General features: G+C 38.4%; 1 pseudogene; it reads right to left on the bottom strand.

Annotated features, from left to right (window-relative positions):
- Window positions 1–14415: 14415 nt before the first annotated feature.
- LOC127184458 (peptidyl-prolyl cis-trans isomerase D-like) lies at window positions 14416–50646 on the bottom strand (annotated as a pseudogene).
- Between the last annotated feature and the right edge of the window lie 21443 nt (window positions 50647–72089).

Below are 72089 nucleotides of genomic sequence, written 5' to 3'. Positions count from 1 at the left end.
GTACAGCCAGGCCTGATCACACCCAGTTTTGTTTTGACTAGTACCCAAAGACACTGTGGGTACAGGCTAGCAACACACACACACACACACACAGAGAGAGAGAGAGAGAGAGAGAGAGAGAGAGAGAGAGAGAGAGAGGAGAGAGAGGAGAGGAGGAGAGAGAGAGAGAGAGAGAGAGAGAGAGAGAGAGAGAGAGAGAGAGAGAGAGAGAGAGAGAGAGAGAAAGCTAATATCTGTCATTTATAAAGACCTAAACATTTAAACTAAAATAAAACTATCACAATCGTGTGTTACAACCAGTGCTTAGAACAACCTGGCCATGTATGAGCAACCTTTACATGCTAGATAAATTAAACTGAAGACTGTAGAGGTGTTAAAACTCAAAGGAACCCTCCTCAAAATATGCCCAACATATTATAAATAAACAAGTTGGTCACTATACAGTAATAATTATGAATTAAGATAAATTGATAAGCAGTATATTGGAAACTCGTGTGATTTAGTTTTAAAGACACATTAAGCTTTATTCAAATGAATAAGGTAAGACATTAGATATATGTTACTTAAATTCATCTCTCTGTGTTTTAAATAAAATGCTATAAAATTGTTTGAGTTACATCAAGTTTTTTTATGAAAAGGAATGGCACTAGTCTGGGCCTGATGGAGTAGGCTTGCTTCTGCTTAAGTACAGAAGCCCAGCTTGCTCTTTGCCACTGAATCAAATTAGTAGCAGTTGGTAATTGGGACCAGATGAGGTTTCAAGGGGAGGAGATGTAGGACATTCCAAAGTGAACACCGAACATTTTTCCACAAAGACTAATGTCAATTAGTACGACATCATCGTCCCTGCAATTACACATGGCAACTGAACTACCTTGAAAGTGAAGCAATTCATTTTTTGTAGTTGACATAATTCCAAATTTTGGGAAATTTACTAGCAATCAGTGTCTTTATGCGTACTTTGTGATGCTTTTTGTGTGTGTGTGTGTGCTCTCTTCTACAAAGGTTTGGATCTCTACAAAAAAAAAAAGGAGCCTCTGTGTTTTTATTTTCTTTATTCAGATTAATTCCGCAGTTTCATGGAAATTAATGTTTTCTTTAGTTAACGCAATAAGCTTTCAGAGAAGTGTAACTAGTTAGGCTCACTTATCATTACTCTCATACATTCCATTTTCCATGCTCTGTCGGCCCTTCACACCCTTTAAGCAAACAAAAAAGCAGGATATAAGTTACAGTATTCTCAACGTTATATAATCTAGGAAAATAAACATGTCTTCAATTTTAGAGCAAAAATACTTCATACCTGTTTATTCAAAATGTTTACTGAAACAACCACATAAAAATACAGGCTCCTCCATTTGCCCTCTACAAGAGCCTGTGCACCTTTATCTGGAGTGGTCTTGGCCACTAGTCTCTAACAGTGTCAGAAAGATCATGTCTGCTGTGGATAGAATACTCTGGAGGAAAATTCTCTCTTAGAAGACTGATACTTTCAGTGGTAAGCAGATCCTTTAAAAATGCATGTTCTGTCTGAAAAATAATGAGACTGACATAATTAGGTACAGGTGACACTAGGAGGGAGAGGACTCCCTCCTTTGATTGGAAAGATCCTTTGATTGCTATACTGAGCACTTAGATACAGCTAACAGGATTCCCCCAATTCTTATTAAATGCTCCTGCTGGTGTTTGGTCTACTTTACCCTGCTTCTTATTTTGTGAGACTGTTTACTGTGTATCACTATCTCCTCCATGACCTCAGGTCTCAGGCATCTCTCCTAAATTTTTACAGACGTTCTAACCTAAGGCAGAAATTGCAAATTGAATAGTAGAACAATATGATAGGCAGATTTGGGCCCAGGGGTCCCGCTCAAACTAAGGCACCAGCCAAGGACAATACAGGAGGTAAACTTTAAACCCCTTCCCAGATCTAGCCAATGGTCAGAATATTCTCCACAGTTGAGTGGAGAGTGTGATATGACTTTCTCACATACTCTGGTGCCTCACATTTGACCATGTCCCCTGGAGGGGGAGACCTGGTGGCACTCAGAGGAAGGACAGCAAGTAGCCAAGAAGAGACTTGATACCCTATGAGAATATACAGGGGGACATAATCCCCCTCAGGAACAGTCATAGGGGAGGAGATAATGGGAAAATGGGGTGGGGGGGGAGGAATGGGAGGATACAGGGATGGGATAAACATTGAGATGTAACAAGAATAAATTAATAAAAAAAAAATAAATAAATAAAGAGTAAAACTGAGGTAGAATAATGAAAAAATTCCAGTAAAATTTGTATCAATATAGTTAGTTACTTTTGACCCAAATGAAAACTTTCTTATAACACTCAAATAAGAAACAGGATGTGAATATTTACAAATAACAAATGGTAATAGAAATAATGTGTTATAATAAAAAAAAACAACTAAAACTTTTGTACTTTCATAACAGTATGCACAGTACCTGAAAACTTTATTAGTTTATACATTAACAGTTTATCATCAAATCTACTTCTGATTTGGTAGTTTTATAGAAGGAAATCTCCAGGTCAATTTATTTTCATTCCTTCATATATTTTCCCATATGCATTGATTTTCTTTTAAAAAAATAACTCTGCCATTTAGATTTGAGGAAGCCTAGACATTTAAGCAGAATAAATAGCAGTTTGAGGGGTTTCCAGATCAAGCATGTTTTATTCTCCTTAGGTTACTCTATAGTGTCAGCTCACAAGAGAGATAGAAGAGATTTTCTATAAAAAGCTGTTAATGAATAACTTCCTAAAGGGGAATCAGTAAAGTCCTGTAAATGAAAATTAAAGTTTTACACTGTGTTGAAGATGGGAATTACAAAGAATATATGTGGCTTTTTTTCTTTATGTTCTCTTTGAAGTGCTTTTTAAAAATTTACAGTTTGAAAAAAAATTAATCTAACAAAGGAAGAATTCTTGAATTCTTTTTGGCCCACTTGAAATGTGCAAGAAGTTCTGTGCGTAGTATAGGATGGTCACTCATAGGATCAGTTAAGATTATACACATCGGGGTTATAGAGGGAACAACATGCTCTTGTTTCTCCCTTCCTTCCCAACAAGGGACCTTCTTCTTATGTTCGAAATTATTCCACCTGGTGCGACCAGAGAATAACCAAAACCTTCCTTCCACATTCCTATTTGGGTTCCAAATGGCAGTCTTGCCAATGCCCTTGGGCATCCAGGCATGCCAAATCCTGGCTGCCAAGTCTTAGGAAGAAATAGCAAGCAGATTAAAAGGAACGTGGCATGAAAACCTTCAGTGAATGGCCAGGAATGGAGGCCACAGTAAAGGAAAACCTGTTGGTGGTCAAGAGGTGTCTGATGGATTCAGAACTTCTTTGACATTTGGTCTTCCCTTTTTTGGGTGTTTTTTCAGTAGACTTAAAATATTAAAAACTGTTGTTGAATGTCCATATTTTGATAGTTTGGGTTACTTGGATTTTATATATAAAACAAAATATAGTTCAAAAAATTTTTAATTTTTTATTATTTAATTAATTTATTCAGATTACATCTCAATTGTTTTCCCTTCACTTGTATCTACCTGTTTCTCCCTCACTCTTGCTTTCACCCTATTCCCCTTCTCTAGGTCTATGACCTAGGGGGACCTCTTTCCCCACTATATTGTCATAAGCTATCTATCAAGTCTCATATTGGTATTCTGCGTATCCTTTCTCTGAGTTCCACCAGGCTGCCCCTCAGGAAGAAGTGATCAAATATGGGGCAGAGAATTCATGTCCAAGTAAGTCCTGACTCTCTACATAACTGTGGAGAATTTCCTGTCCATTGGCTAGATCTCAGTAGGGGTTCAAGGTTTACTGCATGTATTGTCCTTGGTTGGTGCAGTGGTTTGAGCACCCCTGGGTCCAGATCTGTCCATCATGATGTTCTACTTGTAGGTTTCCAGGACCCTCTGGGTCCTTCTATTCTCCCACTCTCCCATACTTCTCACACCTAGGGTCCCAATAGGATGTCCTCACATCTACCCCAAACTCCTGGTAAGTGAAGACTTTTGTGGGACATGCCTTTTGGGCTAATGTTCAATTATAAGTGAGTATATGCCATTTGAGTCTCTCTGCTTCTGGGTTAGCTCACTCAATATGATCATTTCTAGTTCGATACATTTGTCCACAGATTTTGAGAATTCCTTGTTTTTAGTAGCTGAGTAGTATTCCATAGTGTAAATGTACCACAGATTCTTTATCCATTCTTCTACTGAGGGACATTTAGGTTGTTTCCAGGTTCTGGCTATTATGAATAAGGCTGTTATGAACATGGTTGACGATATGTCCTTGTTGTGTGTTGGAGCATCTTCTGTATATTTCAAGGAGTGGAATAGCTGGGTCTGGAGGTAACCCTACTCCCAGTTTATTGAAAAAAGTGACAGATAGATTTCCAAAGTGGTTGTACAAGTTTGCATTTCCACCAGCAATGAAGTATTCCTTTCTCCACATCCTCGCCAGCATGTGTTGTCATTTGAGTTTTCAATCTTAGCCATTCTGATGGGTGTAAGATGGAATCTCAGAGCCTTTTTGATTTGCATTTCTCTGATGACTAAGGACATTGAGCATTTCTTTAAGTGTTCTTCAGCCATTCGCGATCATTTTCTGTTGATAATTTTCTGTTTAATTCTGAGCCCTGTTTCTTAATTGGATTATTTGGTTTGGTGGTGTTTAATTTCTTGCATTCTTTATATATTTTGAATATTAGACCTTTGTCAGATGTTGGGTTGGTGAAGATATTTTCCCAGTCTGTAGGCTGTTCCTTTGTTCTGTTGACAGTGTCTTCTTCCTTACAGAAGCTTCTAAGCGCATGAGGTCCCATTTGTTAATTGTTGAGCTTAGAGCCTGGGCTATTAGAGTTCTGTTCAGGAAGTTGTCTCCTGTGCCAACGTGTTCCAGGCTCTTCCTCACTTTTTCTTCTAACTGATTTAGTGTCTCTGGTTTTACGTTGAGGTCTTTCATCCATGTGGACTTGAGTTTTGTCATGGTTACAAATATGGGTCTAATTGTACTTTTCTACATGTAGACATCCAGTTAGACCAGCACCATTTGTTGAATATGTTATCCTTTTTCCATTGAATAGATTTGGCTTCTTTGTCAAAACTCAAGTGACCATATGTGTGTGGATTCATTTCTGGGTCTTAGATTCAATTCCATTGATCAACCAGCCTATTGCTCTGCCAGTACCATGCTGTTTTAATTACTGTTGCTCTATAGTACAGCTTGAGATCAGGTATGGAGATGAGGATCTTTTATTGTAAAGGATTGTTTTAGCTATTCTGTGTTTGTTGTTTTTCCATATGAAGTTGAGAATTGATCTTTCAATGTCTTCAAAATATTGTGTAGGTATTTCGATGGGGATTGCATTGAATCTGTACATTGCTTTTAGTAAGATGGCCATTTTTACTATGTTAATTCTCCTGATCCACAAACAAGGGAGATCATTCCATCTTCTGGTGTCATCTTCAATCTCTTTCTTCAGAGATTTGAAATTTTTTTCAAACAAGTCCTTCACTTGCTTGGTTAGAGTTACTCGTAAATATTTTATATTGTTTGTGGCTACGTGAAGTGTGTAGTTTCCCTAATTTCCACCTCTAAATGATTGTCATTTGTATATAGGAAGGCTACTGACTTTTTTGAGTTAATTTTGTATTCAGCTATTTTGTTGAAGGTGTTTATCAGCTGTAGGAATTCTCTGGTGGAATTTTGAAGATCACTTATGTACACTATCATATAATCTTCAAATAGGGATAATTTGACTTCTTCCTTTCCCATTTGGATTCCCTTGATCTCCTTTTGTTGTCTTATTGCTCTGGGTAGAACTTCAAGAACTATATTGAAGAGATATGGAGAAAGTGGGCAGCCTTGCCTGGTCCCCGATTTTAAAGGAATTTCCTTGAGTAATGCTCCATTTAATTTGATGTTGGCTATTGGTTTGTTATATATAGCCTTTATCGTGTTTAGGTATGTGCCTTGTATCCTTGATCTCTCCAAAACTTTAAACATGAATGGGTGTTGGACTTTGTTAAATGCACTTTCTGCCCCTAAGGAGATGATCATGTGTTTTTTTTCTTTCAGTTTGCTTATATGGTGGATTATTCTGATGGATTTCCATGCATTAAACCATCCCTGCATGCCTGGAATGAAGCCTACCTGGTCATGGTGAATGATATCTTTGATGTGTTCTTGTATTCGTTTTGCAGGTATTTTGAGTATTTTTGCATCAATGTTCATAAGAGAAATTGGTCTGAAATTCTCTTTCTTTGTTGGGTCTTTGTGAGGTTTAGGTATCAATGTGACTATGGCCTCATAGAATGAATTTGGTAATGTTCCATCCATTTATCCATCTATCTATCTTTTGGAGTAGCTTGTAGAGTATTGGTATTAGCACATCCTTGAAGGTCTGGTAGAATTCTGCACTGCAACCATCTGGCCCTGGGCTTTTTTTGGTTGGGAGACTATCAATGATTGCTTCTATTTCTGTAGGAGAAATAGGAATATTTAATTTGTTTATCTGATCTAGATTTAATTTTGGCAGGCGGAATTGATCAAGAAAATCATCCAGTTCCCTTAGATTTTCAAATTTTCTGGCGCATATGGCTTTGAAGAAGGATCTTATGGTTCTTTGTATTTCTTCACTGTCTGTTATTATGTCTCCCTTTTCATTTCTGATTTTGCTAATTTGGATAGTGTCTCTCTGCCTTTTAGTTAGTTTGACTAACGGTTTTTCTATCTTGATGATTTTCCCAAAGAACAAGCTCCTGGTTTTGTTGATTCTTTGAATTGTTCTCTTGTTTCCAATTTATTGATTTCAACATGGAGTTTGATTATTTCCAGATGTGTACTCCTCTTGGGTGTTTCTGCTCTTTGATTCTAGGGCTTCCAGATGTGTCATTAAGTTCCTTTAAGGGATATTCCAATTTCTTTGTAAAGGCACTTAACTGCTATGAATTTTCCTTTTAGTACCACTTTCAATGTGTCCCACAAATTTGGGTATGTGGTTTCATTTTTGTTTAATTTCAGGAAGTCCTTAATTTCTTCCCCGACCCAATTGTCATCAAGTAGACAGTTGTTTAATTTCCACATGTGTGTAGGCTTTTTGTTATTTCTGTTGTTTTTGAAATCCAGCTTTAGACTATGGTGATCTGGTAGGATAGAAAGTATTATTTCAATCTTCTTGAATCTGTTGAGGCTTGCTTTGGTACCTACTATATGATCAATTTTTGAAAAGGTTCCATGGAGTGCAGAGAAGAAGGTATAATCCTTTGTGTTTGGGTGAAAAGTTCTGTAGATATGTTAGACCCACTTGATTCCTGACTTTGGTTAGTGTCGGTATTTCTCAGTTTAGCTTCGGTTTCAATGACCTATCCTTCAGTGAAAGAGGAGTGTTAAAGTCTCCCACTATTAATGTGTGGGGAACAATATGTCATTTAAGCTTTGCTAATAGTTCTTTTACAAATGTGGGTGCTCTTGTATTGGGGGCATAGATATTTAGAATTGTGATGTCTTCTTGGTTGACTTTACCTTTGATGAGTATGAAATGACCATCTTCATCTCTTTTGATTAATTTTGGTTGAAAGTCTATTTTATTAGATATTAAAATGAGATGTACCAGCTTGCCTTTTGTGTCTGTTTGCTTGGAATACTTTTTTCCAACATTTTACCCTGAGGTAATATCTATCTTTATGCCTGAGATGTGTTTCTTGAACGCAGAGGAGTGTTGGATCTTGTTCATGCATCCATTCAGTCTGTGTCTTTTTATTGGAGAACTGAGACCATTGATGTTGAGAGATATTAATGACCAATGACTGCCAATTCCCTTGATTCTGATGTTGGTTGCACTGGAGTGTCTGTGCCATGTTTTTGCAATGGTGTAGTTATCTATTTCCTATGCAGTTTTGGTTGTAGCTTGTCACTTTGCATTGGAGGGTCCCTTCTATTAACTTCTTTAAGGCAGGATTTGAGGAAAGATACTGTTTGAATTTGTTTTTGTCATGGAATATATTTTTCCTCCATCAATGGTTACTGATAGTTTCACTGGGTGTATTAGCGTGGCTTGGTATCTGTGGTGTCTTAGTTTTTGCAGGACCTTTGTCCATGCTCTTCTGGCTTTTCTGGTCTCTGCTGAGGAGTTGGGTGTAATAATGATAGGTTTGCCATTATATATTTCTTGGTCATGTTCTCTTGCTGCTTTCAATATTTTTTCTTAGTTCTGTGTTCTTGCCTATACGATGTATTAGGGCAAGGGCAGCACAAAGCATGTGAGAGTAACTAGTCAATGTCTGGTTTGACTTAGACACACTCTACAAGCTAGAACACACATCTAACACTGATTGGGTGGCCAATAACCAGAGAATAATAGCCCGGAGACCCAAGGTAAAACCAAACAATGCTGGTCTTAAAAAAAGATGTGATAAAATAAATAAATCCTCAAGGTATTATATTATGCTTATAGATCAGCGCCTTGTTTTAAACCTTATCAAGGAACACTCAGCCATAAATGGGATTTCTACATCAAATCCCCCACCTCAGAGCTCAGGAAGCCCCACAGAAGAGGAGTCATAAATAGTTTTAAAGTTTTCATCGTTAAGCCTTTTCGCTTTACTCTTTGGGGTTATTTGAAGAGTTTGGTTTTGCTGTTGTTCTGTCATTGGTTTTGGGTATTGCAAACGGTGTTGTTTCCCTGGTTTCTTTCTCACGATGTTTGTCATTGGTATATTGGAAGTTTACTGATGCTAGCATATTAATTTTGTGCCATGTCACTTTTGTGAATGTATGTTTTCATCTCAGGAGTCTTCTATTGAAGTCTTTAGACTCTTTTATGTATAGATTTCATTGTCTTCAAATGGGGACTCTTTTATTTCTTCATTTTATATTTGTGTGCCTTCTGTGTCCTTATCTTGTCCTATTTGTCTGGATAAGACTGACCACTACGTCAAACAGAGTTAGAAAGCTTGGGTATCCTTGTCTTGCTCCTGATCTCGGTGGGAAGCTTTGGGGTTCTCCCCCATTAGAATGGTGTTAATTATAGGTATATTACACATTGCCTTTATTAGACAATGGCTTTTATTCCTAGTCTCTTCTTGTGATATTATGAATAATTTTTTACACACACTTGTATTTAGACTGCAGGTATTCTATTAAAATTTTTATTATTAAATTAATTTATTTGTTCACTTTACATCCCAAACACAGCCCTTCCTCTCCTCTCCTTCAAGCCCTACTCTCTCACTTTCTTCCCCTTACTCCCTCCCCTTCTCATCAGAAAAGATGATTTCCCCCATCCAACCCTCCGCAACAGATCAAATTGTATCAAGACTAAGACAAGGCAGCCCAGCTAGGAAAAAGTGATCCAAAAGGAGGCAACAGAGTCCTTGCCAGGAACAACCCCTTCTCCACTTGCTAGGGGACCCACATGAAGACAAAGCCGCCCATCGGTTACATATGTGTCAGGGCCCTAGATCTGGTCTATGCATGCTCCTTGGTTGGTGCTTCAGTCTCTGTAAGCTCCCATTGGCCTATGTTAGTTGACTCTCTTGTGCTTATTGTGGATTCTTTTCCCCCTCTGGGTTCTTCTGTCCTTCTGCTGCTCTTCCACAAGACTCCCTGAACTCCGCCTAGTGTTTGGCTGTGGGTCTCAGTATCTGTTTGGATCTGCTGCTGAGTGGAACCTTTCAGAGGAAAGTCATGTTAGACTCCTGTTTGCAAATATAGCAGAGTATCATTAATAATATCAGGAGTTGGCTCACTCATTTGGGGCCAGTCTCAAGTTAGACCACTCATTAGTTGGCCATTCCCTCAATCTCTGTTCTATCTTTATCTCATCTTGTAGGCTGAATAAATTTGGAGCCAAAGGTTTTGTGGGTGGGTTGGTGCCTCCTCCCTCCACTGGAAGTCCTGCCTTGCTAGGAGGTGGCCACTTCGCTCTCCATGTCCCCTGCTGCTAGGACTCTCAGCTAGAGTCACTCCCATATCCCCCCCAAGAGTCTACACTGCCACAGGTCTCCAGCTTGTCCTAGAGATGTCCTCTAGGCTTTCCTTCTCTCTCCCACTCCTTTCAGCTCCCACCCTTGCTCTCCCCACATCTGATCCCCACCCACATTCCCCTCTCCACACCCTCTGCCACATCTACTGAGAGTTTTTTTCATCAAAGTTTATCATGGAGATCATTTTATTATTTTCTGTTAATGTCATTTGGGTATTGCAATAATATTAGATTGCTAAAGGGGTTTGAGAGCTTTCTTTCTTTCTCTACTTTATGGAATGATCTGAGAAGTATCATTGTTAGTTCCTCTTTGATGATATGGCAGAATTCTGTAATAAATTTGTCTGAGGCTTGGCATCTTTCAGCTGGGAGATTTTTTAGTATTGTTTCAATTTCTTCATTTGGTGTATATCTGTTTAAATTATTTATCTCTTTGTGCTTTAACTTTTGTAGGTCATATTCTTCTAGAAATTATCCATTTCTTTCATATTTTCCAATTTAATGGGGTGTGTTTTTAAGGTACAAACAAACACACTTTGGAATTTCATTGGTGTCCTTTTATCTTTGATTTTGTTACTTCTGGTTTTATTCTTCTTTATTTTGGTTAAGAAATTCTTCATTATTTTAACAAGGGCCTGTCAATTTCCACTTGAGCCCACCAGATCACATAGAGACGCTATGCTCAAGCATCAATCACTCTGGGTCTGCTTTATTCTCTTCCCCAAAGGCTCATTTTCCACTTTAGAAAAGAAAGTTGCTCCACACACTTACCATTTTCTGAAGCAAACTGCACTGAGTAGAGGAACAAGTAGAGAATGTCAAAACCTTTTGGCTGCAAGAAAAGGGGGCATTTAAAAATATTAATTAAATCTGAGGAAGGGCATCTTGTTTGCCTCTACATATTTATTTAGGGCAGAATTTGACTTTTGTCATTTGGGATTGTGTGGTTCGTATAAATGCTCAAAATTCCAAAAAGTCTAAGACTCCTTTTTTCTTGGCCTCACTTACTTTATCCTCAGATCACCTTGAAAAAATGCAATCTTTTGGAGGGAGGCCACATGTGGGCGGGGCAAGGAAATAATAGAAAAGCAGCTCTCAATTTCATCTAGGTCACAGATGCTGGACAAGGCACAAATCTTTACCACTTGCTCCTATCTGCTCCCCAAAAGTTTCTAAGCTGTTTTAAAATTCAAAATTAAGGATTAAGATGGGTTTGGTATGAGATAAATGAATATTAAATCAGATAATCAGGTTTGAGTGAGAGAGCACAGAAGGTACAGGTTCCTACCCCAAAGCTTAAGAACCTGAGTTTGATGTCCAAAATCCATAAATCCATAAAGCACAAGAAGACAATCAAATTCTACTAGTTGTCCTCTAACCTCCACATGTAACACACACACACACACACACACACACACACACACACACACACACACACACACAGAGAGAGAGTAAGAGAAATCATCAGAGTTTATTCAGAAAATTTGGCATATAAAAATAAAACTACTGGACCTCTGCTGGTGGGAATGCAAACTAGTACAACTACTTTGAAAATCTATCTGGCACTATCTCAGAAAACTGGGAATAAGGCTTCCTCAAGACCCAGCTATTCCACTCCTTGGGATATACCCAGAAGATGCTCCAGCACACAACAGGAACATTTGCTCAACCATGTTAAGAGCAGGCTTATTCATAATAGCCAGAACCTGGAAACAGCCTAAGTGTCCCTCAGTAGAAGAATGGATAAAGAATCTGTGGTACATTTACACTATGGAATACTACTCAACTATTAAAAACAAGGAATCCCCCAAATTTGTGGACAAATGGATTGAACTAGAAATGATCATAATGAGTAAGTTCACCCAGAATCAGAGTCAAATGGTATATACTCACTTATAATTGGGCACTAGCCCAAGGGGCATGTCCCATAAAACTCTTCACTTACCAAGAAAGTGGAACAGAGGGGAAGACTTCTTATTGGGACTCTAGGTGAATGAAATATAGGAGATGGGGAAATAGAATGATCCAGAGGGTCCTAGAAACCCACAAGTAGAACATTATGATGGGCAGATCTGGGCCCAAGGGTCCTGATCAAACTATGGCACCAGCCAAGGACAATACATGCAGTAAACTTCTAGTCCCTACCCAGATCTAGCCATGGACAGGTCATTCTCTACAATTGAGTGGAGAGTAGGGTCTGACTTTCACATGAACTCTGGTGCCCCATATTTGACCACGTCCCCTGGATGGGGAGGCTTGGTGGCACTCAGAGGAAGGATATCAGGCTACCAAAAGATATTTGATACCCTATGAGCATATACAGGGGGAGGAAGTCCCCCTCAGTCACAGTCACAGGGGAGGGGAGTAAGGGGAACATGGGAGGGAAGGAGGAATGGGAGAATAAAAGGGATGGGCTAACAACTGAGATGTAGTATGAATAAATTAATAAAATATATTTTAAAAAGAAAAATAACTTGGAAAAAATTTAAAAATATTTTAACATTAAAAAAAAACTACTTTGGATAAAACATTTCTTAAATTATCAATATTTATATTTCCCCAAGTATTTATGAGTGTAAGGTGTAAAGAGTAGTCATAAGTTATTGATTAAATCATGTTGATACTTTTCCCCACAGAATGCCAAGGAGCACCTCTGCAGTGTCACTTTGACTATCATTAGTTTCCAATTTTTCAACAATTAGAAGAAAAATTAACCAAATAGCTATTGTATAGGTCATTATAAATGAAATTCAATGGAGTACTGACTATTTATTGGACTATAACTCATAAGTTCAAAGAACAGAATGGCATTTCAATATAAGTGTGTCTGTCACTATTTAGTCATTGATGTGAAAAAATATTTACAGATCATGTATCTATCACATAACTAGATATGTGTGCAGTGGTATATGTTTGTGTCTAACTTGTCTTTCTATAATCTATAAAACTATGAAAAATATATGTGGAATCTTACTTTATGCTGGAAAAAATAGATCTACAAACTACTTGAACAAATTCAAATATAAGTTAAAATTACATCTTAAATTTTGCATTTAGCAATTATAAAATACAGTGGCAGTTTTGATAAATTTTATAATAACAAGTAATATAGGATCCAGAAGTGAGGGGAAGTGGGGAGTGACTGAGGGGAGTAGGAAGGGAAATTATAATCAGGATATATTGTATAATAATAAAATAATCTAATTTTCTTTTTCTTCTTTTTTGTATTTTATTAAGAAGAATACTATGTCAATACTTGAATGTAAACAGTGATGACAAAAGTCAAGGGAAATACATCAGGGATCATATACAGATAGTAAATTATATTATCCTTTATATGAACAATGTGTATAGTTTAAGCAAAGTTTAATCCTTATTAACCAAACTTTTTGAGTACATTATCTTCTCTATCTTTCTCTTCATCTTTTATCTTATTGTTTGACTTTAAGCAATTCTGTCTGGATAGCTTTGTCTCCCGGGGCTATCTCCTGAGCCTTCTTGAGAAGACATTGCTTCATCCTATTCTTTTTTTTTTTTTTTCTTTTCTTTTTTAATTTTTTATTATTAATTTATTCTTGTTACATCTCAATGGTTATCCCATCCCTTGTGTCCTCCCATTCTTCTCTCCCTCCCATTTTCCCATTATTCCCCTCCCCTATGACTGTTCCTGAGGGGGATTACCTCCCCCTGTATATGCTCATAGGGTATCAAGTCTCTTCTCGGTAACCTGCTGTCGTTCCTCTGTGTGCCACCAGGTCTCCCCCTCCAGGGAACATGGTCAAATGTGAGGCACCAGAGTATGTGAGAAAGTCATATCCCACTCTCCACTCAAGTGTGGAGACTGTTCTGACCATTGGCTAGATCTGGGTAGGGGTTTAAAGTTTACCGCCTGTATTGTCCTTGGCTGGTGCCTTAGTTTGAGTGGGACCCCTGGGCCCAAATCTACCTATCATAATGTTCTACTTGTAGGTTTCTAGGACCCTCTGGATCCTTCTACTTTGCCATTCTCCCATGCTTCTCTCATCTAGAGTCCCAATAGGATGTCCTCCCCTCTGTCCCAGTTTCCTGGTAAGTGAAGGCTTTCGTGGGACATGCCCCTTGGGCTAGTATGCAGATATAAATGAGTATATACCATTTAAGTCTTTCTGCTTCTGGGTTAACTCACTCATTATGATCATTTCTAGCTCAATCCATTTATCCACAAATTTCGGGAATTCCTTGTTTTTAATAGCTGAGTAGTATTCCATAGTGTACATGTACCACAGTTTCTTTATCCATTCTTCTACTGAGGGACACTTAGGCTGTTTCCATGATCTGGCTATTATGAATAAGGCTGCTATGAACATGGTTGACAGATTTTCTTGTGTGCTGGAGCATCTTCTGGGTATATTCTTTTAATCTTTATCATCCTTGCACTTTGTGGTATGGTGCTTTGGTATTTGGTAAGTCCATTTCAAGAGCCTCCTAACAACTAGCAGTCGCTCCCTGCTAATTTAACGTCTTAAAATTATAATTACCAATATTCAGTAAAAAAAAAAAAAAAAGCTTACAGCAATAGGCTATATGTTGCAGTCTGGATGTATCTGCTTTCTTAATAACAGCCTTTGAACTTAATACATGCCTTACATTTTTTGCAAATGTTTTAATAGCCATCTCCCTGTCCTGAGATTTGGGGGGAAAAGTATTTCTAATGGTTTTTAAGTTTTTAGTTATTAGTAAAATTTTATCTACATCTTTTACATCTATATTTGCATGTTGGAGGAAATTTGGATGACTCACTAGAGCCATCTTTAGAGAATGTTCCCCAGTCACGTCCTTCTTTCATTTCTTCACGTTCTGCAGTAAGTTGAGGAAGTTTTTCACCACCCACTTCTACATTTTCAAGCATTCTTGCCACACCCAGTCTTTTAATTACTTGACTAGATACCACAGGTTTCCCATCCAAATAAAGATCTGAATAAAGATAAAGAATTGAGAACTATTTGTATTGGGGCCTGCATTTACCATGCTCAGCAAACACCCCCCACCCCATAACGGCTATAATGAAAATTTTCTTCTTCAAATTTTTCACCTTACTTTCTCCACCTGTCCCCTTTCTGGTTCAAGAAGCCTCCACTCCAAATCATAAACTTCTTAACAACTTGGATAAATGACATCCTCTAAAAGGGAGAGGTTTTACGGTTGTAAATCCAGTGCCTTTTTTAACCTGTACACATGCATGATTTTTTTCTGAAGTTTTGGGAACACTGTCTCCAAATGATTCTAAAACAACTCAGCCAACTTGTTTCCACTGGTATCCATGTCAAAGAAGACCCAGAGGTCTTGGTGTTGGAGGATTTGGAGGACAGGTGCAACATCTTCAATGAAGATGCTGGAAACAGGACTTAGGCACCTTGTATTCAAAAGGAGCTCCAATAATCTATTTTCAATAAAAGAAAAAAAGCCAGAGGATATGGAGGACAACAAGCACCAAGGAAACAAACACTCCTAAACACAGTGCAATATAAAGCCATAGAGACTGTGGCTACATGCGCCGGCCTGTTCAGGTCTGGGCCAGATATAGTTGCAGTGTTTAAAGAGGACATGGACATAAGGCCCCATCTTTAATTCAGAAAGTGTCTTTAATGGTTAACTGGCAGCAAATGAAAATTTAGTTTTCTTTAAGAGAATCTTACTGGGAATACAAGCCACCTTTAAGACTAGACACTGTGCTCAGCAGTAGAGAGACAACTCAAAATGAATTCTGAGATTTTTGGTGGATCATATCTCATATTGCTTTGAAGGGCATTGTTTCTTTATGACACCACAGGTCCTTTGCATGTGTATTTTGGTATCTTGTTTTGTGTTTTTATGGAATTTCTGCATATATGAACATGTGTGTCTTGTGTGTATATGTGTTTCTTGTGCTTTTTCCTTTGGGTCCTTTTCTGTTTGTTTGTTTTTGTTTATCATTATTATTGTTATTATTATTTAGACCTTTTCCCAAACAAGAGAGAGTAAAAGTGAGAAAATTTGAATGAGAGGGAAGTGAAGAGGATCTGGGAGGAGTTGAGGAAAGGAAACCATAATCAGAGTATGGAAAAGTCTATCTTAAATCAAAGAAAAATAGAAAAAAAAAGGTTAGTCCTTGGGGAAATTAAAATTAAAACTACTTTGAGATTTCATCCAACCCCATCAGAATGGCAAAGCTTAATTTTTGAAAATGACACTAGATGCTGGTGAGGATTTGGGGAAAGGACAATGTGTATCTATTGCTGGTGAGAGTGTAAACAGCTACAGTCACAATGGAAATCAATGTGGAAGTTCCCTCCAAAGAGATGAAAATATAACTATATTACTCTTGGGCACATAATCAAAGGACTCTACATCTTCTTATTGCAGAGGTACTAGCTAATTCATGTTCACTGCTGCTCTATTCACAACAGCCAGAAAGCAAATGATTTCTATGTCCATCAGCTAATCAATGGGTAATGAATATAGGCCAATTACACAATGAAATACTATTCAGACTTAAGAAGAATGCAATTATAGAATTTGTAGGTAAATGGACGGAGTTAGAAACAACCATACTGACTGAATAATTTAAACAGCAAAAGACAAATATTGACCGTTTCTCTTCTATATGGACATTTTCTTCTCGCGTTTTCAATGTGTGTATTTCATTTGAAATACCCACAAATGTTTAGTAGCTAGTAAGGGGTGGGGGAGGGTCTTTCAAATTTGGTAAAACAGAAGACAGTCTTATAGAAGGATAAGAGTGAAATAACAACTGGAGGATTAAATGGGCAGGGGCACGGTAAATGAGGGTATGTGGGAGGTACAACTTACACTAAAAGCCTTTTGAAAACCCATATGGAAATTAACTAGTGTGTAGAAGATTCCTAAAATAGGTATATAAATATAAAAAGAGTTTGAATGAAGTTATTATATAGTTGGGGAAACAGTACCCCACATCCTACTGAATAAACTAGCAATGAGTTACCTATTTTTTATTTGTCCGAATGGGCCTCATATGAACCTCTAATAATTACAGGCTATTGGCAGTATTATTAGTTACCCTATATAACACGATAAGCAATCGTAAGACCCTATTGCTGAAGACACCACATAATTACTTTATGGAATATAGAGAAATCTATCTCCTATTCAAATGGATACTTGACTTATATTGGGTGAGGCCCATGGTGCTTTAGGTTTTTACTGGAAGAGAAACACAGATCAGAGCATCAGTCAACCCTCATCAGAGAAGCCTTTTCTTTCAGTAACCAACATGGTAAAATGTGTTACTGGCAATTATTCTGAAGATTGCCAAGCCACTGGGGTGGACTTTACTTTTATTTAACATTTTAAAGATTTTTTTTTATTTTATTATGTATGTGTGTGTGCATGCTTCCATGTGTACATGCTTCTGTGTATGTGTGCACGTGTTTCTGTGTCTGTGCATGCTTCTGAGCGTGTGCATTGTGTGCACATGCTTCTCTCTCTGTGTGTGTGTTTTTGTGTCTGTGTGTGCATGCTTCTGTGTTTGTGAGTGTTTCTGTATGCACGTGTGTACTTATGTGTTTGTATGTGTATTTCTGAGTCTGTGTCGGAGTATGGGCCTATGTGTATGCAGGTTTCCGTGGAGACTAGAAGAGAGTGTTGGGTCCCTTGAAGCAAGACTTAATTGTGCTTACAAGCGTTCTGATGTGAATGCTGAAACTCTCCTCCTCATAACTGAGCAGTGAGCATTTTAAGTGCTGAACCATCAACTCAGCTCCTGGATTCTCTGAATCTCTAAACTTCTAGGCTTCTTCATTTTTTTTTTCATTTTTGTTTTTTTTTTTAACTTAATATTTTTTAGTAGTTCATACATAAGCACTGTATTTACATCATTTTCAACAATCTATCACCTACACTTTTCTTATTTTTTCTAAATACACAACCTCTGTTTTATTGTTTTACACATACATATAGACAGACAGATAGAGAGACAGACAGACAGACACACACATGTACTCATGCAAACACATGTCTTCTTGAGATTGTACAACATATCAGGAAATTCATTCTTGGAAAATATTGATTCTCCCTCTTCTCAGTTCAATAGAATCCAGAAAGGTTTTTTGTTGATTTCTTTCTTTCTTTCTTCCTTCCTTCCTTCCTTTCTTTCTTTCTTTCTTTCTTTCTTTTTAAGGAAAGGTCATTATTAATGAACCAAAACCAGGGTGTAGGAAACATTTAAAACATATTCACATTCCATGGTTTTAGATAATGTGAACTTAATTTCAACCTTTTCTGGGATTTGTGTTTTTTTTTTAAATTTGGAAACTCTAAAGTAAAAATCTGTAATATTATCTTACTGGTTTCTGACACAGGCTGGAGCACAATACGTCTCAGAAGTTCTTTTGCTTATTTCCCGTCACAAGTCCTTTTCATTCTGAAAAGTGTGGCATTTTCATAAAACTCCCATCCTTCAGTGTTACATTCTATTTTTTTAAAAAACAGAATTAAATCCAATGACAGTTCATTTCTTGCAGCAGGTATTATGTGTTACAGTCTTTGCTAGGTGTTGAGACATATGCAGAAGAGCTGGAAACAAACGGGCATTTCTAATAGATGTGGGCTGGTCCTGCTCCTATACATGAGAGGAGTTCTAATGAGCATCCAGGAAAGACACTCTCCATTTCCAATAGGAAGGATCTTTCAAAGGAAAAGGTCCTAGGACCCATTCCCTGCACCATTTCTTTGGATCCTACATTAGTTTGCAGCAGCTAGAACATGCTGGTCACAGTGAACCTGAAGAACGGAGGGTGAAGGAAAGTATACCTAAATAAACAAATTATTTCTCCAATGAGAGAATGTCAACAAATAAATGTGGGTCCCTTAAAGAGACATGACAATGGCATACATAACAAAAATGGAAAATTAACAAGCTAAAGGATCTACAGAATACAGTGAGAAGGGAGTGTGAGTCTGTGGACATTGCTGAGATGCTCACATGACAATGATACTACAAATCTCTAGCATCTCATGACCAAGAGTTTCATGTTCTTATGTTTTAAATAATTACTAAATGGGTTTTCTGTTATTCATACTCCAAAGACTCTTGATTGGAAGATACGTGTTGTGAATGATCTTTGTAAGGGAGTCTATTTATACTTCTTGGAAAACAATGGAGGCTTCCATCTGATCTGTGATAATTGAAGAGCTTCTAGCGGAGCAACTAGCAGTCAAAAGAGGGACGAGTGCAAAGTTGGAGGGTGTCCAGAGGCATCCATAGGGAAAGGAAGAAAGAGGAACTTCATGTAACTGGTAGTTTATGGAATGGGGAATATAAAGGAAGAAGTCCAGAGATAGTACGTTACCAATCAGTTCAAATTCTTCCAAGATTACATCTGTCCTTGGTATGAACAAAATTCTTACTGTGACCCTAAGATTTATGGTTTGTAACTACACAGCTGTTCTAACGTTGCCTCCTGGTATTTTTTTTTTCAGTGTCTCAGGAGCAGAGACTTCATTTTTGTTCTTCATGGATTCTTAGCCTGCTGTTGCTTTCCATGTGCTGCTCCACTGAAGCAGAACGGTTCCGTTCCTTTGTAAATATTAGCATGAATTCCTGCCTTTTGCTTTCTCTATGTTTCTATTGACATATAACCTTCTAATATGCTCAGCATGACTACTCTCTATAAAATAGCACACGCAAGCCACCCTCTGCCTATTCCCTATAGCCCCTTTAGCTTGATAATTTTCTTTTTCCATTCTTCATGTCACTGCCATGTCTGTTAATGGAGTCCATGCTCATTTGTTAGCATTATCTCATGAAAGAAATGATTTGTCTATTTAAGTAGACTTTGTTTCAGTCTTTGATCCTACATACCCCCCCCTTTATCAGAGGCTCTGAGAATAAACATAGTCAAGACTTTAAGAGTGCCAGCAAAAATATACTCATGACTTTAACCTACATTTGTCCCTTATTTTTTTTCAGAATTAACCTAGACTTCATCTGTTATTCTTCTCCATCAAGACTGAAGGGATTATGAACATGTGGATAGTTATGAAGTGCTTTGTAGATATATAAAGGGGACTGGGTTAATCCTGAAGCACTTAGAGCAAGAAAGTGAATCATAAAGTCACATTTTTGGAAAGCTAACTTTCATTACAATATAGAGCCAAAAGAATATACCAAAGAAACCCTATCAGGAGGCAACTCCAGAAATCCAAGTGAAAAACTGTTAGAATTTTCACCGAGAAAATGACAAGGTTTACAGAGACCACAGAGGACCAGTCATTTATAATCCACAGCTAATGGATATTTGATCTTATTTGTAGGCTCAATGGGCTTTGGTATGCCAGGTGAGGCTGCAGTTGCCCATCACCCAATGAGGCTTTAGAGCCAACATGAGTCTGTCTCTTCTACGTCACCTAAAACTTGTCCTTTTTGTGCTCTGCGTCTGGCCATGGCACATGTTCTTCATCTTCTACAGACAAAAAGAATTCGCAACTAACTGGGGAGGGAGGTTAGGCCAGGAAAATGAATTAATCAAGGTCTTAAAATGTTGGACTTCTTTTTCCCTAACAGATACTTATTTTCACAACTCATTGTTCCTCAGGGAATTTCTTAGGGGAAAAACTGACAGAAGGCGAGGCATATGTGAAGAAGCTAACGTGAGTATGAGCTGCAGTGCCCCAGAGTGTGAGCTTTGGAATGGGAAGAGGCAAAGAGTGTTTCCTAGCACTGTTATTTTAACAAATTAACAGGATTTGCTTTTTCATTTATAAAGTGTAGATAATTGTACTTCAGCACCATAAATGTTATGAGGACTAACCAAAATGCCAAGGCTAATGTCTAATGCTGTAGGCACATAGCAGATGCTAACAAACAAGCATCTTCCCATCATGAACTACTGCCAGAGTGACTTGCCAATCCCCTTACCAAATGATGTCACACTGTCATTCCTGCCTCATCCTTCCTGTCCAAGAGTTCTCCCAACTTTTATATAGGACTCAGAACAGACAGTGGTAATATTGATTTCTGTGCTCAGTGATTGAATAGCTGCAATATTGGGAATCCATTTAAACAAGGTTAACAGAAGTCTACATCTTGTGTTTACCAAGTTTTTAAAAATTCTTTTTCTAGTGTTTGGTTTACTCTTGCTTTATTAACTTGCTTATCATGACCTAAAATAAACTGGCTATAGTGTGTATGTGTGTGTGTGTGTGTGTGTGTGTGTGTGTGTGTGTGTGTGTGTGTGTGTGTGTGTCCACGCGCATGTGTATTTTTGGGAAGGTCTGTGTTTGAGAGTATTTCATATGCCATAGGCATATAATAAGCCATACCATCCAACTTCATGTATGTGTATTCCATGATGATCACATATCACACAAAAAATCACCTAATGATGCATTTATCATAAGGTATCACCATCACTAAATGATATATGATGATACATATAACACATGTATTACAGCATCTGGGATAAAGGAGAGGCTGACCAATGCAGTTCCAACAGGAGGATTTGTGCCACAATCTGTGTGTTGGCTAGCTTTATGACACCTTGAAACAAGCTTAGGTCATATGAGAGGAGGAAACCTCAAATGAAAGAAAATGTATTCATATTATCTGGTAGGCAGGCATGCAGAATAGTTTCTTAATTAGTGATTGATCAGGAAGACCCAGCCCACTGTGGATCATGCCATGCCTGGGCTGGTGGTTCTGAGTTCTATAAGAAAGCCTATTAAGCAAGCCATGATTAACAAAACAGTAAGCTCAATCTTCTACGACCTCTGTACCAGTTCCCGGCTCCAGGTTCCTGCCCAGTTTTGAGTTTCTGCCTTGACATTTCCCAGTCTACTCTTGTATTAGAGATTCTATACTGTGATCAAACACCATGACCAAAGCAACTTCAGGATGGGGGAGGATTTATTTGGCTTATACGTCCACAGCACTGTTCATCATCCAAGTAAATGATGACAAGAACTCAAACAGGGTGGGAAGATCTTAAAAATGGATTTTATGGAGGCATTCTCTCAACTGAGATCCTCTCCTCTCAGATAACTTTACCTTGTGACAAGTTGACATAAAACTATCTAACACACCCGTGGCTTGGGATATTTAAGCCAAATAAACCCTTTCATGGTGTTTCATCACAGAAACAATATTCCTAACTAAGACACTCTGTTATTCACACATTTGTCACTAAGATACCTGTCAAAGCGCTTGAGACTTTAAATCTAGCATTCACCTTACAGTGAATTGGAGTTTGGTAGCTATGTATGTTCCAAAATTGATCCTTACAATATATCAATTCTCCTACTTAGTCCTCATGGCAGAAAATGCCTGGAGGCACAGTAAACCAGAAGAGTCCCAGGATGGTGCCTCTGTCAGGAAGCATATTGTTCTACAGTAAGCTTTCTCTTAAGTAAGTAGGAATCCCTTTTTTTAAAAACAAGGAGATTATACAATGGAAACACATAAATTAGTAAGAATCAATCATTACCAAGTACTGGGTAATGCCCATAATTGCACTTTTGTGCTTTTCTGTGATTGATAGTATAATACAGTATTTGTATGGTGCAGTGACAGCGAGTGGCTATGATGGCTCTAGGCAATAATATTTTTAATTCCATTATTGTGTTATTGGACTATCATCCTATATGCCATTTGTTACTGATGGACACTGATGCAGCTGCAACACATGACTTAGTAAGAGAATTAAATACAGTTTATAACATCTTCGCTTCTATGCAAGTATCCTATCAACGCAAGTCTATTCAACTGCTACTGAGTCCTTCAGACACTAGATTTCTTAAGCTTGGGAAACTATTCCAAAGCAGCAATGTTCTATTAATATGACTGAGTTCCCTGAAGCTGCAAGCACTGAACGGTCCATGTAAGGCAATGAAGTCAATGAATGACGCTACCTCTTCTTCCAAACTCCACTCTTTAGGGTTCAAGGCAGTGTGACCTTCAAGGCTGCTGATATGGAGCTCACTCTGGGCTTGTGTGTGCTTTCTTTCAAGCAGGAAACATGATGCTACCATACATATATGGAGATGTACTTAGACAAGAAAGCGTACTAACAATAGGAAAACCTTAAATAGATTTTTTTTTTCACTATCAAAGACTGAAGCTTACACCTAGACATGCTGTCTTTCAGTGGGCCAAGCAGTCAAATTCAAAGTCCATTGGCCTGCTCCAAAACAGATCCCCATTGTAGCAAGACAGACTAAGATCAAGATCAGGACCTAAGTTTCTAGTTGTGCTTTCATTTCCTCAAGTTTGTAAATCACTCTCTTCCCCTTTTGCACACATTGAGTTTCCAGAAGAATGTGACACAAGCGTATGACAAAGAGTAACCAGTATTCCATATTTTCTTGGACCCTGACCCGGCTACGTTGTCTCTCTCTATCTACTTTTCTTTTTTTCCTCTTCTTCTTCCCTCAAATAAAAAGAATTCCTCTGAAAAATTGTCTCCGCTACTGTTGTGGTTAGTCTGCCGTCTTGCCTTGGAATGCACTTTGAAATGCCAGACAAGATGACTCAGGGGGGCGGGCAGTCTGCAAAGCTCTTGGTCTCACATAGTGTGAAATAGAACACTACCAAGAAGAGTTCCTCTTGCCAAAGTAACCGGAATAATATGCAGATAATATTTTCCACAGAACCATACAAATGATGCATATGAGCATGAAAGTGTCCACCATGGCTCAATTTACTGAAAGAATAAGGATGTGGGGTGTCAAAGTTTGGCTACAAGCTCTGTGAATATTTAGATATTGGAGGGAAAAGACATGAACTTGCTGTAAGGGATGAAACCAAATGAGGAAATGCATACTTTAAGAGGCCTGTGCTTTTCATTAGTAAAAATAGGCCCTTGAGTTTCTGTGGATGCACTCCTGAATGTATCATTGAGTATTTGAACCCATGCCACTCTTTCCACTCCAGCAGAGAAACTCAATAGTTTCTGAAAGCCCTTGATCTCAGCCTCTCCCTTTCACGCTTCAGAAGCAACAGTTCCAGCCAGGGTGGAGATGCAAAGGGGACGAGGGGTGGGGAGAGGCAAAAGTGCTTGGAGTGAAAGGATGAGTGAAGAAAGATGAAAAGATGAAGAAATAGAGTTTTCATACACAAACCCTTTTTGACCAATTCTTTTCAATAGGCAGAAAAAAAAATTATTTCCTGGGATTGACTTCACAAATTGGGGGGAGGAGGGGTAGAACGTCATAATCTAATAACTTATTTATGTGATATTTGATTCATGTTTGTTTTTATTTTATTTTATTAAGACATTTTAACATCAAAATTCCAGAATTTAATTTCCTTTTCTAATCCCTATTAAGGTTATTTTGGGTAGGGAGTAAGAACAGAGAATGTTTATATTATGAATCAAATACATCCAGGGTCATGATGGTTGCAGCTCTTTCATTGTCATTTTGCTTCTGAGGATTTTAAGTATCTGTTGTAAACCAAAATAATGCTCTTAACCTTCAGGATGTGAAGACTCTAAAGTTAGAGTCCTGAGAGGAACAGGAAATCTACAGGATATGCTGGTGATTTCCCAGAGATGACTGGGGTACTTTTCAAGATGGTCAGATGAATGACAATCTCCGGAATGGCAGGTGGAAGGCCAAGTCAACCGCGGCAGGTGGAAGGCCAAGTCAACCGCGGCAGGTGGAAGGCCAAGTCAACCGCGGCAGGTGGAAGGCCAAGTCAACCGCGGCAGGTGGAAGGCCAAGTCAACCGCCCTATATCCTCCTTTAGCATGGAGTCCTTGGTTTAATAGTTGGCCAAATTAAGTATTTGGACTATACATCTTTTAAAATAATTTTTCCTTTGAGATTCCACTGTTTGGTGGCAGTGTGGTGATGTGCCCTTGTTTTTTTCTGCTCTTCTCCACTGAGGAATTAATTGTCCAGTGTTTGAGACTCACTTTCTTAGGTAGGATAATGTATTAGTTAATTTCATGTGTATGTTTGGAACTCTACCAAATCCTTCATGGTGAGATTTGGGATAAAGAAAAAAAAAAAAAAAAAGAACAAAACAAACAAACAAGCACCCATGTGCTCTGTCAGCAGCCTTTCTTCATGACTGGAACCAAAAGATCATGTCTAGATCTTGCTTAATGATTCCAAGCAGGATTAAGAAATTACTTGAAAGATGGCCATGACATTCCTGTTTCTTCAAGAGAGAAACAACAGCCAGGTCACAGGGGACTGCCCTGTCACTGTGTCACTTGTGGCCAGTCCTTCTGCATCGTATTGACCAGAGTATGAATCCCTAAAGACAAAAAAACCCTCTGCCAAAAGCCACATCAAACTGCTCTGCCCTCTGTTTTCTATAAAACATTTCTCATTTCAGAACATTAAGAGTAAGGGTGCTCAAATGGGGCTGAGCATGCATGTTCTAGGCATGGCCTTATATTCCAAATCTTCCATTACTTTTTTAAACATGAAGAGGGGATGCTTTACATGTATGTAGTTTGCTAAAAAACATATGTTAATTAATGAGCAAATATTATAATGCCTAAACAAAGGATTCTTCAAAATGCTAAAAACAAACTATCCTGGGGCAGTTCTGAGAACTCTAGTAAAACCTAAACTTCGACTGAAATGCACTGTAAAAAGCTATGTATTAACCACAACTTTATATCCAGGTAGCGATAACCCTTAATTTGTTTCAATGATGTTTGCCCAGGAGCTTCAAACCACAAGAGTTGTGTGGAAGAGGAAAACTGTGGGCTTATTGGGAAAGATGCAAATTGAATAAGAAAAAAAAAAAATAGGAATTTCATGGCCTAGGCCTGAGGCTAAGTTCTGGCCTACTGTCTTTATGAATAACATTTACATTTCCAATCTTCTTGTCTCTCATATAACTAATGAGAATAACTTTTAATAGGACTGAAATAAAAGGAGCATGGATATTGTCTATGGTAGACCTTGACAGATAATGAATAGTATATAACCCCCAAATCTGTCTGGATGACGAAGTACAGAGACTGTAGTAGGGTTGACAAACTTTTTCTATGAAGTACAAAACTATAAACATTTTAAATTTATCACATAATATTTATTTAGTAACTGCACAGCTTTATTGTTGTAGGAAAGATGTAGCTGAGATGTAACCATAGATAATAAGGAAATGAATATGAGAGTCTATATTCCAATAAATTTTATTTGAAAAACAGAAGGAACAATAGAAAATAAAAACGAGTTTGTCCAACCCTAGTGTCTGAGAGGTGGCTAAGTAAGGAAGAACACATACAGCTCTTGCAAAGGAGCAGAGTTCAGTTTCCAGCACTCATTTTGGGTGGATGAAAGCCACCTGTAAGTCCAGCTCCAAGGTATCTCTTTTGTACCCCCAGAGCACCTGCCCAAACCAACATAGACACATGTACACATAACTAAAATAAATATATAAATAAAAGAATGAAACTATAAATGTCTGAACACTTGGACATGTTTAAACATGTATTAAACCATCACATTATTCCGTTATATTTGTAATTTTCATGCTTCTATATGTCAACTAAAATAAATTAAATTTAAATTAAAATCAATATATGCACTTGATTATAGAAAATTAGGTAAATATGAAAAAGACAATAAATAAAGAGATGACTGAGCAGATGCCAAGCTAGTGTGAGGACAGGTGTTTGGATTGCTAAACACAGGTGAATGCCAGTATGGGTATCAGTCATGTATAATCCCAGCATACAAGAAGTGGAGACAGAGGATCCTCAGAAAAATCTAGCTAGAAAAACTATCCAGAATTGGCAAGATATGAGTTGGTGAGAGGTCTTTCCTCAGTATGTTCAGTTTACAGTGATCAAGAAAGACAGGTGACGATGCCTGGCCAAACCCAAGACTCATCCCATGGAAGACAGCCAACCCCTGATACTATCAACAATATTTTGCCATGCTTGCTGATAGGAGCCTAGCAGCATTGTCCTCTGAGAGGCTCCACCCAACAGATATTGAGACTCACAGTCAAACATTTGGTAAAGCATACAGGGTGTTGGGAGTAAAAAGTAGGAGGAAGGAGAGAAGGACCTGAAGGTAACAGAAGCTCCACAGGAGAACCAAGAAAGCCAAGTAACCAGGGCCCAGAGGGGCTTACTGAGACTGAAGTACCAACCAAAGACCATGCATGGAGTGGACCTAGGCCCCCTACACAGACCTATACACACATAGCCCATGGGAACCTCAGGCTTCATGTGGGTCTTTTAGTAAGGGGAGTAGGGGCTGTCTCTGACATGGACTCTGTTGTCTGCTTTTTGATCATTTCCTCCTCGTGGGACTTCCTGGTCAGGACACAGGGAAGAGGTTGCACTTAGTTCTGATGTGACTTGATGTGCTGGGGTGGGTGGGAAGGGGAAACCCCCTTTTCTGAGGAACAGGAAAGAAGGAGTGGGAGATAAAGGGAGAGTGGGGCTGGGAGGAGAGGAGGAAGGGGGCTACAGCCAGGATGTAAAGTGAATAAATAAATTAATAAATAAAAATTTAAAAAGGCAGGTGACACCTGCCTCAAGCCTCCACATCATACTTACACACACACACACACACACACACACACACACACACACACACACACACCGTCGTCGTCATTGTCATCGTCATCTATATGCAAAATACAAGAGCAAAATCAGAAAATATGCAAATTTATCATAACCAACTTAAAAGTTTTCTGAAGTTGGGACAGGAATCACACTTCTGACAATCCTTTTCTTTTTGTGAGATGCTTTGCTTTTCTCCTCCAAGGTGTAATTTATTTGAGGCAAACATTGGGTTTTCTTGAGAAAATTATTCTCAGATCAATACAATTGTAAATCTATTTTTTCAAAAGTTTAATTTGTCTATAAAGTTGTGGGACTTTTTTCTGCTTCACATCATGATCTTGAATAGTTTTGTTGGTGCACTTTTTCTTATTTTTATCATTTCTTTGAGAATCCCACCCAACATGTGTTGATCATCTTCATGCTCCCCCCTCTTCTTCTAGAAGCATCCCCCTCTGCTCCAACCATCCAACTTTGTGCCCTCTTTCTTGTTAGCCCACCAATACATTTGTCATTACACAAATATTTTGAATGTGTAGTCTTCTACTGGATCATAATTAACTCACCAGGAGCCCCATCTTAAAGTAAACTGATTCAGGCTTTACACAAGCTATCAATTAGCAATAACTCCTTAGTTAGGGGGCGTTTCATCTCTACCCCCTCTCTCTATAATAGGAAGTTGTTTGAAAATATGCATATATGTCCTTCCATGTGACTTTTTCTAAAGGTCTTTAGTGTTACTTAACCCTCCCCTTAAGTCCATCCCCTCTTCATATTTTCCATCCTTTCTATATATTGAAGTCTTCCTGTTCCTCTGTTCCCCTTCATGTCTTAATGCCATCATGGTCCATCTTCTTCCATTGAACTTTTCCCCCAATGGCCCATATTCCAAATGAAACACACATATATGAAGAGTTAATATCCATAAATATTCCTAGTAGCTGTTAAGAAAAATAAAATAGATGGAGCTGGAAATACTCATTCTGAGTGAGTAAGTGTGTGAGTGAGTGAGTGAGTGAGTGAGTGAGTGAGTGAGTGAGTGAGTGACACTGCTCCAGGGAGACACATCTCAGGTTTTCTAATATTTAAGTGTTTGGAAAGTCATGTTTGGTTCTACTCTAAGTCTCTTGGCCACTCAGTCACTAGGTACTAGTCATCCAAGCAGTGTAGGCCATGGGCTCAGGTTAAGCCAGACATTGGTTGCCTGCTCCCACAACTTCTGCACTACCATTGACCAGCAAACCTTACAGTAGGACAGACTGCAGGTCAAGAGTTTTGGGCCTGGGTGGGTATCCAGGTTTTTCTGTTAATAGCCAGCAGAGTACCTTCCTGCATAAAAGAGACTAGAACATAGGGATGCAGGGTCCGTGAAGGCACCAAGTTGACCTCTCTATGGTCAATGAGCTATGTAGATGAAAAATCAACAAAATGATTCCTAATGGTATTCTTCTATTCTCATAGACTGGTGCTTTGTCCACTCATTCTCACAGATGATTCCTCTAGCAGCAGATGGGAGTGGGAACAGAGATCCACAGTCAAATATTATGGAGAGTCTAAATTTGAGGTCTCTGTCAGATCCCTCTCCTTGCAGCTTGGGGAACTCTGCAGAATAAAGGAGGGAAAGTGTAGGAGTCAGAGAGGACAGAGGACACCAGGAAGCATGGCCACCGCCCACCCCTCCTGCCCCCGAATCAACTAAGCAGGCCTTATATGGGCTCATAGAGACTGAAATGGTAAGCACAAAGCCTGCAAGGGCTGCACCAGATCTCTGCATGTATGTTATAGCTGTGAACTTGATGTTTCTGTGGCACTCCTAACAGTGGGACTGTATGTGTCTCTGACTTTTTTGCTGCTCTTGGGCCTCTTTTCCTCCTATTGGGTTGCCTTGTCCTGTCTCGATATGAGGGTTTCTATCTTGTCTTATTGTATCCTGTTTTGTTGTGTTTGATTGTTATCTCTTGGAGGCCTGCTCTTACTTGAAGAAAAAAGGAGGAAGAGTGCATTTGAGAGAGAGAGGGAGGTGGAGAAGGGGAGCTAGGAAAATTGGAGGGAGGAGAAAATCTGGTCTGGCTATATTGTATGAGAGAAGAATTTAATTTCAATAAAAATAAAATAAATATTTAGTTTTTCAAATTTTGAATGATTTTCCTTTTCTTTTTATTTCTAATTTGTTCACTTTACATCCAATTGTAGGCCCCTCCCTTGTCATCACCTCCTAATCCCACCCTCTCTCCTTCATACCATCTCTTTCCCTCTTCTGATCTTCAGAAAGGGGTGCTCTCCTCCCCTAACATCTAACCTCAGCCTATTAAGTCTCATCTGCACTGCCTGTATCCTCTTCCTCTGTGGTCTGCAAGGCCGCCCCACCAGGGAGAAGTGATCAATGTGTGGGGGCCAGAATCCATGTCAGAAGTAGTTCTTACTCCATAAGTTATGGGACCCACAAGGAGACTGTGCTGCCTATCTGCTACATCTGAGCAGAGGGGCTAGGTCTTAGCACGCATGGTCCTGGGTTGGTGCATCAGTCTCTGCAGCAGCCCCCCTCTTCCACCCAGATTTGTGTCTCACCATCTGCTTGGCTTTCCTGCTGGGTGTTGTACATTTGCACAATAGAATACTACACAGCTATTAAAAACAAGGAAATCTTGAAATTTGCAGGTAAATGTATGTAACTAGAAATGATCATCCTGAGAGAGATAACCCAGACCCAGAAAGACATGCATGGTATATACTCACTTATAAGAGAATATTAGCCAAATAATACAGATAACCACACTGCAATACACCAACCTAAAGAAACTAAATAACAAGGAAGACCTTAGGAAGAATGCGTAATTCCTATTCATAAAGACAAATAGAATAGACACTGGAAGCAGCTAGAGAAAAAGAACAGGAAGGGAGCCTACCATAGAGGTCCTCTGAAAGAATTTGTTGTATATTATAGATACTAATCCTCTGTCAGATGTATAGCTAGTGAAGATTGCTTTTCCATTCTGTAGTTTGTCCCTTCTTATATACCTTATAATGTCATTAGATACCTGACTCAGTTATCTCTGCACAGATATGCTGTCCATAATAAACTGAAAGCAGAAATCTTACAGTAGTAGATTCCAGACTATAATGATACCAACAGTGATGATCCACTGTCTCTGTCTTCCCTCTACCCACATCCTGCCCTCTGCTTACTTCAAAGGGACATATTATAGAAGCATGATTCTTAAGGTTGAACACATTTTCTCATTATATTTTCATAGAAAATGAACCATATTTCTTTAGTGGGTCCTCTTGTGTAGATGGGTAGGGAATGATGGAGCCACCTAATCCTCAAGTGACTCCTCATCTATGCCATGACCTTACACAGCATATGCTTTCCTATAGGCCCGATTTGCAACACTGCATTTGAAGGGTTCACATTTTTCTGTGTTTTGTTTACTTTCTGTATAATGACAAAATTTGCTTTAATTTATAAGAAAGCATAGTGCAGAATTCCATCATACACAAGCATTTCTCTGGAAGCTTCCCTCTAGTATATGTTTACATCAGTGCTCTCTTTGAGAGCCTGGTAGCCTCTGTTTTGAGGAACCCTTACTAGAAATGAAGAGCAGCTCGTTCAACCTGAAGACCAGAATCCTGGTCCTAAACATGACTGGAGTTTGTCATACATTTTCTCTGGGTATTTATCAACTACTAAGTAATATTATGGAACTAAAATAGTTTCAAAAGGTTTTCCTCCATAGACAATACATTTCTACCTGGAATGCATAGTGTCTAAGATATATTTTTATACTATAATATTATTCTCTGGGTTTAAATTAGCTATCAAAGATATAAATCTGCATTTCACATAAATAACCCTATTTATAGTTTTCTAGAAAGCTACAATGTCTAGCATTATTATGAAGGTCATCTTCCTTGTAAATTTTAAGAGCAAAATGCCATTTCAATGTCAAATTAAAGAACTACGAAGGAGTAATTGGTCCTGAGTATAGCTTCAATTTGCCTATGATAAATATGACAAAACAATGACAACTTAAAAAAAGAAAGAAAAGAGGTAAAGTGGATCATTGTAGAATGGAATGGCTCCAATGCTGGGCATGATCATCATTACTGTTAAGTCAAAGCATCTTAGATTACCTGTGTGAAACCCTTGTACGCTGAGGCCTATTGACTTTCCCTGAAAGGAGCCGCAGAAGGATTGTCAGATGCTCTTTTGAGATCACAGCCTCAGTCCCCTGCTTCCCCAACTGAGAGGGCATGCTCTCCTGGCCCAGCTGCATGTGACCTTGATGATCTTCGAAAACACCACAGCATATAGGAGGTGCAGGGTTAAGCAAAAAAGTGATCTCATTCATGCTGAGTTTTGAGGTCCTTACCCAGGATGGAGTGGAACATTTCTGTAATGAAGCCTTTTGGTGTCACCCATGCCTTATAAGTAACCCCTCATCCACGTTACTAAAAATAGTCCCCTAAATTTATGGGTTCACCAAGCTGGACTTGGATAAAACTTTCTCTAGTCTCTCCACGGGACTCTGCAGCAGACATTGTTCACATCCCAGAAAAGCAAGAATAAAAACAAAAACAAAACAACTTCACATCAGATCTTGAGTAACATGTAGTAATTTATAGTCTATAATGTAAACTGCCTTGATAGCAAAAGGTTTCTGTGCTTATGAGATAATGGGATTTGATTGCATACTTTTATTTTAGCACCTGTGGTGGCAGGAGAGTTCATCTCAGTCACCCAGAACTGGAATGGAAGTGTGAGAGCTGCCAGCAGGTGCAGAGCACCCCTTACATCCATCATGGGGTTCACTGTACCCAGACCATAGTATGTTTGTAAAGAAACAAAACTGTAAAATATGGTTCTTTCGAGTTTACATGTCAGTATGGCTTTAAGAATATTTAGGTTAAGTTGTATATTGTGTCATATCCATTGTAAAAGAATTCCTGCTGTGTGATATAAATAGGTCAACCATTGTTATCACTGGTATATTGAAATTATTCTTATATTCTAAATGATACCGTTAAGCCTTTAATATTAACTCTTGCTGTCTGCTTGCTAACAAGAACTGTTAACATTACAGCATAAATTATAAAGTTTAGATAAGAAATTTGGAGGAGGAAGAAAGAGGGGAAGCTGTGATCAGGATATAAAGCAAATTAACAATTTTTAAAAAGAAAAATTTTAATAAAATATTTTAAAGCTTTGTTTTGAGGGCCATTCTAAGTCCACACTCTTTGTAGAAAATTTCAAAAGCAATCATGCCTGAGATAATTTTATCTATGCCTATATGCTTTTTGACATATTCAAAGACAATCATGCCAACACAATGCCTATTGTAATATAGTTAGGAGGATGGAGAGACCGCGAAGCAGTTAAGAGTACTCATTGCTCCCGCATAAGACCACAAGTTAGTTTCCAGTGCCCATACGTTGTGGCTTGCAAAAAATCTGAGACTCTGCCCAGCTGGGTATCAAGTCATATGCTGGGACTCACAGCAAGATTCTGGGCTGAGCACTGAGAGCTGTATGGAAGAGTCGTGGGGGTGGGAGGATGGAAGGGCCCAGAGGAACCCTACAGGGAAACCATCAAAGCTGAAGGCAGATCTGGACATGAGAGAGGGGATGAAAAACTGATGTACCAGCCAAGGACAATGAACACAGAGAAGCTAGACACCACTGTTTAGCCAGTGGAAAGATCATTCTCCATAGTTAGGGGTGGGTAGTGTGTGAGGGAGTAGGTACTGCCTCGGAAATGAACACTGGTGCCCTGGATTTGGTCACTTCCCCTTGTCATGGAGGCCCTGTGGGCACACAGAGGAAAGGGAAGCAGACTAACTGATGACTAGGCTGTGGTCACATGGTGGGGGATGAAGGACCTCCTGTCAGAGGTCTGGGGGAGAGGAATAGGGCAGAAAAGAGAGGGAGGGTGGGAATAGGAAGATAAGAGCAGAGCCAGAGTGTGGGGATAACAATTAGGATGTAATGTGAATAAATTATAAATTATAACAAATGAAAAAGAAAACCTGTAACTCCATTCCAAATAATCCATGCCTTCTAACCTCTACAGGCACCGAGGCTGCACATTGTGCACATACATACATGCAGACAAAACACTAATGCACACAAAATAAGTAAATCTAAATCAAACATTTTTTTAAAGATAAGAGTTACATAGCTGAGGAGATGGATCCGTGGGTGAAATACTTGACCCATAATTGGGAGGACTTGAATTCAGATCTCTAGCACTCACATGAAAAGCTAGATGTGGTCATAAACATTTGTAATTACGGCACAGTTGGACAGAGAAGGGAGGAGCCTCACAGCTTCTAGTGAGCCTGCCTAGCTGCAATAGAAAGTCTCAGACTCAGTAAAAAAATATGTTGTGTCAAAAATAGAATAGAGAGCAATGGAGGAAGAAATTCTAAAGTCGATCTCTGGCCTCTATAAGCACATGTATGGGAGTGTACTCCTTTGTGCACATGTACAACACACACATACACAGACACATTTTGCTTACTCATCAAAGTAAAAAGTTAATGTTGCTGAAATGTTCATCAACTGTTTTCGATATGTTCCTGCTATTAAAGTGAGTAATATTATCTGCTGCAGTTTTGTGTTCTGAATGTGGCCTTTTGTGATTATTATCCAAATTCTCATAGAAATACTAACAGTCAAACACATGGCAAATATGGAAGTAGATTCAATTAAGAAAGTTCATTCTCATCCAACTAATAATGATGATGGGTAATATCAGCATGATAATAAATACCAAAGACCCCTTCCCCATATAGGCACACAGAGCTCTAGGCTATGGTGGTACAGCACCTCGCTGACCTGTTTATAAGCTTCCTCTTGGTTCTTTTTTATTATGCTGGCAAAGCCCTCTATGTCATGGGTTCTGTTCATCAAAAGTCCACCTTGGGACAAGTCGTCAATTGTTAAAGAATATTTACTGGAGAATGTCTGTGTTGTTGATGCTAAGAAATGATAGGGAATTCATACACACATAAGCTGCCACGCTGTCACAAGGAAAGAGCTACACGGATGAAAATTAAACCAGTAAGTCTAGTGGGCTTCCCACAGTCCAAATACATCAATTCTGTACAGTTGAGAAATGGTTCCCAGGAAAGCTAATGCCTCCAATTGGCCATTCCTCTAGATGTGTTTTCTTCTTGAAAATCCCACCACACATTTATGGTCTGAAGGACTTTCATAGATTTCAGATAAACAAAGGAAAAGATTGACTTTTGTAAAGAGCAGTGGGTTCAGAGAAACTGAAAAACTCAGTGAATTACTGAAAAATGTGGGTGAGAAAATCACTATAGAAGAAATGTTTAAAAATTAAAGGACCAAACATAAACCTGGGATATAAAAACTTTAATAGATATAAAGTAAAATAAAATCAGGGCGAAAAGAAGAGAAAGAAAGAAAGTGCCCTTATGAACGTTGTCAGGCAGAAGGGAAGGCTTCAGTACTTAATGTTCATGAGTGAGAACAAAGAATGTTGGAGAGGAAAAGAAACTGCAGGAGGGAGCAGGGGTAACATGAGGAAGGGGAGATGAGCAGAATGGCAATAGGTATTACATATTTAACAGAAGCTTAAAACAGAACCATAATGAGAATCAGCAACCCAACTTCTGACATGTTCACATCTTAAACAGATGTTTGTGCTTCCATATTCATTGTATAATGATTCATAATAATTAAAACATGAAGATAAATATATAGCCCAGATTTTATGTATATGTGTGTGTGAATATATGACATGTGATTTATGTACATAGTAGAATATAGCCCTCCTTTTATAAGGAAATCGGCTATTTGTGACACTATAGATGTACCTTGGATTACCTGATGGTAAGTGAAATTGCTAGCTACCGAAGGACAAATACCACTTTATGCCACTTTTGAGGTACACAAAATGGTCAAAGGAAACAGGTAAAAAGGAGAGTGGTAATTTCTAGGCCTGAAAAAAGAAGAATATTGGAAGTTGTTTTCAACATATAAGAATTTTATATATACAGTGGGAAAAGTCCTATGGGTTAACTGAATAGCCTAGTGTTTGTACTGTACTCTAAAAAAATTATGAAGACAGGCCATATTAAATGTTGCTCACTTCTCTGGGACTGTAACAAAGGCTAACAAATACAAATTTAAAATAAAAAATAAATTATTAAGAGAAAATGAAAGATCTCTGGGACAAAGCTAAGATGCATTATGCACACATTTTGGTGTAGACTAAGTCTCTAGAAGACATGCCAATTAAAATAGTTCAGGAAAATGTCACGAGTCTTGTACCAAATGTGGCCATTTAAGTACAAGAGTCATTTAGAACGCTAAATGAACATAACCAGGAGATAATCTTTCTATGTCATTTAATAGTTTCATGGCAAAAGTTTGTAACTGTTGATGACAAACACACCTCATTAGAAAGACAAACCCAGCTGGGTGTAGTGGTAGCTATAATCCCAGCACTTGGGGATGGAAAGGCAGGCAGATCTCCCTGAGTTTGAGGCAAGTGTTGTATACAAAAGTGAGTCCAGGACAGGCAAGGCTACACAGTGAAATCTTGCTTCAAAAATAAAAAAAATAGAAAAAAAAAGAAATTACAATAATATTTTTCTATGAAGAAACACCAAATACCAAGAGACCATGAAAACATGTATTTCAAGCTCTGGCATTTAAGAAAGTTCAATTCAAAATTAATGAGTCCAGCAGTATTAACTCTTATAGTTAAAGGAAAAATAAATATCTTCTTTAAAAAAGTAAAAACTAAAAGAATTCATGACCAGTAACCTAGCATTGCAGAATATATTGAAGGAATTCCACAACGTGAAAAAGAAATATGAACAACCACAAGAGCAAAGAAGGATGAATCCACTAAAAGAGTAGATAAGAGCATGAAAGGACTGTAACACTGAAATATTATAGAATGGCCAAATTAGTATGTAGACTTCAGTTCCTTTCCTGAATTAAATGGTCTTTATTCTCCAGTTGCAAGGCAGGTTACCTAACATTACTAAAATACGAATCCAACTGTTTGCTGCTTACAAGAAACACATACTACTGAACAGAAACAGACTGGAAGTGAGAAGATGAAAAAATCATATTACAAGTAAATGGAATCCAAGAGAAAGATGAAAGTGCTACCTTTGTATCCAAACAAAGCAGATATTAAGCAAAATTGGCAAAAGAGACAAGTTGGTATCAATTTATTTGAACTTTTTAAAAGAGTAACAAATCCTTAGAGCATTTTTAGGTCCAAATTTTAGAATGCTCTTAGTTTCTGATTTTTGCTATATTAACTATGATTGTTATTTTATATGTTGGAACAATAAAGTAATTCTAATAGTATATAATGTATATAATTAGGGCAGATTATAACAACTATCATACACTGGATATTTCATACTCTATATTGGAAACATTTAAATTTTGTACTAAAAGCTTGACTGTATTTTTCTAATATGCATAGTACAATTTTTACTGCAAGATATATGATTGATCTACTGTGTAAGATTGTAGAAAATATGTAAGAAACCTGGAAAAGCTTCTAGAAAAGGATGACTGAAACATTGAAAAGGCCCAAGTCCCTGCCTGACCCTAAAATAATATTTACAAATCTGGATAAGTAGCTATTAGTTAAGATGGTACTGTTCTTCAAGCTCGGTAAGTGACTCAGTGAGTAAGAGCACTAACTTCTCTTTCAGAGCATGTGGGCTCTTTCCCCAGCACCTACATAGCATCTCAAAAGCATCTCTAACTTGAACTCCTAGGAATCTGCCACCCTCTTCTGGCCTACTTGGTAATTCATTCAAATACTGAACAGATGTACATGCAGTCCAAAACACAATACTTAAAATCAAAAAAATAATTTAATTTTTAAAATGGTCCTGCAGAGATTTCAAGTGGAGTTTTCAGAATCCACCTCCTCAGGTTTTTTGAAACCACCTATAACTTCAGCTCCAGGGTGTGTACTGCCTCTGGCCTCTTTAGGCATCTCTACCACATGCACATAGTTACACACAGACACATATAAACATAAGCGTAAGAAGGAACATCATCATCACCATATCATCTTAGAAGACTATCCATTCCTTCCTGTGGTAGTTGAATGAGAATGGCCCCCATAGGTTCATATATTTGGATGATTAGTCATCAAGGAGTGGCACAATTTAAAAGGATTAGGAAGTTTGTTCTTGTTGGAGGTAGTGAGTGTGTCAATGCAGGTGGACTTTGAGGATTCAAAAGCTCAATCCAGACCCAGTGTCTTTCTCTTTCTGTTACCTGAAGATCCAAATGCAGAACTCTCATTCGCTTTGTCAGCACCATGTCTTCCTTCATGCCACCATGCTCCTTGACATGATGATAATAGACTAAACCTCTGAATCTGTAAGCCAGCCCCAATTAAATGCTTGCCTTTATAAGAGTTGCCATGGTCATGGTGTCTCTTCCCAACAATAGAACATTAACTAAGACACTCCTCTACCATTATTCACCTGGAAATACTCAAAATACCAGGAGGAATGGGGAGAAGGGGTTTCCTTAACTCATCTTGGTACTCCTGGGGTTACTCAGGGAAGAAGGAAACCACACTCTCATAACTCACGTCCAAATAAGTTTTTTGGACTCTTATAAAGACAAACAGATCTGGATCTTGGCACAGTTCCAACCATGTTTCTTTGATAAAATGAAGATGCATTCCATGAAAGCAACCATTCTTTGAGATGAATTATGTCTCATATTCGGTGCAGTTTGGAATGTAAAATAAGACCATGCGAAATACTGGTTTCCATTGGTTCTTATGGCAACATATGGTACAAGATCAATCTTACATCTTAGTTTCCAAATTATGGTTCATATATGGAACAAAACCTTTTGTGTTATTCTGATAACACTGGTAAATATGTGATTACTATCACACTGATAATCATAAGCATCCTTACATATTATGACTAATATAGCTTCATGGCTTGTAGACCTGTCACTTACAAAAATCCACAGGTATCCCAGAACAAAGGTGAATATAAAACATTTTAAAACTAAGAAGACCATAAATAAATAAAGGAATCTCCAAGCATCTTCTACTACACTTGCAAATTTTAAGGCTGCAGACACAGGGCCTTCAGGTTTATTAGTATGTAATTTTCAAATAAAATTACACACACACACACACACACACACACACACACATACACACACACTCAGGCTACATAGATTGCTCGGTGGTTAAGGATATATATTGTTCTTCCTGAGGACCCGAGTTCAGTTTCCAACATCCATGTTGAGTAGCTTTACTCCAGTGCCAAGGGATCCATCATCTCTGGCATTCAAGACTTCCAGCAGCTAGCATGCATGCACAAAACAACAACATACAGAGAGAGAGAGAGAGAGAGAGAGAGAGAGAGAGAGAGAGAGAGAGAGAGAGAGAGAGAGAGAGAGAGAGAGAGAGAGAGAGAGGAGAGAGAAACAGAGAGAGACAGAGACAGAGACAGATAGACAGAGACAGAGAGAGACAGATAGATAGAGAGAGACAGACAGAGAGACAGAGAGACAGAGACAGAGAAAGAGAAAGACAGAGGGAGAACTAAAATAATATAAATAAAAAACTCTTAAAATTATATACTGAAGGCATAGAACAATACACATGTACACTGTGGAACAATTCTCATAATCAAGTTAATAAACACATTTGCCATAAAAATTCTCTCTATGTGTGTCTCTCTATCTCTCTGTCTCTGTCTCTGAGACACACATGCACGTGCGCGCGCACACACACACGCACACACACACACACACACAGAGAGAGAGAGAGAGAGAGAGAGAGAGAGAGAGAGAGAGAGAGAGAGAGAGAGAGAGAGAGAGAGAGAGAGGTTGTTAACTGGAGTCACATGCTTCCAGTTTCCCACATCTTAGTCGTCTTTCAGCTTTAAGTCTGTGCTCTTTGATCACCCCATTCCCCAACCCCTTACCCCTTGGCAATGGTATTCTACTTTCTGCCTCTATGACTGGATTGTTTAGACTCCATGTATGAGAACACATAGTGTTTGTCTCTCAGGGTGTTGCCCTGTTAATTGGTAAAGGCCATCTGAGTTCCGACAATCATCTTCTGCTTTATTACATTTTAACTGAGTTAAAGTCACAAAGTCAGTCGCTTTTAAAGGATACCATGTTGGTATTTTTATACTTTTAAATAATTTTTTATTCAAACCACCATATCTATCTTACCTTATTTAGACACACAGCAATCATTTATGAGAGGCAGTTATCTAAAAATCAAATAAGGAGATAGACACTCAGTCCAGCTCAGAGAGAAGAGAAAGGACAGCACATGGGTAGAACATAGCTACTTCATGAGCTCTCCTTGAATTTCCTCAGAGCATGTCAAGAATCTAGTCTCTGAACTCTGCTTCCTCCCTCCAGGTTCTTTTTATCAGCTAGTATGCTAAACCACTAGAGTGATGTAAATCAGAAATCCCTGTGGTTTTTAGTCAAGTATGGATAGAGCATCCCACTTAACCTCGCAGAGCAATACTAGAACCCTAGGGACAGGTGGCAGTGCCCTTTTATTTTTCTTTCTTCCTACTGATACAAATTTTTTCATGGATTTATACAATAATGTGGATGGATGAATTTTATATGTGTCAGAGAAAGTGCACAGAATATAATAAAATATGCACTTAGGAAAAGGAAAACTATAGCTCCATAAAGCTCAGTGTTAGCAGTCAGTTAAGATACTGCATAGGTATCAGGCTTTGGGTGTATTATGCTAAGCAGTCTCAAGTGGAACAAATCTACCACTCTAATTTGAATAAATATCATCTAGTGTGCATTTGCACTCATCAGAAATCTCTAACTCTCATGTATGGAAAATATAGTCAGCTTATTTCTACTGGGAATTTTATAAGCTGACCAAATAAACAGCTTTTATTGCATGGTCTTATTTTATTCTAATAAAGTGTTAATTTTTTTCTGCTTTTAATTATCTAATTTTATTAAGCATGTGCTTATTCATCTTCTTGATGAAAGTGTTCTGCTTTTCCACTGTAAATGTCACCACATTCTTCCATGGCTGCAGAGAGTCTAACATCTGGTATTCCTAAATAAAACACCAGAAAAGTCCTGAATCACAGTCTAAAGAACTCACTAAAATAACCAGAAGGCTTCACGGGAAGAGGCTTCTCTTCTTGCTTGGTGCAGTTGTTCTTCTGTGATCACAAGGCTGCTATTAATGCATCTGTTGGAGCAGATCCTTCCTGATATGAAAGACCCAGCTGGTCCTGCCTCCAGGCCTGTGGGTGAGTCCTTTAAGAGGACAAAAGTCGAGCCCCCAGCAGGCTCATTCACTCACACGTTCCTCTGTGTGGACTGACAAGCAAAGTGGTGCAGTTAGGACTTGCCCCACTTACCACTGTCAGATGGTTCTGATCAATTTCCGAGAGCCCATTTTAAACCTTACCATTAGGGGATTAAGGGAAACAACAAGATTTTTTTTTTCCTTCAGAGCTTTGCACTTTCTTTTTCAAAACTGATGATATTTTAGATCATTCTCTGTTCTGATTGTAATAAAATGCATACGCTTACACTGTAAAAACGTAACCAAAGTGGATGCAGACAGAAGTTTACAACAGTTCTTGGAAACGGTAGATGACTGCCTAACATTTACATTTGCAGCTGGTAGAATATGAAGGCCTGCTCTTTGTGCATGAAGTGCACGCTGTTATATAATAGAGACCTCACAGCAGTATCTCATCTGTCTACCCCAGGACCACAAAGCCAATTCCAAATGATGCTCTCCTATTCAAGACCTTTGCCCTCCTTGCTCCAGGTGATTCTTCTGGTCCTCCGAGGCGTACTCTGACCCGCCGCCCTCTCTCCCCTTCTGCCCCTGCTTGGGAATTTATTAACTATTGTCCCCTCTTGTTACACTCTCTCTGTGGGCCCTTTCTTCCCCTCTAGATGGTCTTCTTGATGTTGGCCTAGGCTCCCTCTGGCTGCCGGGAGTCATTGATGGTCTCCCTGGAAATTTAAGCCACAACCCAGGCAGCTGCCTTTGCGCTTAGGAGCTGCCTGGCTTCTTAATGTGAAAGATTACATAGTGAGCAAACAGTGCCATTTTAAATGGGCATTTCTATAGTCTTTAAAACTATTTACTCTGGTTCTCATACACACAGTAAGGTACTAGATTTAACACAGCACTGTTTTATAGCAAAATCACTTCCATGCCTGATCATTAGAGGGAGTTGCCAAAAAAAAAAAAAAAAAAATACAAATACTAATGAGTAAAGTTTAATTATTTGTTAAAATTTTAAGTCATCTGATCACATAGGTAGTTTACTTCTGCTTCTCAAACCATAATAATCAATAAACTCTTATTTCATGTTTTCTCCATCCACCTCGTGTGTGTGTGTGTGTGTGTGTGTGTGTGTGTGTGTGTGTGTGTATGTTAGCTGCCAGATGCCTGCTGCCCACTTCAAATTTATAGATGGTTTGTTTTTGCTGACTGAGAAATGTGTAACTGCCTATTTGTTGTGACTGTGTAGTCTAGAGAAATTCTTTATCTTTCACTAACTTAATTTCTCAAGAGACTAGATTGTCACTCTAAAATAGTGAGCAGGTATTGAGTAAAAGGAAACTATAGTTAGGTACTATGTAAGAAGAGGGTATTTGCATATGAGGCTGCTGAAATGGGGTAAAATTGGGTTAGTATTTATATTTTGAATTGAGTATAGCATATACTCTGCTTCTATAAATATGTTCTTTGACTGCTATTACTCTTTAAACCTTAGTACCTCAGAGAGTGCATTGTAAGTGAAACATTTTGACAATAGATATATGATTTCAGTCCAAAGGCATAAGCAAAAGGGTGTGATTTGCTTTTATTTGTGTTTTCTGTATAATGAAATGTATTTTTCTAAAGGAGTTTATATTTTCATAGCATTTAAGCACCTGAGTGACTGACGAATAATTTTGTCTTTCTGATGCCTAAGGAAAACATGGTTCTACTGAGACTCACCATACCTGTGGATCCAGGAAATTCCAAACAAAAGTTCATGGTCACAATAACAATCTCTTTAGTGAGTTTCTGGATGGAATATATGTTATCTGTATGTCTACATTCTGTATATAATGATGAATGGTTTAATCTCTTTCAATGTGCTAAACAATGGAAGGAATAAATGGTGCTTGCATAAACATAGACAAGTCAGGCATTAGTTTTTGAGTATATTAATATGATAGCCTTTTATTTACTAGTTGGCAATTTCACACACGTACATGATATATCTTGATTGAATCACTATTATAAACAGTGAAAAAAACATAATAGAAAATGTTTCTCCTAATTCTACCTTTATTTTTTCAACACACTTCTATTGAAAAATAAAAGAATTCATATTACATCTCATTTGCTATCCCATCCCATGCGTCCTCCCATTCCTCCCTCCCTCCCACTTTCACCCCATTCCCCTTCCCTATGACTGTGACTGAGGGGGACCTTCTCCCCCTGAATATGATGCTAGGGTAACAAGTCTCCTCTTGGTAGTCTGCTATCCTTCCTCTAAGTGCCATCGGGCCTCCCCATCAAGGGGATATGGCCAAATATGGGGCACCAGAGTTTGTGTGAAAGTCAGTACCCAATCTCCACTTAGCTGTGGAGAACACAAAAGACTATGCCTTCTTCTCATCACCTTAATTCTAACTTTAATGGTTTATCATCTAGCGGACCATATGGGCACTTTATTCTGGCAAAAATAGGGGCACTCACATGCTTGTGTGTGTTAGGTGTGTGGGCAGTATGCACAATCAATCCTGTACTTGTGAATGAAAGCTGGAGAATGGCATCTTGTGTCCTTTTCTATCACTTTTCACCTTATTCCCTTGGGACAGTGTCTCAATGAACCTGGAGCCAGTCTAGCTGACAGAGAATCTTGTGGCTCTTACTGCTTCCACTCCCCAAAGCACTGGGCATACAGATGTGTGAATCACTATGCCTGGATTTTTACATGGATACTGGTGATTCAAATGCAGGTTCTCATGCTTACAAAGCAAGTACCTTAGCAGCCGACTCTACAGACGTGTTTTCAAAGTACTTTAAACTACAATTCACAAATTGCAACCATGGCTTATCTGATTTTTATGAAGAATTGGTAAAAATACTCAGTCTTCAAGATATTTCATATATACATACATACATACATACATACATACATACATACATACATATATATACACATATATATAATATCACATCTAGAGGCCATGAAAATTTAAAATATCTTTACAAATGTTACAAGCAGCACAGCGATGTCTATTGTCAGGAGGGTAAGTTACTGTTTTGTGAGTCTATCTCATACTAGTCAGAATACAATTTTCAAGAAAACAAATCACTGGAAAGATGTGAAGAAAAAATAGCCCTTCTTGGCTGCAGGCAGAGATTTAAATTGATGTAGCCATTATAAAGATCACTATGGAGATTTCTTTAAAAACACTAAACATCGAACTACCAGCTGTCTCCATGTGGAATATATTCCTCTAAGGGACTCTAAGTCAAAATATCAAAAGGACACTTGCACATACATCAGCTCACCTCTGTAGAGTCGAGGTAAGCACGCCTGGTTACACATATAAGCTTCCCAGTCTCCATTTGTGAACGAGTGAGATGTGACAATGAGATCTTGACAAGCCCCGAGAATCTGGAGAAGCCCTCACAGCTATAACCTCAAGTTGACTTCCTTCCTTTCTCCAAGATCGAGTACTACATGAAACATATGTGCATAGAAATGTGAAGCTCAGAAACTTGTCATATCTGAATTTCTCAGATTTCAACACAAACTGACGTATGTGTATTTCAATACAAATACATTCTGAATCTGACGCAAATGGAGAGTTAAGGATTCATTAGCCTTCATTAACAAGATCTTCTTCAATTCAAGTTGGAGGCTTGAAACCGGTTAGGCTCCTAGGAGGATAAGGGTGTGACTGTAGCTGAGACACCTAGCAGTGGAGATAAGAAGACTGAGATGGCTACCTCCTATAGCCAGGCAGGACTTTCAGTGGAGGAAGGGGAAAACCAACTCACCCACAAAAACATTGACCCAAAACTGACTCTGCCTACAATGTGTGCAGGGATGAAAAATGGAACAGAGATTGGGGAAAGGGCCAAACAATGACTAGGCCAACTTGAGACCCACCACATGGGAGAGAGCCAACCCCTGACACTATTAACCATACTCTGCACGATACTCTGTTATGCTTGCAGACAGGAGCCTAGCATAATTGTCCTCTGAGAGGCTACACCCAGCAGCTGGGTTGAAACAGATGCAGAGACCCACAGCCAAACATTAGGTGGAGCTCGGGGAGTCTAATGGAAGAGTTGGAAAAAGTATAGAGGGACTCTGAGGGGACAAGAATTTCGTAAGACCAACAAAGACAACTAATCAAGGACCACGGGGGCTCACAGAGACGGAAGCACCAACCAAAGAGCATGCTCAGACTGGACATAGGCGCCCGATACATATGTAGCTGGTGGGCGACTCGGTCGGTCATCATGTGGGTCCCCTCGCAAGTGGAGCAGGGAGGGCAAGAAGATGGAGTGGGGAGTGGGGAGGGCAAGGGGTGGAGAGGGGAGGGCGGGGAGGGGGGTGGGCTCTTTCTGACATAGACTCTGTTGCCTGCTTTTGGATTATTTTCTCCTAGTTGGGCTGCTTTGTCTGGCCTCAATGAGAGAGGATGCGCTTAGTCCTGGTGTGAATTGACAGGTCAGGACAGGTTGGGGGGGTCTCCCTTCTTCTGAGGAGAAGGGGAGGGAGGAAAGGGGGAAGAGGGTGAGAGGGTGGGACTGGGAGGAAATGAGGGAAGGGGCTGTGATAAGGATGTAAAGTGAATACATAAATAAAATTTTAAAAGAATAACACAAAAACAAACAAACAAACAAACAAACAACAACAACAACAAAAAAAACTCCAGGGAGTGGGAGTCACAAGCCGTGCATGAGGTTTAACAGAACCAGCTTTACTGGGTGTTAATAAAAGACACATTCTCACATTTAAGCTTTCAGGCATGTTTTAGACCTAGAAAACAAAGTCTATAAATGTCTGGGATTCAAGCTGTGCCATTTTGATTTACATATAGTCAAAATGATTAAACTGATCTCACTGATTAAATTGATCAGGCTTTTCTTTCGCCTCTGGGACCCTATTGTCTATTGTCATCATCATCTGACACTTGATTTCCTTCACTGATGTTGTCGTTTCATTAGCCAGTGCTCTCAGCTCTGCGTTTGCCAGCTCAGAAGCATTAATGCCTAGTCACCTGTTTTGGTGCTTGATTGTGCACTGGTTGCTCAATTTGTAAGACATAAAGAACCGAGTTTCTGGATTACATGAGAGAACTAGTTTGTGTACTATCCATTTTTAGATTCTACGAGGAAATCTATATTTCTCAGTATCGGTATACTGTGCGACATTTTCTGCAAAGATTGTACAGATAAGATGAGCTGAGACAGAATGGTAACTCAGTTATTAAGCTATTTGAATTTATTACAGGAAAAACATTTAAACCTGAAGCTTCTGTTATTAGTCTTAATACTCAACCACTGAGTCTCTGAGTCAGCCATGCCAGAGAAGAATTTAAAGTAATTCCCTTTAGATGAAACATTGACCAAAATGATGACATTAAAATTGGCATTTTAGCTTTGTGATGTCTGAGTCAAAGCTGACTCCTATAACATTCAAAGGAACTATTGAAAGTTACCGCCACATTTTGTAATGCAAAGTTTGCATGTGTGTATATTAATAGAGATGCTTTCACATACAAACATATGTTGCATTTATATGCATTTGTAAATTTTATTGAAAAATTCAAGATTTCTTAATAGGAAAGAAATATATCATTCCATGCAGTAACATAACTTTAAATCATTGTGTTAAAAAAGAAAAAAAGAAAAGATATATCCTGCGTTTCTAGGAGCCAAAAAATAAATAAATTTAAAATGTTTGTCAGGAGAGTAAATGACAAGTTAAAACTAATTCAATAAATTAAAAAGGCAATTCTCAAACTAAAAGCACTAAAATGGGTGATTATTTAATGCTACTTTTAATTATTCAGAATCAACTACATCAGAAGTGTGTTTGAGTGGCTACCTTAATCCAGCTGTGCAATGATATTATATGTGAGTTCATTACAATAAGTCAATTTTATAACTTGAAAACATTTCTCATATAGCAGAATAAAGATGAAATAGTCTAGTGTCTTAAAAATAAAAATTTCAAATTTAAAACACACCTATGTGGAATATTTTATGATAATTTATCCTCTCAGACTGAGTCTATCTTTTGTGACATCAGAATCAGTTGTTTCATAAAGAACACTTGTAAGTCTATGTCTCACAGTGCCATGTTTGCCTCTTGCTAACAGCACCCTGCAGTTATGATTTTATGTGTCTTCTCATTTAAATGGTGAGTCTCTCACTTGAGTATAGCCATTGTCTAACCTCAGTTTTAGACTGATCTAGGCAGTGAATTACACTTTATGTAGGAGGTGATTTAGAAAAGTGTGTAAGTGCTTCTGGAGTACACAAAGAACAAGCAGTTTCTTAGCTGTCTTCTGGAGCGCTGTCACATCTACAGATAAAACTGTTTTATCACGGCCAATATGGCTTTAAAGTCCTCTACAGCATCAGATACTGGCATCAAATAATTAGACAACTCTTGAGAAAATGTGTAGGCAACAATCAGTTGATATCCCTTGGGTAAATATGCTCATTGTTTTTCACATCTAAAATGTGGTACTGAAACTTTTCTAAGATATTTTCCGTGAGTGTCAGTAATGGGACTGTCAACACCCTCAAAATACCAACTTTGTCTTCTATATTCAAGATAGAATACAAAAGCGGATGAGTTGTAACCTACTCAAGACAACATGAATCATTTTCAAAAGCCATCAAAACGTCGCATTACTGACCCTTTGCAGGATAATGATTCAGGAAACCTCAAACCCAGCCTACTTGGATGAAATAGTTATGCCAATCCCTGCTTTGATTTCTTACTTTTTTCCCCCATCATAAATATCTAGGTCTCTTTATGATACAAGTAGAGGACCACTTTTAAGCTACCCAGAATGGCATTCCACATGGTAACTTGAGTAGACAGAAAGCAATGGAAGAAAATTATTTATGCCTCAAGCTAAACTTCCACCCTGCAATTTAGGCTTTGCTCAAGATCCTACAGAAAGAGCTGCATTCAAGATCTTGTGTGGTCCTCTGTTGGCAGGGACCAGAGGAAAAACAGGGCAATGAATGAGGCACCCAAGGCAAGCGTACAGAAGTAAACGCACCCAGGACATCACCACTTCAGTCTCCATACTCCCTTCTGTTTGACTGCATGTTCTTTTAAGTCTAGTGATTTTTTTTCTTGGACAAAACGCAGCATAGTATGTTCTTTCATTCTTGAGCTTTCCATTCAGAACAAAGTGTTCTAAGGAAGACTAGATTCAACCATGAAAATAATTTGTGTGGTCAAGTGATGAAAAGAAATACTTTAAATCTCCTTTTCAAACTCTTACACAAAATGGTTCAAACATTGAGTATGACTACATAAGACTATAAAACAGTACAGAAAAGAAGGAAATCAGCTAGTTTTATGAGTAGCAAAAAAAGTGAAAATCAACCTAACAATTTTTTTACCCATCTCTTTGGGAAAATATAAAAAATCATCCATCAGTGTTGTTTAGGGTATAAGAACATACATTCAGATGCCTGATCAACACATAAGCTGAAAGCAACTTGGGATTTTATAAAGACATTAATATGTGCGGAAGGGAATGTCTATGTCAAGGAGCATGATGCAGTCTAGGATGACCTACCGGTTGTGGTAGGTGTCTATACCCCAGTCAGAACAAACGGACAGTTGGTTAAATGGTTCATCAAGTTCAATTATTACAAATGCTTATAAAATATTTTGCTTTCACCCCAAATATATGCAGCACCCATTTCAATGGATCTTCCATACTAGGTACAATGGTTTTCGTTTGGTTGGTTAAGTTTCTTTATTTCTTTTAATTCACATCGTGGTCATAGCCCCCATATCTCCTCTCATTTCAGTAAAGACTTTTTTAAAAATAAGACAACTTTGCTCATGATATATAATTTTATATCTTTTATGGACCTCTATGCTAAGAGCTGTTTATTGGCTTTCTATTCTAGTCAGTTTATCAGGACTCTCAAAAGCACTCATAATTGTATCTAGCTTTTCTTCATCCTATAGAATCTGAGGTGACAGGTCTGCTTATTTTCCTTACTCAGGACTTTTGTCTATACTTATACATTTTAATGTCTTCCGTACTTTACAAATTACAACAATAATAATAAACTAAATTTTACATTGAATAGGAACATATTTATAATTGTTCTAATTTCTGTGATAAAGTACCCCAATAAAACCAACTTAGAGGAGAAAGAGTTTACTTCAGTTCACAATTCCAGGCTTCGGTACATCATTGTAAAGAAGTCATAACAGCAGAAACTTGGGGCAGCTGGTCACACCCGCAGAAGAGAGCAGAGAGAGCGTGAACCCTGTTTAACACTAAGCTTGCTTTCTCTTCTCTTACACGGCTACAGGCTCCAACACGAGGGAAAGGTGCTGCCCACCTTCATGCTGACTGCTTCCACATCAATGAAAGCAATAGAGACAGACCTCTACAAACACGGCTACAGGCAAACGCAATACAGATGATCTCTCATTAAGACTGTTCCCAGGTGATTCAGGGTTGGGTCAAGTTGACCATTAAAATTACCCAGCACAACACTGTTAGGCTTTATGTCTACATCAGTAATAGCCATCATATATAAAATATTTCAAAGCTTTATAGCCTTCTTCATATTAATACTTGTTAAACTATTCATACATAAGTTTTTTCTATTGATTTTCTTTTTAAAATTTATATATATATATATATATATATATATATATATATATATATATAATTTTTTTAACTTTTATTGAATGTCCATGATTTACATGTCATGAACCCAAATCCCGTTCCTCCTCTGAGTAAAATCAAACAAACAAACAAAAAAATTTTGTCACAGAAGCTGTAGTGTATCATGAAGTATAGCCTTTTGTCCACAAATGTTTACTTTTAAATGTTCATTGCTACAAGTCATGGGTCTGGTTTGAGGCCTAAGCTATCTTTACCGGGACTGCTGTCAGCTATCCCGTTGTTGTTGTTGTATGTCAAGGAGATTCTTATTCTTTGAATCTACAGATCCAGCCCCTTCATGTCTTCCAGGAGGTCATACATGGGGTAGATGTTGGGATGGGGTCCACTCAGAGCCCTGGATCACAGCCCATACACATGTCCTCAGGGCAGGGACCGCTCTCCAGATCCTGTGTCCTCAGGTCAGAGCCAGCTCTCCTGCTTCCATATCCTCAGGGCCGGGCCAGCTCTTCAGATTCTGTGTCCTCAAAGCAGGGCCAGCTCTCAGTCTCCCATGTCCCCAGGGCTGGCTCACTTGCTCCCGCATCCTCAGGGCCAGTTCTCCTGCTTTTGTATCCTCAGGATCAGCTTTCCTTTTGTGTGTCCTTAAGGCCAGCTCTCCTGCTTCCATTCAATTCACCAGACTGTTGCTGGCCATCAAGGCCTAGATGGCCTCCTAGTCCTGTGGGTACTGGATCTTGTGGGCCATCAAGCAGGTGGTAAATGGAGGCCCCCTCAAAGTCTTCATTGAGTAGCTCGAGGAAACCATTGATGTTGGCCCAGCTCAGCTTCTTGTCCCAGGGAACTTGTGGCTCTGTTGATTTGCGTCTCCTGAGCCTCTGGTTACATTTCATGCTCTATCCGCCATGGGCCCCCACCTCGGTTCTGTCCCTAGTATCCACTTCTGCATGATCCGGCTCTCGGCACTGAGCACAGCCCGGCCTGTGAAAGGGGGTCCATGAGACCTGTGGTGGGCGGTGCAGTCCCCCTCAGGCTCAAACAGCACCCTCTCCTCAAATGCCATCTCCTTGGCCTGCACTGTACCTGGCTGCAACCCAAAAAGCAGAGACCGTGGCAACGGCAGCCCAGGGTCCCTGGGAGTACACCCGAGTGTGAGTGGTCCCATGGTCCTGCGGCAGAAAAGCATGGATAGTCCACATGACAGGATTTTCTTCTTTATGGGAAACACCAGAACTGTGTTTTGGAGCTCTCAGTATGGTCCTTTGGAGACTGTGCAGTCAACTGCTGTTCTGTGGATCAGACACAGTATGTGATCAATGCCATCTTGGATGATCCCAGCTTGGGTATTTCTAATACATTGCACTAAGTCTTTCCTCCCAGTCAGGCCTCTCTCAGGGGTGAACATTTCTGTATAGCACAGAAACATAATCATCCTCCTCAGAATGCATTTAGGACCTCATCTTTTGAACCCTGGACCCCGCGGACCTGCACTGGCCTCCCAGACTGGCACCTACTTGATTTTCTTTTTTAATTATTATTATTAATTTTATTAATTTATTCAGATTACAACTAAATTATTATACCATCACTTGTATCCTCCCATTCCTTCCTCCTGCTTTCACCCTACTCCCCTCCCCTAGGCCTAAGACTGACGGGGACCTCCTCTCCCACTATATGTTCATAGGCTATCAAGTCTCATCTTGGTAGCCTGCTTATTCTTTCTTTGAGTGCCCTCAGGCCTCCCCACCAAGGGAAGGTGGTCAAATATGGAGCACCAGAGTTCATGTCAGAGTCAGTCTGTGCTCTCCACATAACTGTGGAGAATGTCCTGTCCATTGGGTAGATCAGAGTAGGGGTTTGATGTTTACTATTGTATACTTGGTTAGTGCAATAGTTTGAGCAGACCCCTCTGGGCTCTGATCCACCCATCATGATGTTCTTCTTGTAGGTTTCTAGGACCCTCTGTGTCCTTCTATTTTCCCATTTCCTATATTTCTCTTACCTAGAGTCTCAGTAGGATGTCTTCACATGGTATATACTCACTTATAATTGGGCACTATCCCAAAATGCATGTCCCATGAAAGTCTTCACTTACCAGGAGATTGAGATAGATGTGAAGACATCCTACCAAGCTTGATTTTCTTTTTAATCTCATTTATGTTATATGGATTATTGATTCTTGCTTGGTGAGCATTTACAACATTGACTGTTTTCCTTAATTTGGAATCAAGTGTTTTCTTAAGGACTTTAGAGTGGTAAGTAGTTAGTAAAAAATCTAGAAATTATGGTAACACATGCCTCTTCTCCCATGTTCCTAGTTCATCTATTATTTCATTGTCCCAAACTTATTAGAAAAATATATAAAAGTAGTATTTGACAGCTATTCTTACTCCTGACTTAATAAAGAAGGCCAATAATGTCTGAATGTGGTTGATAACTATAAAACTATAATTTTTCATGGGTTATAAAAGTGTTTACCTTTATAAAAATCATTGAGTTTTTAATCATAAATAATAGCAGCATACTCATAAGCTCGTTTATGCTTTCTTCATGCTCACAGACTCTTGCCTTCAGCTTTTGTTTGTTTGGAGGAGATATGGCCTATTAGAGACTCTCATCAGAAATTAGACTCATGTTCCAAATAACTATTGATATATACAAACTACTCAGAGCTATATAGCTTAGAAATAGACACTATATTATTTTCCCATAATGCTCTGGATCCTCACATAGGCTATGCTAAGCTGGGCCATTGTTCTGCCAGCCTCCTCTTGGCCAATAAAGCAGCTGAAGTCAACTAAAGACAAGCGGCTGCTTAATTGAGATACAAAGGGTTAAGGAGTCCACGCTCCATCTCTGGTTATTATTGATACCCTTTTGCTGGCCCTGCTCACTCCTGTACTCTATGTGCTCGCATTTCACATTACCACTATGTGCTTTTCCTAAAAGAGAAATAATAACATGAAAAATTCCTACTTAAACTATTCACCATTTAGACTTTAATGTTCAGTTTCCTTAGTATGGTATATAAAGCTCCTTTTGATCTGGCCTATGACCCTTTCATTACCTAAAACTAGAAAACTAATTTCAACACTTGTTTAAAAAAAAACCAGTGAGGTAGTGTTGACAGTGCTGGCGTGAAAAGACACTATCTTACTAGGTAGGCCAATACGAGCTACAAGCCCTAGCAGTACATGGCCATGCTCTTGCTCCATCACTCAAATTCCCATACACACCTACACGTCTACCTCACATCGTGGCCTGACTCATAGTGTGAAAAAGGAGCTCTAAGCTGAAGGACTGCTTTGTGCCAACACTATCTTTGTGCAACTATGTTCTCTTCTTGTGCTGTCTCAAGTAATTTTTTTTCCAAACTCATTCTATCAAAGCTGTAGCTCACAAAGGGTTTCCTCTGAGATCTGAATTCTGATATTAATGGCTATCACTGTCATATGATACTCCTACCATTCCTACAGAGTCAGTGAAAATCAGAGCCTGAATAGATGCATCCTGTATTGTTTTATAAGGAACTGGGGGTTTTATTTTCATATCTCCCCTTTATTAGAGGAAAAATAACAGATTTAACTTGTAGAATTAAAGATAGGCTTAGAATCATTATTACCTCTTTATATGTGACAAGAGCCCAAATCCACAAAACAAGAAGACACAGATAATAACCATGTGCTGCCCCAATAAGGGAAGTTATGACTTTAGATATTTATACATAAGAAAAATCTAAGCCATTGCCCTTTGGCTTCATAGCATGGGCTATTTTAAAACCAGATTATTCTTTATAATTACTGGATCATCAAGCATAAATCATGAGCAGTCTGGAAGTATTGAACATGTCGTGAACATAGAAAACAGAACTCCAGAAGACGCGAAAAGTACAGCAGGAAAACACAGACAACTTAATTGATAAACTTCTTAAAGTCAATTTTGAATATAATTGAACTGTTTACATTCTGCTACTTGAGTCTTTAGCTCAAATAGCAAAGAATAAATTCCTACACCTGAAGACTCATACACACCGTAGTATGAGATGGTTGCACAGATTACAGTTTCAAAGCTTTCTAGCTACCCGTTGCCAGCTACTAATCAAAAATTAACTCAGGGTAAATTCATATCAGATGGCTGGGAACTGCCTACATTTTTTTAAAGCATCCTGTGAGCAAGCATCTGCCATGAAAATGAAAAATATGTCAGAGAATATTAATAAAATGTTAATAAAACTTGAATATTAGAATAATATTGAAATAATAAAACCTCTGTATTAGAGTATAGAAAAGTCACATGGGAAGATTTTTGTTCTGGAGAACAGCTGGAAATGCTTGTTCCTGAGCAATCTGTGGATGATTTCCGTATTCACAGCTGTGTTTACCATGCCAGACAAGGATGAAAGGGAGGAGGGAAGGAATGTGAATATCTGGGACAGGCTGATGTGCTGTGGGAATTTGCCTTTTACATCATATGTGCTCCAGGTACTAACTCGCCCACAGAAAGGTCTCGGGGTGTCAGTCTTAACTACGAATATACATAGGAAATCATAAACAGCCAGGGTTGGAGCTCTCTCCTCATTCTTTCCTTAGAATGGTCCACAGCAACACACTGGTTTGAACTTTCCATTGAAATCTACTGGAATCAGTGCCACATATCCCTCCATTTGTGTCCTAGTTTCTTGGATTTATGCTTTCCTTTCTTCATAACAACTCAAATCGGGTGGGGGGGGTGGAATTGTGGTGTAAATAATGACAAGAATTAAAATTCACTGAATAGTAGAATTGATGTTCATGTTTATTTAATAACTTTCCATGGAACAATGATTTTCAAATTAAGTCTTATCTCATCTATTATTAAAAAAAAATGTCATGGGAGACTTGCAGTTTGGAAAGGAGCCTCGTTGTGATTAGCCTCCCTCAGTCCTTTCCTGTAGCATGCTGCAACCATTAGAGCTTCGAAAATCTCTTTATAGATTGATATGGAAGCAAGTTACAGCAAGTCCATGAGGGTTTGTGTGGCAAAAGACTGCAATTGGGCTAGGGAACTCACACAAAATACAACCATACAGTGGGATTAGAATACTGAGCTGCTACCATGATCAACCAGGCAGCATCAGGATTTTGTTTTGTTTTCTCAATATTACCTTAAGATCTTGGTTAGAAATGAATTTCAAATACTTCTTAAAAATAAAATTGTTGCTTGTAAAACAATTAAAAATTAGTTTTCCTATTATGATTCACATTTCATATGGAAGTTAATTGACAATAGCTATGCCCAGGAAAGAAAATAAAATTATGTTTAAATTCCTAAATGTTATTATGCTAGTGTTTTCATAGCCTGAATGTAGATAATGCTGATTGTTTTGCATTTTTGAGTTAGATGACACGTAGCCCAAGCTAGCCTCAAACTCCTACCTACCCAAGGCTTTCCAATAGCTCCAGAATTTCTCCTGCCTCCACCTCCTAAGCATGGGGATTATGGGTGTGAACACCATGAATGACTAATATGTAGATTGTTAATGAAGCCTTTCATTCTTATTATGTTTTTATCATGTAGACATAGCAAAAGTTTGACTATTAATTTTAGCCCATTAGAGGAAAATAAAATACTTTAAAAATATCAAATTTTATAGCTGAAATTTGGCATAAACTTTTTCAGTCTTTCAGGGTTTATTAAATGTATTACTTTTCCATTCATTTACCAAAAATAAAAACATCAAGTAATGAAAACAAACACATGGAATTTATAAATAAGTTGGCTGGTAGAAAGAAGATACTACATTTGATTATAGAAGGCCAAGAAATAATAGTATAACTAAATTGATAGAAGACATTTTAAAATAGATTTTTAAAATATACTAAAAAAAATGGTAATAAATGTTCTCAGTAAGTCATGATGTGGTGTAAAATTTTGTTCTTAAACTCAAGGAACCAAGTCTGACAGAACCCAACATCTATGGCTTTTTCTTCTTTGCCACATAGTTGGCCTATGTCCCCATTCACCTCCCAGTTAGAGTGGTGTGTGCCCACATCTTGACCAGTGAAGTGTAATCTGTAGGTGTACATCCACCATTCCAGGCAAGCCTGGTTTGCACAGCATCATTTGCCTTATCCTGTCTCCATCCCTTCTTGTTCCCTGAATGGACTTTATTATAGAATCAAATAAGCACTGGTCTGCAAGTTAGAGAGAGAGAAGATCTACAAAAGACTAGACAGAGGTGATGAGCATTCAGGACTACCAAGACGGGGATTTATGTGAGTAAAGCTATCTCTGTATGAATGTGTTAATACATAAATATAACTAATTTTATTAAGCCAGTGAGATTTAGTTTGTCAGAACAGTTAGTACTACTCACTATTAAATATATATTAAGTAGAAAGAATTATCAAATGTTAAGAAATTTCTACCATACATATGAATACATAGTTGAAAAAAAAATCTGAAAATGTTCTGTGAGTTAAAGCAACGTCAATTTCCTGGTGCCCTTCTCTGAGCAGTTGTATAAGAGATTAACTTCTGGGCACACAAGGAAGAGCACACAGCATTTCTTGTACATCTCTTTGGAAGTTCTCTTGTCTGAATAACTATTTCTCAGTAGAGGATTTTTTTAAAATCTTAACTTCACGATGAAAAAAAATATGTTGTGTTGTAAAATATTAAGCATGTATGAGCTGATACATCATAAATATCTATACGAATTTCTTACAGCAGGAAAATTCTGAAAATAATGAAGCAACCCAAGAGAGTGACAGATGACTAATACATAAAACAAGTAAATATTTAGCATAGAATTCTGATGTATGACAACTTTATAGTGGTAAATTCTGGTAAGTACGTCAGTTCATGTGGAGGCTAACTCCGCCAGTGACAGTTAGGCACGCTGACGCTACAGGTCCCCCATGATGAGGAGGCAAGAGTACAGTCAGACCTCTGTGGCCACTCCCCTCAAGACATATATCCCACGTCTAACTATCAGAAAGCCTGAATTGAGGGGAAGGAAACTTACTCAAAGTAATCAATGTTCTTAAAATATGCAAAAACTAAGAAGTATCACTGAGAAAAGTTTAAAAAGGCATGGCAAATGAGCTCCCAACCTGTGGATCACAAATCATTTTCTTTCACAAGAGTAACCTAAGATCACTAGAAAACACAGATATTTAAATTGCAATTGATAACAGTAACAAAATTACAGTTATGAAGTAGCAGAAAAAATAATTTTATGGCTGGGAGTCACCACCACTCATGAACTAAATGAGCACAGCATTAGAAAGGTTGATAACCACTGGTATACAGGAAGAAAAGAAGACATTAAGAAAAACTACTAAAATCTGAACAATATATATACCTAAAATCATGCAAAATGTTAAGTGCACACACACACACACACACACACACGTACACACACACAGACACACACACACAGATAGTGCTCCCCACACTCCCTAAAGAACCAGACTAACAAAACCCACAATACCAGCCATGAAAAATCTCCTTTAGAATGGTTTGTTAGGATATATACAACTATTAACCCCAACAGTGGCCCACATGGTATGGTACCCATAGAGGTATAGTTGGTGGTGGCACCAGTGTATCAATGCTAACCAACATCTAATTGAACTTAAGGCTGCTTCAACATAAGGGAAACCATACCAGGTACTTGAGACATACTCAACTTCCCAGGACTAGTGAGGTTAAGGACTTTAAAAGAGAATCTTCTACCTACTGCCACCCTGCTAATTTCTAGCATACCACCACCAGAATAATTTCTAGCAATATTCTAACCTCCTTCTTACATCCACAGATAATTATAGATACCACCCCTCACAAAAAAAAAAAAAAGCTTGTTTACAAGAGATGGGAGCCATCACAGAAAACCAAAATGAAACACAATTCTAAGATCAAGCAATCAGGAATCCCAGACTCAACAATGTATATACTTTCAAGGTCACAATCTAAGCTCAGGGACCATAGGGGAAAATTGCAGAAGAGGACTGTAAGAGCCAGAATACCAGAAACCTGCAGTGAAACTGCCTCTTATAGAAATTGTTGCATAAACAAGATGATAAAGGTCCTGAGTTCAGTTCCCAGCAACCACATGTGGCTCACAACCATCTATAATGAGAGGTGGTAATGTCTTCTGGCATACAAGCGTACATGCAGGCAAAACACTGTATACATAATAAATAAAGAAGAAATCATTTTAAAAAAAAGATGATAATGTCTGATAGACATGCTAACATTGAAGGGAGAAAGTCTCATGGGGTCATGCCCCTGAACCATAGGTAACCGATGACTGCGTAAAGAGGGTGAATTTGCCTCCTTCAGGTTTGGGCCTGGGAGTGGTAATCCCTGAAATGAAATGCATATGAGCAACAAAACAGATTCAATGAGTTTTAGTTATATATTAGTTTATATACATACATGCATACATACATACATACATATGCAACAGTAATAATCAGAGAAGAGGCTATCAATTTAAGAATGGGTCTGACATGGAAGGAGTTGGAGGGAAGATAAAGAAGGAAGAAAGTGATGTCAAGTTTTGTTTTAAAATGTATGAAATTAAAAATTAAAAAAAAACAAATAACCACAGGAAACATTTTTTAAATATTTGCAATGGCTAATTAACTGTGGCTAAGTCACCTCTATAATGTAACTTCTTAAGTAAAGGAAAGCTGACAGTGAAAGGTGCATGGGAACCCCTAGAACAAACTTGGCAAATTTTCTGTAAAGATACAAATGAAGAACCAAAACAATTTAGTCGCACCTGACTGGTGTTCCTAAAGGCAATTAGCATACTGGTTACTTGGTTTTTGTTTTGTTTTGCTTATTTGATTGTTTTGTTTTGTTTTGTTTTGTTTGTCAACTTGACACAAGCTAGAGTCATCAGCAAAGAAGGAACCTCAATTGAGATAATGCCTCCAGAAGATTGGCCTGGGCAGCACAATAGAGCTGCCTCTGCTGGCTTAGTTGACGGAGAGTGGGAGAGCTGGCCCTGGTGGCATTGGAGCAGGAAAGATGGCCCCAATGGCATGAGTGCTGGTGAGTGGGTCCTGCCCCTTGCAGGCAGGAGAGACAGCTCGCTCCTCACCTGGGCAAAGAGGGAGAGCTGACCCTGGTGGCATGGGCACAGGAGAGCTAGTGGCTGAAGAATTCCACTACAACCCAGGTCCAGATCCAGGGCTTCAAGTTGGACCAGCCCAACATCTATCCCATCTATGAACTGCTGTAGGGCCAATCCTACAGAACCAAAGCAGGATCTCCATGACACAGGGCACTGCGTTCCATTGAGAACCCAGTGTTGATGGTGTAGCAGAAGCCAGAGGCTTCAAACTAGACCAATGACTCATTGCAATGAACATTTGCAAGTAAAGCTGTTTGGGCAAACAGGTATATTGTATGACATGCATGCTACACCACAGTGTCCACAGTGAGGTATTTGTTGCTTTTTTTTGTTTTGTTTTGTTTTGTTTTTAATGTTTTTTTTAATTCTTGTTTTCTTTGTGTGTGAAGGATTCAAATGTAGAAGATGAATATGGGGAAAGGGCAAGCTGAATGGGATTGGGGTGCATTATGTGAAATTCACAAAGACTCAATTAAAAGGGTTTTTTTAGTCCAACTATTTAATTATAAGGGTTATCATTTTTCTGTTTAAGGAATTTCACAAATAATAACAATCAAGTACCATTAAATTTTTTCTTAGGCCGTAAAACTAGGAAAACATTTCTTTGCTCAGTTTATAATGAGCCAGACAGCAGGAGTGCAGAGTTGCATATTTTGACAGGGAGGAAATCTCTGAGGCTTGTGAGGTTCTTGTCCTGATGAAAGAAGAATTGATGGACATTTAGCATTCAAGCACACAGATGAAGGAGGCCATTGTACTTACTAAATGGAAAGCTCAGACGAAGTTGAGCAAAACAAAATTTGCCTCAAGAATTTAAAAATCATAAAATTTGTTCTTAACATCTTTGATGAAATACTACTTCTATAACTGATGTGTGATCAAAATGTTAGCTCTAAACCCTTTCATTAAAATCTGACGTGTGTTCAAAAACATGCTTGTGTGTCTCCACTCTTAGCAACCAAGGGGTAACAGGATTTTTAAATGTTATTTTAATCTGGTTGTCTGCTGATTCCATCAAAATTCCGAAAGATGAAGAACTATAACCCTTTTGGGCAGAACATGATGGGTTTCGTGGGATGGTTTTAACAACTTTGTGTCCACAGGCAGGCAGTAAATACTCTGTCTGCCCAGAACTTTGCTGTCTCTGCCAAAATTAAAATGCTTGCGTTTATAGGACTGAAAGACAGTTTGATTATAGATTCTAGAATTACGTGGCAATCCTTTAAAGAATTTCCATCAAAAATACCTTTATGGAAAAAATATGAAAAGCAATGAGATAATTTTATGAGAATATTCACTTACATGACACTGCATGAGAGACATTTTAGTGTCATGATGAGAAACTACAATTAAGACATGGTTAACACAAACTTACTGTTGAGAACAACTTTGAATTACCCAGTGTAGGTGTCTGACATTAGTAATTTAAGTGTTAGTGAACAAATCAAAAAGAGATAAGAAGACACTTAGAGACCATACCATTTCCTTATAAATAGATCTGATTGTAGCAGATAGATAACTCTAGATTAGGACTGATTATTTTTAAAAAATGTTCAGTATAAAAAATAATGCAAAACTTTCCATTGTCCTTATAGCTGATTAAATACATGTTGACATTCTCTTTATAGTCAAACAGGCAAATTTGTTTTTTTTACCCAAAGAATTCACTTATTAATTTGGTGATTATGGTTGAGCTAGCACTATATTATTTCTGTGTTTTGTCTATTATGGAGACTTTTGATTCCACCACTGCAGTAGACTTTCTTCTCTTTATTATGCGCACTTTTTGTCTAATTCATAGGGGGCAATCGTGGGTAATTGTCCGAAATGAAGCATCCATCAGTTGTGTGTAGGAATGAGATTTTAAATATTTTTAAACTTTTCAGAAGTGTCAGTGGCATGTCTAGATGTCACATGACCAGGTGTTCTGATTGGTGAGGCTGGATTGGTGAGGTTAGGTATTGTAACTTTCTGCTTCTTAGTCTACCAAAACATGAGATGAGGAATCCAGCCCAAAAATTCTGGCCAATACAATGAGATATTGACAAGTTGCAAGCCAAAGCAAACCCTTCTTCCTTTAAAAAATCATTATATAAATAAATAAGCCATTGACATCACAGGATCTTGAAATATATTCTGTGGTGCTTTGGATAGGAATGGCTCCCATAGACTCATATATTTCAATACATGGTCATTAGGGAGTGGCATTGATTATGATGTGTCTCCTTGTTAGAGAAAGTGTGTCACTGTGTATTGGCTTTGGGGTTTCAAATGCTCACGTCAGACCAGTCTCTTTTCCTTCCACTGCCTGTGGATCAAGATGTAGAACTACCAGCCACTATCTAGCACCATGTCAATCAACTAAACCTCTGAACTATAAGACAGACCCAATTATAAGATCTGCTGTGGTCATGGTGTTTCTTTGTAGCAATAGAACACTGACTAGGACATGCTCAATGACAATATTACAAAAGAAGTAGATGGAAGCAGAGTTGTATCACAATATGAAAAATATATCAGGTAGTATATAGTACATTACCAAAAATCACTAGAACCAGAAATAATTGCAAAGTTATAAATATATTTTGTTATTTATTTTTGTATTATGAATAAGTATAAAATTACATGAAGTAACTTTAGCAATGTACTGTTGACATTACAAAATATATAGAGGTAATTTTTAAGTAATACAAAAGAAAGAGCATAAAACTATACAGAAATTATATATTTTTCTAAATTTCCAGAATGGTTATTATAAATCTGAGTTGAATAAGATAAAACATACATAGATATGTATATAGCAAAATATGTCCTATAAAATATACAAAGATAAAATTTAATGGAACTAGGCTTTTTATCAAAAAAGAAAAAAATAGTTAAATTCAGAGCTTATTCTTACAATTGTGCTCAAATTTAACTTTCATTTCTAAAAGGCAACTGAATAATATTTAAAGGTGTTTACTCTTGATTAGTTGGCCAGAAGAACCACTAAGTTTAAGTTCTAGTCACCTTCAGAGTTTGTATCATTTTTGGCAAGCTGATGCTCCTTACAAAACAGTGAAATTTGAATTATATTTCATTTTTTTCTTATGGAGTGATAAACACATCCTGGTCAGGTTTCATCCTGGATCTGCAACATGCTATTGATGATTGCAAGGCTTTGCTTGTGGTTTGAGTGTCCCATAGCACCAGAGGCCTACTGTGAGATCATTCCTCAAGTTTAAAGGACCCAAGCTGCTTGTTTTACCTTATTAGGTAAAGTGGCTAAAACATACTGAGCCTCAGCATTCTAAATGAGTGAAGTCAATCCTTAAGTTGCATATAGAATAATATTTTTTGAGCAAAATAGTAATGAACACAGTTCTCCTAACTCTGCATATATATTTTGAACATAAATTAACATTGTCTAGTGTTAAAATCTTACTCGTTTAATGAACACTTTTTTTTATTAATTTGTTCTTGTTACATCTCAATGGTTATCCCATCCATTATATCCTCCCATTCTTCCCTCCTTCCCATTTTCCCCTTACTCCCCTCCCCTATGACTGTGCCTGAGGGGGACTTCCTCCCCCTTTATATGCTCATAGGGTATCAAGTCTCTTCTTGGTAGCCTGCTATCCTTCCTCTGAGTGCCACCAGGTCTCCCCCTCCAGGGGACGTGGTCAAATATGAGGCACCAGAGTACGTGAGAAAGTCATACCCCACTCTCCACTCAACTGTGGAGAATGCCCTGTCCATTGGCTAGATCTGGGTAGGGGTTTGAAGTTTATGGCCTGTATTGTCCTTGGCTGGTGCAGAGTTTGAGCGGTACTCCTGGGCCCAAATCTGCCTATCATAATGTTCTTCTTGTAGGTTTCTAGGACCCTCTGGATCCTTCTGCTTTGTTATTCTCCCATGCTTCTCTCATCTAGAGTCCCAATAGGATGTCCTCCCCTCTCTCCCAGTTTTTTGCTAAGATTCATTATATATAAAATAATGAACGCATTTTAAAGGGGAAAAGAAAATATAAGTTTAGAAATGTTCAAGTGAGACTCTAGGTCTTTGTCTCCATGATAAAATACCTATTCAAAGAAACTCACGGGTAGGTATATTTATGTTGGCTCACAGTTTAAAAGACTTAAGCTCATGGTAGGATGGCTTCATTGCTTTTGGACCCAAATAAGATAGTTTATCATGGTTCCTGGAAAAAAAATAAAGATCTGGGGGCAAGATACTGCTTTCAAAGAGACAGCTCCACTACCTTCTTCCTTTAAGGCCTACCTCCTAAGAGGCCAGTTAACTATAAGCTGACAACAGAAGCTCTCACAGTGTAGTCTCCTGTCTAGTGCCACCACCTGGGAACCAGGCCTTTAACTCACAAGAAAGGTACTCAATATGCAAACTACATCCACGAATAAAATTCATCATCTCTGTGCTCCTCGGTTCACTCAGCCATTCAGAATCACTGAAAATCTAGACGACAGAGTCATTCTTCAAATTTTCAGCACAAAATATACAAATAAATTTGTATAATAGACTAAGATCTATCCACAGAGAGCGGATCAACTATTTTCACATTTCAACAAACATATTCATATTAAGTCCAAGCAATACTAAGATTCGAACGAGGTGGACAAGGTCGTTCAGGTCTGTAATCTAAGCAACCGAGAAGATGCTGACAGGAAGATCAGTAGTTAAGGCCACCCTGGGCCACATGGTTAAGTACTTGTCTCAAAAGTAAGTAGACAAACAAACTATAAATAAAAGGAATATTTCTTTATATCACAACGGCCATCTCTGACAAGCCTCTACCTAATGACATTCTAAATGGGAAGAGACCAAAGACTTTCCCACTGGAATTGGGAATCCACACTCTCCACCCTTACTCAAAACAATGCTTGAAATCTCAGCTCAAAGAAGAGAAGTAAATAAAGGCTGTATAAAGTAGAAAAAGAAGAAGTGAGGGTACCATGCTCTGCGTATGACATACACAGCGTATGCCAGGATCCACCCTGAGACCTCCTGTTCTCATTGAGATCAGAAGCAAATCAAACAGTTTGGAGAGAAAAACAATTAAGTGTGAGTTGACAAACAGAAGCCTTTAAACATAGTCCTACTTTTTGTGGACAGAATTGGTTCTAAAAAGTAAAACAAATATGTGCAGTGTTCAAATAATTACACTAAGAATGGTAAACAAACAAACAAACAAAGGAAGTCAGTTGAGAAGCCAACAGTATGTTGATATAAAATCAACCCCAAACTGATGACTTTATTTATTGACAAAGATATACTTTTCGTTTATTATGTTTACAGTAAAATAGTTAGATTGAGTTGTTTGGAAATGTAGGTTACATCACATCACTTTTTGGCAAAACTAAAGTGTGCATTTAGGAATTTTCCAAAAGCATGATGAGTAGTCATCAGCTAGTCAATTTGTTGTATAATTTATCCATGCCATCCAACCAAAATATGTCATTTAATCAACCAACTCCTGAGCACATTTTATGATAACCCCCCTTCTGCTGTCTACATGCTCAACTGCCTTGGATTTTACATATGAGATCATGTGGTATCTGTTTTTCTATGCCTGATTTATTTCATTTAATATAATACCCTTGAGGTCATTCAATTTGTCATGAATGACAAGATTTTTTTGGAGAATGAAGAACATTCTTGTTACTATTGTACTTGCTAGTGTGGCATCAACTTGACACAAGCTAGAGTCATCAGAGAAGAGCGAGTCTCAATTGAGAAAATGCTCCAGAAAGTCGTTCTGCAGGCAAACCTGTAGAGCATTTTATTAATTAGTGATTGATGGGGGTGAGGCAGCCCATTGTGGGTAGGCCCACCCCTGGTCTGGTGGTCCTAGGTTCTATAAGAAAGCAGCCTGAGCAAACCATGAGGAGCAAGCCAGTAAGTAGAACTCCTCCATGGGCTCTGCATCAGCTTCTGCCTTCTGCTTCCTAACTTCCTTCAATGATGAACAGTGATGTGGAAGCATAAGCCAAATAAATACACACAAATTGCGATACGTTTCATCACATATAGGTCATGGTGTTTTATCAGAGCAATAGTAATGCTAAGATAATCATGAACAGTTAGGATAACTTCATTTATGCTATGCTAACAATACTGGGACTTTGAATAAAGTATAAGTATATCTTTGATACATTGATTTAATTTCCTCTGCATAGGTACTAAGTATTATGATTACTGCCACATAGGTTAGTTCTATATTTATGGTACTTTATTTTTGGAACTTCCGCATTATTTTCCAAAATGGAAGTCACTTTACGGTCCAACCAAGTATGTGCAAGGACTCCTTTTCTATTTATTCCCACCAACGATTAACATTCATGGTATTGATGAAAGCCACTCTGACATCATGAAGTGATACCTCATAATTTATTTCCCTATTGATTAATGAAATTACACTCCTTTATAGGCCTGCTGACCATCGTACTTTCTTTGCTGAGTTTTAATTTAGATAATTTTCCATTATCTGCATATTATTTAACTTCTCAACATTGATTTATTCATTATAAATACTGTTATGGTTTGAATTTGTCTCTCCAAAAAATTTATGAATAAAGCTGTGTTCATCAGATGGTGGCCCTGTTTTAAGATGTGTTGAAAAACCTTAAAGATGGGGCCTAGATTGAGTACCATGATTAATCCAACAGTTGTTTAACAAAAAAGTGAACAAATATTAACTTTTCCCCTTATTTTTCTTTTCTTTTTTAATTAATTTTTATTTTTATTTTATTTTATTTTATTTTTTAACTAGATAAAGATGTTTACTCTGCTTACAAATTTAGGCCAAAATTCTTCTTAGTAAAGTAGTCACATTGGCTCAAAGCAAATAGTCACATCGTATCCACAGCCAAGAGCAGAGAAAAATAGATGTCTCCTGCTCTGCTTTGTGCTCAGCTGGCCTTCTTTACTCTGAAACAGACCCAAATACCTGCCTAGGGATTGGTCCTGTCCTCAGTGGGCTCAGTCTTCCTATATCACTTAATGTAACCACGCTACTCTTTTACAGAATAGAATATCCACAGGCTGACCCAAGGTAGATAACCTTTCCTTGAGATGCTCTTCCTGGATGCTTCTATGGTGTGTCAGGTTAACCATTAAAAACAGTATGTTTAAATATGGGGGAGCTGTAGATCTGTATGTGAGTGAGAGTGTTTTTCTCTAATTATTAATCTTGTTATATCATGCCATAAAAACCTACAAGAATTAATCAGTTCTTAAGAAAATTATTATGGCTTTTTTACTGGTATTTCCTTTCAACTCAATGGTCTTTTCCTTGAGGAGTTACTTCTTTATAAAGAGAGGCTAAAGTCCATGTTTGGCTGTGGCCAGGCAGGGATTAAGGTACTAATTTGGCATGCGAAAATATTCAGCGAAGACTGTTCAAATGGATATGTAAACATGCCCTATGGCATTTGAGGTATTAAGGAAAGATCAATGAGAATATCAAAATCTTCTTTTCTGGGGAGTTTAACAAGTAAAGAAGGCAAAGCATACAATTTTAATGATCAAATTTGCAACCACGTGACAGAGCGTGTCTTTTTTGCTTTTGCGTGGTGGACAAAATAGACATGTTCTTCTTCTAGACCTGAAGTCCAAACTGTTTCATGAGTCAGCTGGTGATCATGTTCTGTGTGTCTTGCAAGTCCTAACCAAACATCAGCAAATTGCTGGGGAGAATATCCAGCCACAAGTTTCTCTTCCTCCTACATTGTGTAAGTAAGAATCTTAGACCAAGTTGAATTTGCATTATCTACAAAATTTATTTATATTGATGTTTAAATGACCTCACACAAAAATCCCTAAAGTAAACCAAAATACCACAAGATCTTATTGGTTTCTCCTCGTTTCTTTCAGAGAAGAATTTGGGAATTAAAGCACTTTATTTAGAGTTACGTAGTCAATTTAAAAGTATTAGGTGGTATCATTCTTATCACAGAAACACAATAGCATTATTAAATAGTATGTTATGATTTAGTTCTTTGTTTCTGCATTGCTTTTAAACCAGATTCAATTTATAATTTCATTTTATTCCATGTTAACAACAAAACACAATAGACAAAAAATAAATAAATAAATGATCCCATAAACAAATCCTACATTCTCCTAATTCTGAGTTGTTCCTGTCTGAAGCTTACTTTTTTGATTCCCTTTAAATATTACATATACTAAATTTTATTATTAATATTATTATTAAATATTATATACTCATAATAACAAGTATAAAATAAGCTTAAGTTGACTTGCTACCTTCTCTGTGAACTTCTTTCAATCTTCACATTTCTTCCAAGATTGCCCCATCAATTTCACACAGATATAGCTGTACATTGTATCTCAACGCCTACCAAATGTGGCTATGGGAAGCAGAATCACATTTTAAACTCCAAAGAATACTCACACCATGTCCCATGCAGCAGTCAACACAGTCACAGACACAGAGTATGCATTCTAAACATAAAATATTTGTTTTATATATATATATATATATATATATATATGTCCATTTTTTTATAATCACTGGTTTGTGGTTAACAAAATATTTTTTAATCCAACTATAGACATGATGGAATGGAGGCGAGTTTCCCCCCAAAGTTTTTATCTTTGCATGTATTTAAATAGATTTCATAAACATGTTTAGTTTGAAAACATTAATAATTAAAAAGGTTCTTTAGAAAGACTTCCAGGTATGTGGCAAATTAGAACCTGTATCAGCATAAGAAGATGAAATTTTACGTAAAAATACAGTAGATCTCATTTATATGAGAAGACGAACTATGGAACGCAGAAATGAGATGAAGTGACCACTTTTCTTGAAAGGTGGAAACAAGCCACTGATAAGATGCAGCCACTGCTCTCTGCTTCCCACAGCCAGCACCAGCTGTAGATAGTCCCTACCAAAGTATTTCCACTGATATAACATCACCAGAGATGGGTAGAGAAGGGCCAGACTGTGGGAAAGCATCCCGAGGCTGGTAAAGTAGCATGGAGAACAGAGAGAGCACACGGTAGGACAAGAATTCTAGGGAAGAAAGGTATAGCATTTCTTTAAATGGAGAATTACTCCACTTATCTCTTTAGCATGGCTCATAAAAGGTGAGGCCGGACACCCAGTGGTGGGTTCACCTTGCTAAGGAGTGGTCTCTTGACAAAGTGATTTATAGACCAAACCAGAAGAACTCTTTTATGTATTGGGTAGGTTGGACAGTTAAGTCTCCACCAGATAAGAGATTTCGTCCTTTTGACCAGAATACAGCAGATATAGTTTCCTATTGCAGTAAGGGTTTTCTACTGTTGTTTCATTCACCCCATTCTTTTTTTAAAATTAATGTATTCTTGTTACATCTCAATGGTTATTCCATCCCTTGTAACCTCCCATTCTTCTCTCCCTCCCATTTTCCTCTGATTCCCCTCCCCTATGACTGTTCCTGAGGAGGATTTCCTCCCCCTGTATATGCTCATAGGGTATGCAGTCTCTTCTTTTTTTTTTTAATTTTTTTAATTAATTTATTCTTGTTACATTTCAATGTTTATCCCATCCCTTGTATCCTCCCATTCTTCCCTCCCTCCCATTTTCTCATTATTCCCCTCCCCTATGACTGTGCCTGAGGGGGATTTCCTCCCTCTGTATATGCTCATAGGGTATCAAGTCTCTTCTTGGTAACCTGCTGTCCTTCCTCTGAGTGCCACCAGGTCTCCCCCTCCACGGGACATGGTCAAATGTGAGGCACCAGAATATGTGAGAAAGTCATATCCCACTCTCCACTCAACTGTGGAGAATGTTCTGACCATTGGCTAGATCTGGGTAGATGTTTAAAGTTTACCACGTGTATTGTCCTTGGCTGGTGCCTAATTCTAGCCAGAGCAATAAGACAACAGAAGGAGATCAAGGGTATCCAAATGGGAAAGGAGGAAGTCAAATTATCCCTATTTGCAGATGATATGATAGTGTACATAAGTGACCCTCAAAATTCCACCAGAGAACTCCTACAGCTGATAAACACCTTCAGCAAATTGGCTGGATACAAAATTAACTCAAAAAAGTCTGTAGCCTTCCTATACACAAATGACAAGCTTGCAGAGGAAGAAATGAGGAAAACCACACCCTTCACATTAGCCACAAGCAATATAAAATATTTAGGAGTTACACTAACTAAGCAAGTGAAGGACTTGTTTGAAAAAAATTTCAAAACTCTGAAGAAAGAGATTGAAGATGACCTGAGAAGATGGCATGATCTTCCTTGCTCATGGATCAGGAGAACTAACATAGTAAAAATGGCCATCCTACCAAAAGCAATCTACAGATTCAATGCAATTCACCCCATTCTTAAGAGGTAACCCTAAAATCATTTAGAAAATGGCCCAAAATTAGAGATTAGATATTCTCACCATGAAAATCTAAAGATCCAAGTCTGGAGCCATTTACCAAAATAATCAATATTTCAACTGGAGTAGTATAAGCTTTAGGCAGAGTGCTCGGTCAAGATATTTTAGGGAGGGGAATAATGGGAAAATTGGGGGCAGGGAGGAATGGGAAGATACAAGGGATGGGATAAACATTGAGATGTAACAAGAATAAATTAATAAAATAAAATATATAAAAAAAAATAAAATTAAAAATTAAAAAAAAAGAAACCACAGTTTAAATATATTAGTAAGAAACCAAAAAAAAATTAAAAAAAATAAAATTAAAAAAAAAAAAGATATTTTTAAGTTCTCAAACGAAGTCTAATGGACTCTCTTGGTGGGTTCCTCCTCGTTTTTTTTTTTTTTTTTTTTTTTTTTTTTTTTTTTTTTTTTTTTTTAATTTGGCTTCCAAAATTGAAGTAAAGATATATGATGTAACCAGTATCTGCTTTCAGCTGGTAGGGTGCCCAGAATCGCAGTGGGAAGCCCCTTCCAGATGGCTTCCAGAGAAGGCAAGAGAGAAGAAATTTAACCATCACTAGGTTTTATGGTTAAAACAATAGTGAGCTTGTTTCTCTCAACAGCCCACAGACCCTACATTGTTGAACTGAGCCAAGATCATGATGTCAAATATCTGGGCAGCATTGTCCTTATCAAAAAAGAAATTTGTTACTGAGACATAGCTGTCTAAATAACATCTCATGTCGACTTAAGTCTAATGTCTGAAGAGTGCAGTCCTTTAAACTATTAAGTAAAAGAATGCCAAACATTTTAAGTCAGGGGCTACACTTCGCTGTTAGATGTTTAAAACCATCCAAGTAGCCACAATTAAGCACTGCCTTTTTTGTTGAGGCTCTGGTCTTCAGGGATCAGCTGAGCTTGGGAAGAGTCTCTGGACCCTTTAGCCTTCCTTTACCAGCTGTTCGGCCTAAGAGAGATGTTCAATTATTGATTCAAGTTTTCTTTTAGATGTTCTGAGAACCTGATCCCTTGGGAGAAGAACCCAGGGTCATAGCAAAATACAGATGAAACTAGTCATTGACAATCAATAGTCACTTTTTCCCCCTGGGTTAATAAGCTAGCAGAGCCCTAGGAGCTATGCCATCAAGGTGTCTCCTCCAGTTCTACTGAGGTCCCCATACCATCTTTGAGTCAACACTGCTATCAATACACAGTCAATGTCCCTGCAACCTTCAGGCTAGTCTGTGATCACGGTGTCTGGTGTGAGTGCTACTCTAGAAACAGTTGTCCACAAAACAGCATCCTCAACATGTTATGGTGACCTTCTAGGGCAGTGCTTCTCAGCCGTCCTAATACTTCAGCCCTTGAATACGATTCGTGCTGTGGTGACCCTTATTCATAATGTTATTTTCATTGCCACTTCATAACTGCAGTTGCTACTGTTATGAGTCATTAAGTAAATATTTTTGGAGATAGAGGTGTCAAATGAGTCACAACCCAGGGCTTGAGAAGCATCACTCTTGAGCTTGGTGGCCTGGAAGTTCCCATATATACTGCCGCACACCAGGGTCCTCTTCTGTTAGCCACAGTTCATGCGTTTACAAAGCCTGGCTGCAGATAGCAGAGCATTCCTCTGTAACAAGCTTGGCCCTGGAGCATGGCGCCTGCCATCTTCCAGCTTGCTTTGCAAAGCCACTGCTACAGTGCAATCAGGCAGGAGGAAATCACCCTTGTCGCTTTACCTACTGAGAGGAATCACAGGATACTGGCTTACATGTTCCAAACTGTTTCCAGACTTTGAGGCATCTCAGGGGAGACTGCTTGAACCGTGAACAGTCCCCAGAGAGCATCCTTGCTCCTCTCCATTCAATCCTTTGCTGATGTAACAAACCCTGCCTTTCATTTCCAACCCTGTTGACTATAGGAATAACAGTCTTAGAAGAATACAGTATGGGTTGGCTGGGAATTCCACCCCTCCTAGGGAAAATTAAGTACTCGGTGGATTTCCAACAATTTCCCCACAGGAGACTTGTCAAAGCTGAGACTAGGGCTTCCCTTCGCAACTGTTCATGAGATGCCTTTGGAGCTCACTGTTCTGTTGAGCATATGGCCATACAAATATCTGACTTACTTTGCCCAGTTATGAGTACTATAAAGCCAACGAAGATGAAAGGATCTCCTTGTAGTCTAGGAGAGGTCAAAAGGCCCGTGACCTCACTCCCACCTCCTGGTTTCATTGGACAGTAGGAGGCAAGAGCAGCAGAATAGAAGACAAGCATGGCAGAAGCCTCTGAGACAGCAGCTAAGACCTGTAGAGACTGTAGTTAAGACTTCGAAGACAGCAGAGATGTCAGACCCTGACAACCAGCCACATGGTGTGTTTGAACCCATAATCCCAGAGCCCAGCCAGGTCCCTTCCACATCATATATGTAGTCCTATGAGTAATTTTTTAACAGACCTCCCACCAGGACAATTACTTATCAACTTTGATGTCAGCCTGCAGGACCATGTTTACCAAGTACTAAGTGCCCAACCAGGACAGCACCTCTTGAAGGAATTTTAGGACTTAATAGAGCAATGGTTCTCCACCTTCCTGACACCATGCTCCTTTAATACAACTACTCGTGGTATGATGATTCCCGACCATAAAACTATTTTTGTTGCTACTTTATAATAGTAATTTTTCTACTGCCATGAATCATAACATAAATATTTGTGTTTTCTGATGGTGTTAGGTGAGAAAGGGTCATTTGACTCCCAATGGATCACAACCCACAGGTTGAGAACCACTGTGGTGAATATAAGACATCAAACAAAGGCCAGTTGTTGTGGTACCTGAAGAATGTTGTGCAGGCAACTGAACACTCCATTATCTCAGGATATCTTTGCAGTCAGAACCTTCCCCAGTCAGAAACTACCTCAGCCCGAACCCTCCTAAGCCAGAAGTTGCCTTCACCAAATCCTTGTCCAGCCATATCCGTTCCTACCCAAAGCCTACTCCTGCCAAAGTTGACCCCAGCCAAAGCCCACCCCAGCCAGAGGCCACCCCAGCCAGAGCCCACCCCAGCCAGAGCCCACCCCAGCCAGAGCACTCCATAACTAG

The sequence above is a fragment of the Acomys russatus genome, chromosome 32 (assembly GCF_903995435.1).
Source record: "Acomys russatus chromosome 32, mAcoRus1.1, whole genome shotgun sequence".
Classification (NCBI taxonomy): Eukaryota; Metazoa; Chordata; class Mammalia; order Rodentia; family Muridae; genus Acomys; species Acomys russatus.
Note: the sequence above shows the minus strand (reverse complement) of the source record. Positions and strands in the feature narration are given on the sequence as shown.